This window comes from Neoarius graeffei, chromosome 15 (genome assembly GCF_027579695.1).
Source record: "Neoarius graeffei isolate fNeoGra1 chromosome 15, fNeoGra1.pri, whole genome shotgun sequence".
NCBI classification, from domain to species: Eukaryota; Metazoa; Chordata; class Actinopteri; order Siluriformes; family Ariidae; genus Neoarius; species Neoarius graeffei.
In genome coordinates, this window is record NC_083583.1 from 3,626,814 (window position 1) to 3,698,902 (window position 72,089).

The following is a 72,089-nucleotide window of genomic DNA, read 5'->3' on the forward strand; positions in this document are numbered from 1 at the left end:
GCGAAGCTCTCAATTTACCGGTCGATCTACGTTCCGACTCTCACCTATGGTCATGAGCTTTGGGTAATGACAGAAAGAACAAGATCGCGGATACAAGCGGCTGAAATGAGTTTCCTTCACAGGGTGGCTGGGCGCTCCCTTAGAGATAGGGTGAGAAGCACAGTCACTTGGGAGGAGCTCGGAGTACAGCCGCTGCTCCTCCACATCGAGAGGAACCGGCTGAGGTGGCTCGGGCATCTTTTTCGGATGCCTCCTGGATGCCTCCCTGGGGAGGTGTTCCAGGCATGTCCCCCCGGGAGGAGGCCCCGGGGAAGACCCAGGACACGCTGGAGGGACTATGTCTCTCGGCTGGCCTGGGAACGCCTCGGTGTTCTTCCCGAGGAGCTGGCTGAGGTGTCTGGGGAAAGGGAAGTTTGGGCTTCCATGCTTAGACTGCTGCCTCCGCGACCCGGTCCCGGATAAGCGGAAGAAGACGAGATGAGACGAGACGAGATTATCAAGCAGTCAGAAAGTCTCCTCTCATTATCTCTAGCCGCTTTATCCTGTTCTACAGGGTCGCAAGCAAGCTGGAGCCTATCCCAGCTGACTACGGGCGAAAGGCGGGGTACACCCTGGACAAGTCGCCACGTCATCACAGGGCTGACACATAGACACAGACAACCATTCACACTCACATTCACACCTACGGTCAATTTAGAGTCACCAGTTAACCTAACCTGCATGTCTTTGGATTGTGGGGGAAACCGGAGCACCCGGAGGAAACCCACGCGGACACGGGGAGAACATGCAAACTCCGCACAGAAAGGCCCTCGCCGGCCACGGGGCTCGAACCTGGACCTTCTTGCTGTGAGGCGACAGCGCTGACCAGTACACCACCGTGCCGCCCGTTTTTCTCTTTAGTGCAATATATATTTTTTTACATATTCTATATATTGTATATTTAAGTTATTCCATGTAATTGAGTCGTACATGAGCTGATAGCCGATGAGGCGCGTAGCACCGAGATTGAGTGGAATAACTGTTTTATTCTATCCACATTCACTGGGTTTTGAGAAACGGAGCATTTTTAATTTTTGCAAATTCAATAAATAAAAACTTTATACAAAATGTCCGATAAAATAATTTCCACTTAGGCGGACTTATTAAAAACCTATCGATGGCGGCACGAATTGACTCTAGTGTTGTATTTTTGTAGAAAGTGCCGTCTCGCTGTCGTGCCAAGGAATAGAATATCTTTAGACATTTATTTAATTCTTCGTTGGACATTTCAGTGACGTAATTTTCAAACTTTGAGCTTTTGAACCAATCTAAAAAAATTCAACAAATTTTAATGCTTAAAGATGAAGAATGTAAACAAACCACTCCACAAACCAAATGACAGGAGCAATTTGTGAAAATGCGATAATAATAATTCTTGAAAAATAAAATAAAAAAAAGATATGTTCTTACCAGGGCTGCACGGTGGTGTAGTGGTTAGCGCTGTCGCCTAACAGCAAGAAGGTCCGGGTTCGAGCCCCGTGGCCGGCGAGGGCCTTTCTGTGTGGAGTTTGCATGTTCTCCCCGTGTCCGCGTGGGTTTCCTCCGGGTGCTCCGGTTTCCCCCACAGTCCAAAGACATGCAGGTTAGGTTAACTGGTGACTCTAAATTGAGCGTAGATGTGAATGTGAGTGTGAATGGTTGTCTGTGTCTATGTGTCAGCCCTGTGATGACCTGGCGACTTGTCCAGGTTGTACCCCGCCTTTCGCCCGTAGTCAGCTGGGATAGGCTCCAGCTCGCCTGCGACCCTGTAGAACAGGATAAAGCGGCTACAGATAATGAGATGAGATGTTCTTTCCACCAAATACTTTTATTCCATATTTTGTTGCTTTTTGTATTTTTGGGGGGTTTTGTTTTCAAGTAGAGTTTTCATTTTGTCCTCGGTTGGTTCAGCAACACGCTCCGCCATTTTGTTTTTCTCTACTCAAGGTATATGAGCTGATATCCTAGTAGTAGAGTAGCCAATCAGAGCACGCAATTGCTCATATCCAGTGAATGTGGACAGAATAAATATATTTATATATATTCTGTATATTGTGTATATTCTACAGAGCATGCTATCATCACTTTTCCATTTTCATTTTTTGTTCCATTTATTACATTCTATTTTACTCACTTTTTTTTTTTTTTACTACTCCCCCCCAAACTATCCTCACGACTTACTATCTTCACGACTACGGAGCACTGCAATAAGCATTTCACTGCATGTCATACTCTGTATGATTGTGTATGCCACAAATAAATTTGAATTTGATCCATCACAGGGCTGCAAAGAGACAAACAACCATCACACTCACATTCACACTGATGGGGGATTTAGCGTCACCAGTTCACTGAATCCACATGTCTTTGGACTCCAGGAGGAAACCCACATCACAGGCATGAGGAGAACATGCCAACCCAGTCAACCATGAGGTTCAAGCCCAGAACCTACTTGCTGTGGGATGACAGTGATAACCATTGCACCACCGTGTCACCCTGATTCTTCTGTTTTTATGATTTATGAGCATGTGAAGAGAAGAGGTGCTACAAGATCTCCAAGAAGCCAATCCATATACAAACAGACATTCCAGACCAGAAGGCAGGTTTCTAAACTCTGCTTTTTCCTGCTGTGTAATGCACTTGTTCTGAGATAATGACTTAAACTATTAGGTTAGTTTTTATTATTTGAACTAGAGCGGTGGCTACAATTATTGGCAGTCCATAATTAATTATCGACACCTTAACGATCTTTTGGGCGTTGCAAAAGTAGAAAAGACTTTCAATACATAAATTGTGCATGAATAATTACTCAAACTTCCATGAGGGAGTTGATTCCTGATTACTTAGCATATCGGATCATGTGACACCATTCCACAAGTATTGACACCTTTGTCCACAATTATCGACACCATTCCACAATTATCGACATCCAGATGATTATTTATAAAAAATAATCGGTATGTGGTATTAACAAAACACAGTTGTTATTTAAAATTTGTTTTCCATAGACTTATATTTAATACAAAATATCTTTTATATAAATATATGGATGTCGGTGTTTATGTAAATGAGGAAGTAATTCTAATGTTTGTAAACAAATTAACTGATAATGTTTAAACTGCGTCAGAAAATCTTTTTGTTCCACTTTCTACCCACTTTAAGTATTTTCGTAGATCATATTTTGTTAATCATTCATTGTTGTTTGTATTAATTTCTAGTTTTGTAGTTTACCAGTAAATGTCAACAGGGAATCGACATTGTAACCACATGAAAATCCAGGTCAAAGGTCGCATGTCATTCCTTGAACGAAAATATAAAATGTCTACTGATATTGTAATATTAGTAGACATATTGTGGTAGATTAATCAATCAATCAATCAATCAATCTGAACGGAATAGAAAAATCTGAATATTTCAAGCATGCAATTTTTTATATGTTAGGAATTTAATTCTGCTCTAATTCTATTTATTGCAACAGGATTCCAAATACTCTATAAACACTCCGTTCTGTTATGAATCAGAAAAAAATTATTATAAATCACAGCACTTTTATTTTTTAAAGTACTTCATCTACTTCAAAAATATTACACAAAGATCGATCCATAACAGTTGTAAATATCCCTTAATCCCACAGGGTGTCGATAATGGTGGACACCAGTGAAAGTGATCACTATTATCGACACCTCACGAGACTTCTCAAACACACGTTTAGATACAAAATGGTGACTGTCACATGAAAGAGTCAGAAACAAAGTAGGTTTCGACAAGGAGATCATGAAATATCGGTGAATTTGATCAGTAAAAACATGTCCACGATCTTTCCACCATGCTTACCTAACGACCGGGTTTTGCTCAAATTACTGATCTTGCTAACGAGCTGTGTCATCAGACGACAAGATCAAAGGGTGGGTGGGTCTTCCGATTGATTAATTAACCAGTAATAACTGTTGTAACTGAAACTCATCTCATCTCATTATCTGTAGCCGCTTTATCCTTCTACAGGGTCGCAGGCAAGCTGGAGCCTATCCCAGCTGACTATGGGCGAAAGGCGGGGTTCACCCTGGACAAGTCGCCAGGTCATCACAGGGCTGACACATAGACACAGACAACCATTCACACTCACATTCACACCTACGCTCAATTTAGAGTCGCCAGTTAACCTAACCTGCATGTCTTTGGACTGTGGGGGAAACCGGAGCACCCGGAGGAAACCCACGCGGACACGGGGAGAACATGCAAACTCCACACAGAAAGGCCCTTGCCGGCCACAGGGCTCGAACCCAGACCTTCTTGCTGTGAGGCGACAGCGCTAACCACTACACCACTACAGTCATTTGCTTAGAGTTTGACTGTCTTATTATATCTGGGGATTTTAACTTGCATGTAGATAATCCTGAAAACACCTATGCCAATGAACTACTTGCACTTATTGACAACTTCAACCTTGTACAACATGTACAGGGGCCGACCCACTCTCGTGGTCATACCCTTGACCTCGTCATCACAAAGGGTCTTACTGTTTCTACTACTGTTGTTGACCTGGCCTTATCTGATCATTTTTGTGTTTTCTCTGATGTTTCTATGTCTCCTCACATTCAGAATAGCTCAATGACTATGGGTAGGAGAGTCATAAACGACAACACGTGTTCTCTTTGAGCAAGCTCTCTCTCGGATCTCAACCAAAATGTCAGACTCTGTAGATGATTTACTGGAAATTTTTAATTTAAATATGACCCAAATTATGGATGATATTGCTCCATTCAAAATCCAAAGAGTCAATGATAAGCAGAAAGCACCATGGAAGCAATACCCAGCTGTTAAACTGTTAAAGAAAGAATGTAGAAAGACTGAAAGAAAATGGCGCAAAACTAAACTTCACATCCATTATCAAATCCATAAAGAGATGCTTTGTAAATATAATTATGAAATTCGTAAAGCAAGACAGTCTTTCTTCTCCAACATCATCAACAGGAATATGAACAATGCCCGTGTGCTATTTTCAACAGTAGAGAAGCTAACTAATCCCCCACCACAATTAGCACCTGAACTTCTCTCAGTTAATAAATGCAATGAGTTTGCATCCTTCTTTAAAGGTAAAATTGATAAAATACGACATAATATTGCTCATAATATATCTCAGTTGCAAATAATTGAAAAACTGCAATCACCAGTGACACAGACAGATAACTTCAACAAAATGTCAGAATTTTGTTTAATTGATTATGAGACTCTTGAAAAAAACTGTACAAAATCTCAGTTCCTCAACATCTGAACTGGACATTCTGCCCACCAACTTTTTTTAAGTCTGTTCTACATCTTATAATTACAGATGTGCTACAAATCATAAATACATCCCTAGAGACTGGCATTGTTCCTGTGTCCTTGAAAAAAGCCATTTTAAAGCCCCTACTTACAGTGGTGCTTGAAAGTTTGTGAACCCTTTAGAATTTTCTATATTTCTGCATAAATATGACCTAAAACATCATCAGATTTTCACACAAGTCCTAAAAGTAGATAAAGAGAACCCAGTTAAACAAATGAGACAAAAATATTAGACTTGGTCATTTATTTATTGAGGAAAATGACCCAATATTACATATCTGTGAGTGGCAAAAGTATGTGAACCTCTAGAATTAGCAGTTAATTTGAAGGTGAAATTAGAGTCAGGTGTTTTCAATCAATGGGATGATAATCAGGTGTGAGTGGGCACCCTGTTTTATTTAAAGAGCAGGGATCTATCAAAGTCTGATCTTCACAGCACATGTTTGTGGAAGTGTATCATGGCATGAAAAAAAGGAGATTTCTGAGGACCTCAGAAAAAGCGTTGTTGATGCTCATCAGGCTGGAAAAGGTTACACAACCAACACTAAAGAGTTTGGACTCCACCAATCCACAGACAGACAGATTGTGTACAAATGGAGGAAATTCAAGACCATTGTTACCCTCCCCAGGAGTGGTCGACCAACAAAGATCACTCCAAGAGCAAGGCGTGTAATAGTCGGTGAGGTCACAAAGGACCCCAGGGTAACTTCTAAGCAACTGAAGGCCTCTCTCACATTGGCAAATGTTAATGTTCATGAGTCCACCATCAGGAGAACACTGAACAACAATAGTGTGCATGGCAGGGTTGCAAGGAGAAAGCCACTGTTCTCCAAAAAGAACATTGCTGCTTGTCTGCAGTTTGCTAAAGATGACATGGACAAGCCAGAAGGCTATTGGAAAAATGTTTTGTGGACAGATGTGACCAAAATAGAACTTTTTTGTTTAAATGAGAAGCGTTATGTTTGAAAGGAAAACACTGCATTCCAGCATAAGAACCTTATCCCATCTGTGAAACATGGTGGTGGTAGTATCATGGTTTGGGTCTGTTTTGCTGCATCTGGGCCAGGACGGCTTGCCATCATTGATGGAACAATGAATTCTGAATTATACCAGCAATTCTAAAGGAAAATGTCAGGACATCTGTCCATGAACTGAATCTCAAGAGAAGGTGGGTCATGCAGCAAGACAATGACCCTAAGCACACAAGTTGTTCTACCAAAGAATAGTTAAAGAAGAATAAAATTAATGTTTTGGAATGGCCAAGTCAAAGTCCTGACCTTAATCCAATCGAAACGTTGTGGAAGGACCTGAAGCGAGCAGTTCATGTGAGGAAACCCACCAACATCCCAGAGTTGAAGCTGTTCTGTACGGAGGAACGGGCTAAAATTCCTCCAAGCCGGTGTGCAGGACTGATCAACAGTTACCGCAAACGTTTAGTTGCAGTTATTGCTGCACAAGGGGGTCACACCAGATACTGAAAGCAAAGGTTCACATACTTTTGCCACTCACAGATATGTAACACTGGATCATTTTCCTCAATAAATAAATGACCAAGTACAATATTTTTGTCTCACTTGTTTAACTGGGTTCTCTTTATCTACTTTTAGGGCTTGTGTGAAAATCTGATGATGTTTTAGGTCATATTTATGCAGAAATATAGAAAATTCTAAAGGGTTCACAAACTTTCAAGCACCACTGTAAAAAGAATAATCTGGATGCTTCAGTATTAAATAACTACAGGCCAATATCAAATCTACCATTCATCGGGAAAATCCTTGAAAAAATTGTCTTCAATCAATTAACTGCCTTCTTGATATCAAACAGCTGTTTTGATAACTTTCAATCACGATTTCGTGCCAATCATAGCACTGAAACAGCGCTGATTAAAGTTATAAATGACATACGTCTTAATACTGATGCAGGCAAAACATCGGTTCTGGTGTTACTGGACCTCAGTGCAGCTTTTGATACTGTTGATCACAACATACTGCTATATCGACTTGAACATTGGGTTGGGTTGACTGGTAAAGTTATCAATTGGTTAAAATCATACTTAAAAGATAGAAGCTTCTTTGTTACCCTGGGAAATTGTTCCTCAGTGTCAATGTCCTTGACCTGTGGTGTCCCCCAGGGGTCGATTCTTGGACCATTACTATTCAACCTTTATATGCTCCCACTTGGGCAAATTATCAAGAACAATTCAATTTTATATCACTGCTATGCAGATGATACCTAAATTTATCTTGCTCTATCACCTAATGATTATGCCCCCCTTGAATGTCTCTACCAGTGTATCGATCAAATCAACAACTGGATGTCACAAAATTTTCTTCAGCTGAACACAGATAAAACAGAAGTAATTCTATTTGGAAAAAAAGATGAAAGACTCAGGATTACCACTATTCTTGACACAAAGGGGATTAAAACAAAAGAAATGGTTAAAAATCTTGGTGTTTTCATTGACAGCGAGCTAAACTTTGACAGGCACATGAAAGCAATCACTAAAATGGCATTTTATCACCTAAAAACATTTCCAAACTAAGAGGACTTCTGTCAAAAAATGATCTGGAAAAACTTATACATGCCTTCATCTCTAGTAGGGTTGATTACTGCAATGACCTTTTCACAGGCCTGCCAAAAAAGACCATCAAACGACTTCAGCTGGTTCAAAATGCAGCAGCTAGGGTTCTCACACGAACAAAAAGAACAGAGCACATTACTCCAATTCTAAGGTCCCTTCACTGGCTTCCAGTAAGCTACAGAATTGACTTTAAGGCATTCCTGCTGGTGTACAAATCTCTAAATGGTCCAGGGCCCAATTACCTCTCTGATATGTTGCAGCGGCCTAACCCAATCAGATCTACCAGATCACAGCAGCAAAATTTACTGTTAAAACCTGTTGTTAAAACAAAGTGTGGTGAAGCAGCTTTTAGCTCCTATGCAGTGCAGCTATGGAACCAACTCCCAGAGGACATTAAAAATGCTCCTGCTGTTGGCAGCTTCAAATCTAGACTAAAGACCAAGCTGTTTTCAGATGCTTTCTGCTAAATTATTAATATTGCCATCTCTACATGTTTTAAACTCTTTACTTTTACAGTCTCTCCATGTTTTAAATTTTACTTAACTTTTATTCTATTTTATTCTGCTGTTTTTTTTCATTGAACTTTTATCTCATTTTATTATTTTATTTCTACTATTGTTTAATTCTTATTAATTTTCTTCCCCATTTATTTTATGTAATTTTATTTTATATTGTTTACTGTTTTGCTTTTACTTCTGTAAAGCACATTGAACTGCCACTGTGTATGAAATGTGCTATAGAAATAAACTTGCCTTGCCTTACACCACCATGCCGCCCTAACTGAAACTCACCTTTGTAAAATTGTTTTTATTGGTAAATCTGAAAAATTATAGACTGTCGATAATTGTAGCCGCCGCTCTAGTAAGAAATGACACTCGTGACTACAGCACCTTTACACAGATGTTATAATAAAGAAGCACAGTTGTATAAATCTTGCCCACTGCTCTGGGTGTGTGTGTGTGTGTGTGTGTGTGTGTTCACTGCTTGAGATGGGTTAAATGCAGAAAGGAATTTCACAAGTGTGTGATGAATAAAGTTGTGCTTCCTTTCTTTCTTGCTGACAGTTTTACACATTCCACTCCAATCCGGTAGATGGCGGTAAAGATCAAACTGAGCCACGGTAAAAACATTCCGCTTTTCCGGTTTGATTGTGCCGTGTAGAAAGTGAAAGATGCCGGTCGATACTAAACGTGTCCGTGGCCCGGAGGTGTCACAGTCTCCGTTATTATTTGTTCCTCCCGTTTCACGGGTTTCTGACGCCGGCAGCAGGCGCGGCGCGCGAGGAGACGGTGATGTGCGTCCGGTGTTTGCGCGCTGCGGTCTCGTGAGCCAGGCCAAGGGTTCTTCGTACCTCGAGGCCGGCAACACCAAGATCATGTGTTCGGTTTACGGTCCGCGCGAAACCGAGCGCAAGGACGAGACCGACATGAAAAGCGGCCGCCTGGTGTGCGACTTCCGCCTGGCGCCGTTCTCGTGCCCGAAGCGCGGCGCGTGGATCCAGAGCGCGGAGGAGCGCGACCTGTCGGCGGCGCTGGCGGAGAGTCTGCACCCGGGCGTGTGTCTGCACCGCTACCCGCGCGCGCAGGTCGACGTGAACGTCGTGGTGCTGGAGAACGACGGCTCCGTGCTGGCGCACGCGGTGACGTGCGCGTCCATGGCGCTCGCGGACGCCGGGATCGAGATGTACGACACGGTGCTGGGCTGCGCGCTGAGGCGGGACGGACAGCGGTGCCTCGTGGACCCCGACCTGGCGGAGGAGCAGCGCGGCGGCGAGAGCGGCGGAAACCAGGGCCGCGTCGCGGTGGCGCTTCTCCCCAACCTCAACCAGATCTCCGGGCTGCAGGCGGACGGCGACATGCGCGAGGACACGTTAACGGCGGCCGTGAGAACGTGCATGGAGGGCTGCCACAGACTGTACCCGGTGGTGCAACAAGCCATACTGAAGGCAGTTAAAATGAAGGCGCCCCCTCCACCGGAAAAATAAAACTACTTCTTTTCAGTCTGCGTTTTCTGGTTTTTCTTTTCTCCCGTGATTCATTTGCAGCAATTATGAAATATTAAATCGCATTGATCAGCAGCTGCAGAAAGTTGTTCTGTACCATAACTTTTTATATTTAGAGCTGAAACAGGGTGTTTATTATTATTATTATTATTATTATACTCAGATAACAGCAGGTCTGAGGGGGCGTGTCTTTATCAACAAGGGCGTAGGCGTGGTCAAGTCCATATCTGGAAGTCGCTGGCATTTCCAAGCGGCTGGTTAGCTTTATGCTAACCTGACAGGAATTTTGACAGTTTTAGTCACGTTTCTAAATCAAGACCAAGACATAAGTTAGTTATAATTTTTTTTTGTCTGGGAAAATTTTGCGATTTTAAAATCTTAAATAATAAACCTGAAACATAATTACGGCTTCATTAATTTTTAAGCACTATTTTAGTGTAAAACCTCAAACGTTCTGGGTGACATGTAAATAACATTTTATAGCCAATTTCTACAAAACAAGTTCCTCATACAGAACCTTATACATTTTACAAAAATCTCACTTTAGCTAGCTAACATGAAATATCTACATTACACCTATTTAATCTAGATTCAAGATGTTTTGGGTAATGAAATTCTTATTTTGCAACTGCCCGACCAAACTATGCTTACCAATATAAAAAGCTATATATATGAAATATAAATTATAAAAGTGCATATGGAATGCAAAATATAAAAGTAGAATGAAAAATGAAGATAACATTTAAAAAAAGGAGAGGCAAACAATGTGCAAACATAGAGGTAGAAGTTTCATTCAAGTTTAGCTTTATGCTAACTTGAATGAAATTGAGAGGATGTTATCAGAATTATGAAATTATATTTGACAGTTTTGACAATATGCTTCTCATGTATCTAGTGGTATGTAATTGATATTTATAATTAATTCTGTGAAGGTCTTACAGAACCTTGTAAATCCAAAATTCATAATCTTTGCTACAAACATCTTGATAGCTAACATGAGCTAATCCTCTGAAAGTATTTATAAAACTAGACACTGTGACTAAAGTCAAGTTTATTTGTATAGCACCTTTAACAATAAACATTGTCGCAAAGCAGCTTTACAGAATTTGAACGACTTAAAATATGAGTTAATTTTATCCCTAATCTATCCCCAATGATGAAGCCTGTGGCGACGGTGGCAAGGAAAAACTCCCTCAGACAACATGAGGAAGAAACCTCGAGAGGAACCAGACTCAAAAGGGAACCCATCCTCATTTGGGCAACAACAGACAGCATGACTATAGCATTAACAGTCCTAACATAAAGTCTGCTTCGTTGATGCTATAAACCCCCCACCGACAGAAACCCGAGTGCAAAACTGTTCACGACAACCACAGTCCCAAAGTCAGCAAGTCAACTGCAGTCCCCAGCCACAAAAGCACCACTGCAAGAGTCCAGAGCGTCCTCCAGGCTCGACCCCCAACTAAAGTCACAGTGATCTGCGCTAGCTGTTTAAACCGGGACGTCTGGTCACTGTAGCCTATAGATCCAGAACAGTAAGAGATAGAAAACGATGCTTAATGAGGAAAAGTTGTGCCCTGCCACCATGAACAAAAGAAAAATATTCAATTTTCATTATATTTTTTTCCAGAGTTATAAGTGATTGAAAAAAAAAGCTTGTTTTTCATGGATCATTCCAGATCAGTGATCCAGATCACCACCAAAAGTCATAGCAATGTAATTCAGCCCAGAGGTATTCATGTGAAATTTGGGAGAAATAGCATCCTAAAAAATGTTAGGAGAATAATAAAAATAAGAAGTAGAAAGATCCTGAGTGAGAGTAACCATTTGTGCCAGAGCTGCTAGTACAAATTAATTGTAATTTTTTACACTGTTATTTGGCCCAAATATGCATTCATAGTCAAAAATCTCGCACTGTAAATAAATAATTTGGCCATAGGTTGAGATTGGCAGTCTTAGAACATATAACATGACACGCTCTATTGCCAGTGAGAACAAAGATGGCTGACAGTCAAGTTACTGTGAGAATTTACTGAAGTTATGAAGCTTGTCTAAATTTCACCAACTGCATAACAGCTATGGATGGAGAAACATGACCAAAACCTGCTAATGGACGGAAAAAAACATTACGTCAAGCTCACTGTAATGAGTGTGTTTATGTTTATGCGAACCTGTTTTGACTAATGACATAAGCACAAATGTAAAAGTTCTCTTTAGTCACAGGTCTATCGTTAGAGGATCTTCATTGTACAAAATGACAGAGAACTTGCACAGGCTCTTAGAGAGTTCACCGCAGACCTTATTGAGATCTCGTACAATGTGACATTATTTTAAAAATGCTGTTGAAATTGTCTAAAATTGGCTTTATTTGTAAATAATTGTAACTAACTAGTAATGTTAACGATAACCAGCTAGCTAACATGAGCTCTTGGACTGCAATCACCAAAATACCCTCACTGAGAAACATTTGAAGGGCGTGTCCTCGTGTCCATACTGCTCTGGTGTTTGCATCTACCTTCTGTTTTCAGAAAAATCAATAGACTGAGTCACATGCATATACAAGAAATCTTATTTAATAAGTCAGCAATAATAAAGTCATAGCCTATAAATCAAAACAATAGCATTTAAATAATTATAACTATACATCAGAAACCCTGATTCAAGTTAAATTAAGTTTGTGTGATAAAGAGTATATTTTATGGATCACTGAAACCCCAGTAATTGATAGGAGATGGTCTGGATCGGACTGTGATATGTACAAATGTTGATCCTAAAATGTTCCAGGTTCATTCCAACATTACTGGAGTGTTCTTGGCCTTCATTTTTATCTAACCTAAAAGTAAAGGAACTTTGATGAAACAGTATGATATGAGATTAATTGTAGACAACAAATGTTCATTCATCTATAGTAACCACTTCATCCTGGTCAGGGTCACAGTGGTCCAGGGTCTATCCTAGGAACACTAGGTGCAAGTTGGGGATTCACCCCGGATGGGATGCCAGTTAATCACAAAACATCGTGAGCACACACACTTGCAGTTATGAGGAATTTAGCACCACCAACCCACCTACAAGCATGTTTTTGAGAGTTGGGAGAAAACTGGAGAACCAGGAAGAAACCCACACAGACGAGAGATAATATACAGTAACCCAAACTCTGAATCGAAGGCAGCAGCACTACCTACTCCACCACTCACACCATCAAGGGACAAGTTTCTCCATTTTGGTTGTCTCTTGACTGCTCTTGTTGATTCTTCAGCATATATATTTAGTTCCGATGGAAAAAAAAAAAGTTAGTAGCCAAAATGTATAGCCCATTGTATAATTTATAAACACCAGTGTGTTGAATTAAACATTTTGAGTTGCAGTTTACATGCTCTGCTTCGTGCTAGCTTCTTTCTCAGATTAGGTTAACAAAACAAGCTAATTGCACTAGCTACATACACTCAACAGAGGCATTAATGATCTCCACTACTTCCTCATCTCATTATCTCTAGCCGCTTTATCCTTCTACAGGGTCGCAGGCAAGCTGGAGCCTATCCCAGCTGACTACGGGTGAAAGGCGGGGTACACCCTGGACAAGTCGCCAGGTCATCACAGGGCTGACACATAGACACAGACAACCATTCACACTCACATTCACACCTACGCTCAATTTAGAGTCACCAGTTAACCTAACCTGCATGTCTTTGGACTGTGGGGGAAACCGGAGCACCCGGAGGAAACCCACGCGGACAACATGCAAACTCCGCACAGAAAGGCCCTCGCCGGCCATGGGGCTCGAACCCAGGACCTTCTTGCTGTGAGGCGACAGCGCTAACCACTACACCACCGTGCCACCCCCACTACTTCCTCCCAAGCTTTATTTCCTCTAGACACATTTAACAAGAGCTCGTATGCAACAGGAGAAGATGAAACCACACTTACAAGTCATGGTTTTCTCAACTTTTGAGTGTCAAACAGTAATTGGGAAGTAATTGCACGTAGGAATGACAGTTGTGAATGTGGAACTGAAGAAATCCTGGATCACATGCGGTATAGGATTTGGTCCAAGGAATCGTTTGAATTTGTTGCTTCTTTAGCGTGTCAAACCTAATCTGCATATAAATGAGAACTGTTGCTTTGTCACTGAAATCATGGCACTCGGTCATGCAGGGTGTGTACATAGACAATGATCGATCACCTGTAGCTTTGTCACAAGTGTAAATGTGGGGTAAGGCATTAAAATTTACTGAAGATGAATGAAGGAACGAATATGATACAGTGATAAAAATAGACAAATTCTTATGATTGTCATCATTATTATGGGATACGATGCATACAACCTTTAAACCAATTAGCTAAAAAAAAAAAAAAGTGCTTTTATTTTAGTGGTATCTTTTAGCACACAGTGTGTGTGCGCACTTAGGCAGATTTCAGTGTGATCTGTGTGATCTCTGCACGGCTGCCGATTCGCATTGGAATGCCGTAATAAACCGTTCCAGGAGTAACGTAGACCATGGTGTGCTCCGAGATGCGGTAAAGTCCACAGAAGTACGGATTCACCAGGAACGCCAGCAGAGTGAGAGGGAAGAGCTGACCAGCATGAGTGTGTCCTAAACACAGATTCGGGCATATAAATGCAGAATATTTTACGCACACATATAGACAGAGTGTCTTTTTGGTTAGTTTTTTCTTTTTTATCAGACATCTAGTTTTAGGTTTGTTTACCTGACATGTTTCGACGTACGTAACTGTCGTCTTCCTCAGAGTGTCACCGGATGTTGTTGGTGACGCATCTTATCAGCTGATGTTTCCGAAGGCGTGGCCTTCCTGTCTGGTTTGACAGGTCGGTCACGTCTTCTGCTGTCCGTTCGTCCCCTGCAAAATGGCACTCCAGGTATGGGAGAGCATATATGCTCCCTCATCCCGGTTGATGGTCCTCGGGCTTCGCTTTCGGATCTCCATGGCCTCCCTGATCCAGCGCTGATGTTTGTTATCTTCTGTGCGGATGACTCTGGCATTCCCCCGGTCCATAATGTGATTTTCTCTTTTTCAGTGGTCTGTTATGGCTCTCCCATACCTGGAGTGCCATTTTGCAGGGGACGAACGGACAGCAGAAGACATGACCGACCTGTCAAACCAGACAGGAAGGTCACACCTTCGGAAACATCAGCTGATAAGATGCGTCACCAACAACATCCGGTGACACTCTGAGGAAGACGACAGTTACGTACGTCGAAACATGTCAGGTAAACAAACCTAAAACTAGATGTCTGATAAAAAAGAAAAAACTAACCATATAAGACATAATGAACGTAATCGAGAAATTAATAAGTTACGGAGATAAAAACATCAAGGAGTTTCGCCGCCTAGAAAGATTGAGGCGAAAACGGGCACGCTACAGGAACCACCTGAGGTTCAATCTGCGCTGCCGGGATGAAGAAGTCATACCGGCCAGCCTGAATATCAAGAACCCGATTCCAACCAGAAACGCGGAGAAGATGATCAGGAAAGTGCGGATGACTCTGGTAAAAGAACGAATACGGTGCACAACTGACAAACTCAAAAATATCAACAGCAAACTACACAGGGAGACGGAAACTTTCAAACGCCGGTTTTCCCAGAACAAGGACATGGAAATAGCAATACACGGACACTTGGCAGACATACACGAGCAGGAATTCACCAAGACAAAAACCCAACAAATCCGAAAACTGGACGGACTCATCGCACAGAAAAAAAGGCAGAACCGGAGCACGCACACATCAACGACAAATGGATCCACAACATATCAAGGTACAAACTCTCACAAGCAGAACGCAGTATACTAGAAAAAGGACTCAACTACACTGAACAATATACCTCACGATGAATTCATTCTGGCAACTGAATTAGCATGCGAAAAAATACAGGATCAGGGACAAAAAGCAGCACTAAGAAATGCAATAGCTGGCATATTGAAAACGGCCAAACCACCACCTAGCAACATCACCAAACAGGAAGCCAAAGCCATGAGAACATTAGCAAAAAATAAAGACATCACAATCCTCCCAGCAGACAAAAGCAGAACAACAGTTATCATGGACACTGATAAATATGAAAAAAAGATGCTGGAATTACTTGGTGACAACGCCTATGAGATATTAAGAAAAGACCCAACCGAAGACAAGAAAAATAAACTCAAAGCACTACTCAAACCGCTACTCAATGAAAATAAAATAGATAAACAGGCATACAATCACTTAGTACCCACAGCCAACGTCATCCCCAGGATTTACAGCACACCAAAAATACACAAACCAGGAACACCATTACGCCCCATAGTAGACAGCATTGGCTCAGTGACATACAACCTATCAAAAGCACTCGCCGAAATAATCAAACCATTACTAGGACTCACAGACCAACACTGCAAAAACTCAAAACAACTGGCAGAAGAACTAAACAACATAAAAATGCAGCAAGACGAAGTTTTCATATCACACGACGTCATATCTCTTTTCACCAGAACACCCACGGAAGCCACCATACAGGTAGTGCAAGACAGATTACAGACAGGATGCTCAGGAAACGCACAAACCTCACAGTATAAGACATCACTCAACTCCTTCAATTCATCACCACATCCACATCCTTTCAGTTTAGGAATACAATATACAGGGATCCCAGCAGTAATTGAAAAAAATAGAGGAATGTAAGAAACTATCAGCAGGGGTCAAGGGCGCTGCAAGCCCCCTGAAGCTGTTGAGATTCTAACATTTAAAGATGCTATAGAACACATTTTTTACATAGATTTAACATAGAAAAGCAACAGAATTTAACAATAATGTGTATCTATTTGATGGCATATTTTGTAATCAATGACATAAGTGGCAAAAAAAAAATTGTTATTTATAAAAATTAGATGAAAATGTAGCTTTGAAGAATATATTAACCCGGACACTGTTCCGCTATCTCTTTTATGGACGATATCTTTATTCCACGACATATTCAGGGCTGGGAAATTGTAAATAAGAAATCCGAGGAAAAGAGGGGGCCTGGGGGGCACAGCCCCCCAGCAAAAGCCGGGGGTCTGGGGCCCTGTGGGCCCCAGACACCAAGCCATTTTAGGTGTTATATGGTGTATTCTGAGCATTTCCTGCAAGTAAAAAATTGATCTCAACAAGTAAATATTTGACTAGTCTTGGTCTTCATTTTGCCATATAAAATACCTATCAACAGTTCTCTCTTTTAAAATGAAAGATCCATGTAAAATACCTTGAAATATCTAATAAGTGCCTATGTATTTTATCTCTTAATCAAAATAAAAGTAAAAAAAAAAATGAGTAAATAACAATTTAAAGAAATGTTAATAAAAGAAAACTTTGAAAACTACCTGCTGTCTTCCAAATTACACTTAATTCTTGCAGGGTTTTTTCTAGAAAAATTTAGTATGAGGGCGCTCACCATGGCGAGGGAGCGAAGCGGGGGTGGGGTGGGGGGGATGGTGCCAGTTGTTCCCCCCCGCCGTGCAAAGCCTTTGAAAAATGCTCCAATGGGACATTCTGAGGCTATCTGAGAGGGAAATTGTAACAAATTGTCTGTCAACACTGAAAAAGAAAGAAGTAATCATCTTCTGCCCCGGACAGTCTTTGGCTTTCTTCCGCTTCGTGCCGCGGGATGACATCTTTAAATGCCCAAGTGTCAACAAAAACAACTCACGAACTACTTCTGTCAAAAGCTCCCGCGCCGGTGGGTGAAAGGTCATTCAGTCTCAAGAAATCTCGCTCTACAAGTCAGCTGACCTTGTATGTAACCCATGTCAAATCTCGCGAGAGCAGCCGCGACAAGTAAACAACTAAACAACATGGCGCCTCAGTCTGGATAATGCCAATTCGGATTGTTTTTGCACCGTCTGGCGGTGTATCTACTATGATTGGAATATTTTTGGAGCAATTATAACGTATTTGATGATCAGACACATTGTCACGTAGTGTTGCTGGGATGTTTTCACGGAGTCGGTAAGAGGGCGCACGCCGAGAATAAGAGGGCGCAGCGCCCCTGTTCCCCCGTTTAGACGAAAGCCTGTCTTGTATTATGTCCTGGCTTTTTCCAAGAATCTGTCACAATGTCTCTTGTCTACAGAGCAAAAGTTTAAAAAAAACTAAATGTTTCTTATCTAATATATTATTTACATCTTTTCTTTTACTTCTGGCTCCTTCTATTCCTCTTTGCATCACTCCCAGCTATTTCTTTCAATTCATCTTTCAGTAAGGCTATTAGTTATTAGTTCTATAGTATTTGCATTCCTCTATTAAAGCTATTTACAAAATGTTCATAGTCTGTCAAACAGCATCTAATGAAAGTCTTTTAATTTTCTTTTCTTTAACACCATCTCTTTCAGTTTTGCAAACTTGTTCTTTTTCATCTTTTCCTTCAGTCTGTCTGTGTGTTCTTTTCTAGCCCTCTTTGCATCTCTCTCAAACACCTCCTTAGCTTTCCTTTCTGATGGCATCTTAACTACGTCTGATCTTGCACCCTGTAAGTACAGAATTCACGTACGCGGTGCCAGGTCATGCAATAGCTATTTTTAGCTCTGTCATGCACGAGTTGCAGTCAAGACGTGTTCCACGCTCAGCTGGCATAAAACTCCGCGAGTCCGGCTGTATTGAGCCGCCGGTCTCGTGCATGGCGATTAAAACCGACTAGACCCCCCCAATGATTTTTAATGCAAAAATAGACGTTTTGTGAAGATGATATTTTTCGCGACAGAATCCGCGGCGTGGAAATTTCACAGCCCTGCATATTGAATTAAGTTCAACGCATTAGAAACAAAAGCACAAACGGAGTTAAAACACATTTTCTAGCAAAAGGGCGCAGCCATATTGTTTTCTCGTTCTGTCGCGTACAGTCTCGCGGTATTTACATCAATTTAACTTCCGAGTGTTCCCGAATGTCAACGAGAACAAACGAAGCTGACAAAACATTGCTAAACAAGCAAACCAAATCAGAACGTATTTTGCTGGTCATTTTACTTAAACAAACATTTTTAACGGATATACAAGAGATTTAAAAAAACAAAAACAAAACACCACCACTTTGGGTAGAAAAATAGTGGAATTCCGCTAAATAGCGGACGTCTGGGATCCCTGATAGACAATACCGGCAACATAAAATTCACACAAGAAGAGGAAACGGAGCAGTCAATAGCATTTTTGGACCTAAAAATACAACACACAGAGAATGGGGACATCAAAATAAAAGTACACAGAAAACCCACACACACCGACCAATATTTAAACTGGACTTCCGAACACCCCATAATGTACAGATTATCAGTAGTCAGAACATTACATGAACGCGCAACAATAATCACGGATCCACAGGACAAAGAACAGGAGGAACAACACATACAACACGCACTGAAGGCATGTCAATATCCACAGTGGGCAATATCCAAAGGGGCAGAACAGGTCAAGGACAACAAAACACAGAAGAAAGAGAAAAAACAAAGCAAAAAACAAGAACACAGGGGAGTAGTGACATTACCATACATCAGAGGAATAACGGAACGCATCCAAAGAGTAATGAGGAAACACAACATCAACACACTTGTTAAACCACACACACACACACACACACACACACACACACACACAACACTCCGTCAGATCCTGGTTCATCCCAAAGACACAATACATCCGGAAAACAAATGCAACACCATATATGAGATTCCATGCCAATCGTGCAATAAAACCTACATCGGGGAGACAGGGAGGAGCTTCACCACAAGGAAAAATGAACATAAAAGAGTGCGAAAAGGAGACAGCTACAAGACAAACCCGAACAATAAAAGAAAAGACACAACAGGAAAATTACAAGTCAGCCATAACAGACCACTGAAAAAGAGAAAATCACATTATGGACCGGGGGAATGCCAGAGTCATCCGCACAGAAGATAACAAACATCAGCGCTGGATCAGGGAGGCCATGGAGATCCGAAAGCGAAGCCCGAGGACCATCAACCGGGATGAGGGAGCGTACATGCTCTCCCATACCTGGAGTGCCATTTTGCAGGGGACGAACGGACAGCAGAAGACGTGACCGACCTGTCAAACCAGACAGGAAGGCCACGCCTTCGGAAACATCAGCTGATAAGATGCGTCACCAACAACATCCGGTGACACTCTGAGGAAGATGACAGTTACGTACGTCGAAACAGTATCAGAATCAGGTAAACAAACCTAAAACTAGATGTCTGATAAAAAAGAAAAAAAAAACCCTAACCATATCTAATATAAGACATAATAAACGTAATCGAGGAAAAAAAAAAAAAAAGTGTCTTTGTTTTTTCCAAGAAGGAAATTTGGATGAAATCGTGGTTAGTTTTCCTGGTTCATGAACCTCCCTGATATTTTCAATGTTATCATAAAATCAGTATCATAATGTACACATTACATTCAGATTGCTTAATTTAAAAAATATAATATTACTGAATATCAATTAACTAACGTTAACACTAATAATCAACAGAGACCAGTGTGATTAAATAAACACAAATACATTAATCTGTTAATAATGAATAACAGCAATAATGATGCAATTTACAAACCCCATTTCCAGAAAAGTTGGGATATTTTCCAAAATGCAGTAAAAACAAAAATCTGTGATTTGTTAATTCACAAATTGTGAACCTTAACTGACAAAAGTACAAAAAAAAAATTCAATAGTTTTACTGACCAACTTAATTGTATTCTGTAAATATAAACGAAGTTACTGTTCCGGTCCTGGGGGCCTCACCCCACCAGGACAAGGAACTGTGTAACCTTGTTGAGGTGTGGCAGCTTGTTCCCACCTGGTGTCTGCCTGGGTCTGGTGCATGGGAGACCTGTAAGCTTTGGGGGGCTTACGACACAAGGAAGGTACTAATTAGCAGTTCCGATACTTTTGGCCATGGAGCATATACATCATATGTAACATGCCGGTCCCCAAGCCCAGATAAACAAAGAGGGTTGCCATGACAGGCCCTGTAAGCTGGTGGCATAAAAAGCTTGTTGCACACGCAATGCATGATCAGTCTTGAAACTCGGATGGACCAGGTCACAAGACATGGACACGATTCTCGCAAAGGAAATGAGTGTTAAGAATCATAAAAGGGGTGACCCGTATGGACAAAGTGAGGAATGACGACATAAGGAAGGACTTGAACATACTTGGTATAGAAGAGTTCATAGAGCGAGGACAACTGAGATGGTTTGGCCACTTGAGAAGAATGGATGAAAACAGGCTCCCACTGAAGTACTACCACTACAAGCCTGAGGGACCCAGGCCGGTGGGAAGGCCCCAGATAAGATGGACAGATAACATCAAAACAGCTCTGGAGAAAAGAGGAACAACCTTGAAGAAAGTGGAGGAGAAGGAACTGTTCCTTGACCGGCAGAAATGGAGATGCTTGAGTAAAAGGCTGATCAACTGACAAGCACAAGTGCTTACCTTGCACAGGGTGAGAACGGTGAGTGAGAAATAAACTTAGTTAGAATTTGATTCCTGCAACACACTCCTAAAAAGTTGGGAGAGAGGCAAAATAAGACTGAAAAGTTTATTGGATTTTCAAGTAACACCATTTTGGAAGATTCCACAATAAGCAGGTTAACTGGGAACATGATTGGGTTTAAAAGGAGCAGCACCAAAGGCTCAGACTTTGCAGTCAAGGATGGGGCGTGGCTCACCACTTTGTGCCAAAATTCGTGAGAGAATTGTTCATCCATTCAAAAGGAACATTTCTCAACACGAGATTTTAGGTCTTTCAAAATCTACAGAACATAATATTGGGAAAAGCTTCAGGGAATTTGGAGTCATCTCAGTGAGTAAAGGGCGAGGTTGGAAACCACTCTTAACTGGGCATGACCTCCAAGCCCTCAGGTGGCATTGCCTGAGAAACCGTCATGCCAATGTGACAAATATAGCCACATGGGCTCGGGAGGGCTTCGGAAAACCTTCGTCACGTAACACAGTCCACCGCTGCATCCAGAAACGCAACCTGAAATTGTATTACACAAGGAGGAAGCCATTCATCAACTCTATACAGAAACGCTGCTGATTTCTCTGGGCCGGAACTCATCTCGGATGGACCTACAGACAGTGGAAACGTGTGCTGTGGTCAGACGAGTCACATTTCAGCTCATTTTTGGGAAAACTGGACATAGAGTTCTCAGTGCCAAAGGTGAACACAACCATCTAGTTTATAATCAGAGAAAGGTGCAATCAGTGAAACGTGCATCAGTGCCCACGGCATGGGTGTGAAGGTACCATTGATCTATTGGGATTTTAGAGACATATAAACTGCCATCAAGGTGACGTCTCTTCCCAGGAAGTCCATGCTTATTTGAGCAGGACAATGCCAGGCCTCATTCTGCACGGGCCACAACAACATGGCTTCATAGACAGAGTGCATGTGCTTGACTGGCCTGCTGCCAGTCCAGATCTGTCTCTTATTGAGAATGTATGGAGGATCATGAAGAGGAGAATCAGACAACGGAGACCACCAACAGTTGAGCAGCTCAAGTCTTGTATCAAGAAAGAATGGACAAAAATTCTAAATCGCAAAACTGCAACAATTCGTATCCTCAGATCCCATACGATTAAAGTGTTATTAAACAAAAGGTGATGGAACACAACGGTAATAATGCCTCTGTCCCAACTTTTTCTTTTTTCAGTGTTTCAGAAATCAAATTCTAACTTCGTTTATATTTACAAAAACAGTTGGTCAGAAACTACTGAATATCTTTTCTTTGTACTTTTATCAGTTAAATAAAGGATCAGGTGAATTAACAAATCACAGATTTTTGTTTATATTGCATTTTGGGAAATATCCCAACTTTTCTGGAAAATGGGGTATGTATGATTTAGGCAGAATGTGAGAAATGTATGGAATCAATTTTGTGCCAAAAATGTTCATACAATACTTTTGAAATATCAAACAAAAACGATAAATCAAAATACAAAAAAAAAGTCAATTTTTTTAGACTGGCAAACAAATTATTCGTGTAATCGTGCAAAATGTCAGTCTATTACTCTTCAGAAACCTTTTGTTTTTGTTCCGCGTCTTTCTCAGTTTTGTTTGGCGTAATTTATTTTGGTTGCGATTCCAGCTTTCTCGTTTGCGCTCCCTGACTTTTTGCTTGCAGTTTTGGCACAAACTTCACGTGTGGGCGGGCTGTCCAGGAATGCATTCCCATTGACTAACTTGTGTTTGACTGACAGCTACGCTCAGCGATTCCCCCGGAGGCTGTTGCGGCCATTTCCTACTTGGATTCTGGCGGACTGTTTGACGAGTGACCGATCCATTGACGGTAAACAAGGATCGAGTGGACTTCAGTGGCGACTATGATATTGAATTAATTCAACAAAGTGTAAGTACGGGACAGATGTGCTGTATGTGCTGCAGTAGTGCACATTATGCAGGTGTGTTTAACGTTAGCAAGACAGCTATTATATTGGGTAGTGGAGCTAAGGCTAACATTTGACTTGCCACGAAACGCCTGCATAATGTGCACTACTGCAACACACACAGCACATCTGTCCCGTACTTACACTTTGTTGAATTAATTCAGTATCATAGTCGCCACTGAAGTCCACTCGATCCTTGTTTACCGTCAATGGATCGGTCACTCGTCAAACAGTCCGCCAGAATCCGAGTAGGGAATGGCTGAGCGTAGCTGTCAGTCAAACACAAGTTAGCCAATGGGAATGCATTCCTGGACAGCCCGCCCACACGTGAAGTTTGTGCCAAAACTGCAAGCAAAAAGTCAGGGAGCGCAAACGAGAAAGCTGGAATCGCAACCAAAATAAATTACGTCAAACAAAACTGAGAAAGACGCGGAACAAAAATAAAAGGTTTCTGAAGAGTAATAGACTGATATTTTGCACGATTACATGAATAATTTGTTTGCCAGTCTAAAAAAATTGACTTTTTAAATTTTTTTTTTAAATTTTGATTTATCGTTTTTGTTTGATATTTCAAAAGTATTGTATGAACATTTTGGCACAAAATTGATTCCATAGAAATGAAGCATGACCAGAATTAAATAATAAAAATAACATACTATTTAAAATTAACTACATATTAGTAATTATAAATAAGGAATTAAACACTTGGTATTTGATAATCAATAAACATTATTTCTTATCACACACGTCTTATTTCACACATTTCCCTGAATCATCCATCTAATTACATACTACTACTACTAATAATAATAATCTTAGATGATTCAAACAGTGTGTGTGAAATGAGGCGTGAACAGAACGTGTACCTGACAGCACTAAGTTGATGTCTGGTCTTTGCTGAAGCGCTTGTTTAGCAGCATGAGGTTGATGAGCCAGGAGAACAATCGGACGTTCTTCACTACAACCCCTCAGAGCTTTCTCAACATCCATCCCATGACCAGGATACCTGGAACCGAAAAAAAGCAACAACATGATCATTAAACACACCAGTGGTGTAATGATTTGGATTGATTCAAAAGGATTATTATTGAAAAAGTACAGACAGCTGCTGTGGAAAAATATTTCATAATTTTAAACTGATGTGTAAATAATTTAACAGGTGAGCATGTTTCTTTGTATGTAACTCTGATCCTTTTAAAGTTGTCCTTCTCTACGTCATCATGAATCATGAATTAACGCCAGGTCCGCCTCAGATTCTGAACAAAGCTGGTCATGTATTGATTGGAGGATACTCAATCAAACCGTATCGCAGATGATTCAGTGGCTTCGTCAAATACTGAATCACTGCCTTAGAGAGGAATGTCAGTGAACACACTAAACTCTTTCATACTCAAATTAGCTTCTGAAATGAAACAGAAGCGATATCAGGATTGTTCGTGCTCTTAGTTTTCACATACAGAGTGTGTAGCGAGTTTGAGCAGAACCCTCATCAGAGACGTTATAAAGGAGAAAAATTACTTAAAGCTGTACTGCCTTTCAGATTTTTCAAGTGTAGGTTATATAAAGAATTTTCCCAACACCCAATTATTTTTGTTTAGTGACCAAAAGCTACTGAATTCAAATCACAGACTTCTAATTTTATTATTTTTTTAAAAATAGAACAATTAATGAATTTTGGGCCACATGGCTGTAAATTCTCTGCTATTTTTTCCTGCTTCACCATGACCCAATTCAAGATACTACGTCATGCATCACGTGGTGGGCTTTCCCTGTTCACGCAAGGCATTGTGGGATACAAATTTGAAACAGGAGAGAAAAATGGAGGACGCGAGTGTGCGAATGAAACGTGAAAGACCGACTACAGTAACGGAAAGCGAGAAGAAAAGACGTTATATTATATACGAAGGAAAGGAAACGCAGAACCAAACTAATAAATATGGGCGCTCAGCGAGCACCTCGGTGTGATCAGCTGTTCGTTTAGCGACAGAATGATGGAACTGTCAGTGCACGCTCAAAGGGAAACCTGTAGATGGCAGTAACGCAACACTATGGATGCCAGCTGCTGTAAAACCCAAAAGAAGAAGAAGGTAAACCTGCGCATGCGCACATGGACTTCCTCTGTCTGCTTGACTGTGACAAGTGAGCAATTTCATGCACATTATTTGCTTTAATCCCCTCAAATTAAATAACTTCCCAGCCACAGAATGGCCTGATATTTTTGAGATATTACAGAAATAAACAAATTTCAGAGGGAACTAAATTTTACTGACTTTTTGAAATCGAAAGCCCGTCTACTTTTAAAGAATCCTGAATAGAAATCTATGGAAAGGGTCTGTAACACCAAAGATGGCGGTTGTATGCACAGCTGGACAAGACCTCACTATGTGGACCATGTGCAATATCTTACACGCTGCTATAAATTCTTTGTTGTGCAATATATTTAATAGAGTTAGTATATTCTATTTTATAGAATATTAATTTAGTTTTTAAGTATTTACTTGTAAATTTGATATTTTTGGTTACTGGATTATGTGCAATAATTATATGTGGCAGTTATATTGATGTAAGCCAATGGAATGAAATTTTGTTCAAATGTGCATTCTGACTGTACAGGTGAATGACAAAGTTCTCTCTCTATCTATCTATCTCCCGCCCCCTTTCCAAAAAGCCAATCATATAATCGATACTGGCTGAACCAGGAAACATATTAAGCCAATCATGTTGTTGCATGGTTGAGGTTCACGACAGTCCCCAGCTGTTGTGATTTTGGGAGAGTCCTTACGGGACTTTGGATGAGCTGACGGTGTTATGTCACGTCACATCACATGACTCTGGATTGAGCTGTAAATAAAGCCAGTACCGTGAAACCTTATACATGTGTAATAGAGGTACAACTTGTGGGGGGGAGCTTTTTAAACCTTATTTTGGGGCAAAGTCACCAAACTAAGTTTTTTTTAAAATCAGATTTGACTGATGGTTCAATTGATGTACACAGTGACCTGATCTCGTTGAACTGAGATCACTGCCTGGGTGATGATACCAAGATGGCTGCCAAGTGATGTTTCTTGTCTATCAGGACTCTGCCCTGGTGTGTTCTCCTCCTCCTCCATGCTGTTCTTTCATCAGGTGACAACACAGCGATCACATTCTGGTCCGAAAGCGTCTGAAGCAAGCGAGGAAAGTGATTTGACTCTGAATTGACTCACTGCTAAAATGAGCCAAAGCACAGAGCTGTAGTGCTGCAGCTCACAAAGCTACATGTTCTGGAGATTTGGAGAAAATCGCTCCATGCGTTCCTTACTTGGTTCATTTGTGTGATTTTTACACGGAATTTGTAAACGTTGATGTTTCTGACTCATGAATAAAAGCATGTTTAAGCCCTGCACACACCTCAGACGATGAATTGTTGCATTTGGTGTTTAATGTTGTGCAGCGGGAAACCGAATTAAAGTGCAAACAAACCAAAGGAATGAATTTCAGTCTGATTCAAACTTGATAAATGGACTCATCGGTGTGAAATTGCACCCAGATGACAAGTTTTTCAAGTAAACACCTAAAAATGCTGTCAGGTTCATTCAGGTGAAAAACGACAATAAGGAAGAACTAAAGAACTAAGAAAAAGAGACAGAAAGACTGCAAACGTGGAAAGCAAAGTCACAGCATGTTGGATTAAAATGGAAGACTCTCTCTCTCTCCATCTGTCTGTCTCTTTCAGCATTCTTTTGACTTTCTCTCCATCTGTTTCTGTTCTCTCTCTCATTATAAGTAAATCATCTCATCTCATTATCTCTAGCCGCTTTATCCTTCTACAGGGTCGCAGGCGAGCTGGATCCTATCCCAGCTGACTACGGGTGAAAGGCGGGGTTCACCCTGGACAAGTCGCCAGGTCATCACAGGGCTGACACATAGACACAGACAACCATTCACACTCACATTCACACCTACGCTCAATTTAGAGTCACCAGTTAACCTAACCTGCATGTCTTTGGACTGTGGGGGAAACCGGAGCACCCGGAGGAAACCCACGCGGACATGGGGAGAACATGCAAACTCCACACAGAAAGGCCCTCGCCGGCCACGGGGCTCGAACCCAGGACCTTCTTGCTGTGAGGCGACAGCGCTAACCACTACACCACCATGCCGCCCGTTATAAGTAACTGAATATCCTCAAATATTTTCCCTTCTTTTCTTAATTTTTCCATAAGACACCAGAGAAAACATCTAATCCAAACTGTTTTTTTTTCATTCTTTTAAAAATAAATAAATAAATAAAAATAAAGTAAATCAGAAATATGAATGAAAAGAGAAATAAATAATCTGGACTAAACCTCACCGCAGCATGCTCGCTTCCAGGTCGTCGATGCCAGCAATACAGATCCAATCCTGCACGTTTCCGGGCCTGAAGACTCGAGCATGGCTGTTGTGAAGAGGTTCTATCCCCTTCAAGCGCAGGAACTCGAACCAGCTGTCCACATCAGCAGTGTAGTATTCATGGTTCCCTAACACACACACATACACACACACATACACACAGTGTTTATTCCTGAATCTTTCTTCAAACCAGGTTCCTCATGCTGCACTCAGTTCTGACCTGTCGCAAAGTACGAGCCGAGTCGAGGTCTGAGGAGAGCCAGCGGTTCTGCAGCCGTCCTCAAACGGGTCACCTGAGAGTCAGTTAAATCACCTACGATCACCACCACATCTGAAAGCAACACACACACACACTCTTTACACCGAGTCTCCACATGGCCTCATCATGACACCACTGCGAACTTCTCACGCACCAAAAACATCACAAATATTTCATTATAAAAACACTGTGTTTCAGGGTGGAGTTTGACTTCCATAAAACATGTCTGAAGATTCTCAGTCATCCAGGTACATAGTAATCTGTGGTTGGTAGAAGAGAGCAACTGGACTTGCTTGAAGATTCTTGAAAACGTTTCACCTCTCATCCGAAAGGCTTCCTCAGTTCTGTCTGACTAATAGGGAGTATCAGGTATTTATCCTCTCATGGATCATCATAGAATCAGAATGCTGATGGCTGCATTGTAGGTGGCTGATAAAAGATGTCTTAGACACTAGAGCTGTGCAATATATCGTATTTTTATCACGATATCGATATTGGTGTCAAACGATATCAAAATTCATAATATCGATATGAAACGATTTTTTGTCATTTGTCGAAAGGGACGTGCACAATATTTCTACAATGGCAATAAAATAACAATAACACTGACGTGACAGTAAGGTAAAACGAACCCTTCTGTCCCCTAAGGTACACCGTAGCCTTGCATACGTCATCCATTCTACTCCCGCGATATCTCCGCAACAGTAAAAAATCAGTTCTTCTGTTTTCATACGTGTCGGGTGATTTGATATATTGATTTCTTAATATGTTGTTTGATTTGCTTGCTAATAGTTATAATAATACAATTAACATATATTTACGTCATATTTTTGGATGTGGGACTGGGTAATGTAAAAATGGCATCTACGGAAGAAAACAAGCACAACAATATTAGCACATATCCAGCTTGCTAGCTGTGTTAGATGTGTTAAACCGTGTGGATTTAAGTGGAATAATTGCGAGTCGTCCTGTGGTCAAGGCAGCGTTTTAAGGTAAGGCAATTTGGTTATTAATGTTGCCCGCCGCGGCATGTTTACTTGGGTTCATTTGATTTTGACTTGTGCATCTGCAGCTAGCATCATGCTTTGAAGTAGGTTCTGCTAAGGACGGGTTTATTGCGCGATGTAGACGGACTCAGATGTAATTACATTGTTTTTAAAATTCCGTGCGCTTAAAACGGTGTCCCCCTGCTAATCATGTAGCGCTAATCATGTGTTGCTTTTACTTTTCTTAATGGCGAGTGAAATATCTCTGCAAATGGTATTTCAATGCTGACATGCCAAAAAGATAGCGGAGTCCACATTTGGAAGATGAAGGAAGAGAAGCCTGATGCTTGAAAATAGATCGCTTAATCCACAACGCATATCTGTATTTGAGACATAACCTGCAACTAGTGGGGATGTTTTGGAATGACTGTGCATAGGGTGTTTTTGGCCACAGAACACTAACCCACAGTAGTAGGAGGACTACTGGGTTCGTGGATTTTGTCTGTTGACTGAGTGAAGCATGGTGTTTGCCTTGTGCCATTTCACGTAGCATCTAGCCGCAGTGCCACCTACACTTTCAGGGAATGTTTACATGCCGCTGAGCTATTTTCATGTATGTTAATTCTTAAGGACTTGTCTCTATATTGTGCGTGTTCACACACGGACTGGCCATCGGGAGTAGCGGGAGTTTTCCCGGTGGTTCAGTGTGGGCCGGCGGAGAAAAAAAAAAAAAAAACAGTTGCGCGCTGGCCTTTAATATGATAAGCAATGTTAACAGTTTCTTTAAGAAACTGTTAACATTGTTTATTACAGTTGCACGCTGGCCTTTAATATGATAAGCAATGTTAACAGTTTCTTAAAGAAACTGTTAACATTGCTTATCATATTAAAGGCCAGCGCGCAACTGTTTTTTTTTTTTTCTCCGCCGGCCCACAAACTCCCGCTACTCCCAATGGCCAGTCCGTGTGTGTGCGTGTTTAATGTTGGTGTCTTAACAACACACAAGCTTACGTTGTAGTGTGTGTGTGTGTGTGTGTGTGAGAGAGATTTTATCTTTGGCTGGCTACGAGCCAGTGTGGACGTTACGCAGTAATCACTGGTAATACCAGCGCTGGCTCCATCCTCTGTGATCGGAAATGTTGAGTGAGGAGAACGTGAGCCTTGTGCAGGCTATAGGACCTATGCAAAGTACGCGCTTGCACAGTAAATAGTTTAAGTAAAAGGCATTTCAGGGTACAACGGGAAGGGTTGACAGGTAGCCTATGAGGCCTGTACTATAAAAATGTGGCCCGGTGCCTCAGGTGTTGATGTTTAACTATTATTTCCTTCTTCGTTTGTCTAGGTAATCGTATGGGGCCGAGGATGATCAGGGCTTTAAAAAAAGGTGTATAAATATCGTTTTAAAAATCGCGATATCGATATTTACTGAAAAAATCGTGATATTGATTTTTTCCAATATCGAGCAGCCCTATTAGACCCCCACCTCTGTTCAGAGATGGCCGTTCCAGGTTGACAAAAATGAACGATCCTCTCTGGCTAAAATGTCTGCCAGTTTTCTGGAAGTCCTCTCATACTCCTGCACCAGTCGAAGGGATCTCATCCCAAAGTGCGTAGAAACCGATTCTGATTCTATGATGATCCATGAGAGGATAAATACCTGATACTCCCCATTAGTCAGACAGAACTGAGGAAGCCTTTCGGATGAGAGCTGAAACGTTTTCAAGAATCTTCATGCAAGTCCAGTTGCTCTCTTCTACCAACCACAGATTACCTTCATAAAATTAACGAAACACGGTGTTGGGGGCATCGCGGAAGAAGTACAAGCTCAATCCTAAATGCTGTGTTACCTGGTTCTAGATGATTGACCATGGTGACAACGCGCAATAGTTGCGAGCGCCCGACTGTTGGTCCTAAGTGGATATCTGAGAGCAGCACCAGCTTGAGGCCGTTCATAGAAGCTGGAAGTTTCTCCACAGGCACCTCCACCTCCACCACCTGCGGCGGCTGCGCTGCGTTTAACAGCCCGTACACAGCCAACAGCGCGGTCATCATTAAAGCAAGAAAGGTCTGCCTGGTCGAGTTGCTTACCGCCACCAACACAGAACCCTTGGAGAACATCTGGAGCACGCGGCTGACGCAGCCGAACATCATGAGGAGGAACAGCAGGATGACATAAACACCCAGGCAGCTGAAGCTCAGCACGGACAGCCAGTGCGGTTCTGTGCCCACCAGGTAGAACATGCTCAGGTAGCTGCAGTGAGCGAGCGCGAGAAACAGCAGCACGGCCGCGCGCCAACATCTGGGCGCCCAGGCGCGCGCTGACGCGGCGGAAACAGCAGGGAGTCTCGCGCCGCACAGCCGCGTCACCACGCGCTTCCAGATGTAGAGCGAGCCGAGCAGCAGCAGCGAGTTAATCAACAGCAGGAACTGCGTCCGGAACAAGCGCGCGCGAGTGCCGATATCCACGCGCTCCGACAGCACGGTGCGGGATATGAGCATGGAGAGGAACACCACCCCCGTAGCCACGCCCACTTTCCCTTCGGCTGAGAGCCGAGAGAAGCCGAGCATGTTCGGAGGGACGACAGACAGGTCAGCGAGCCCGGGCAGGGTTCAAACTGCGGGAAAGGCTTCATCAAACCAACCAACCACTCACAGACATGAACAACCACACACCCGTTCGCCGGAACAATTCAATACCTTCATAATATCCAATCAAGATTAACTTTAGATGTTGGCCACTTCCGGAAACAACCATACAGGCTCTTTAAACTCCACCGCTTTCACTGAGCCTCCTCTCTCAAAAGTTATAAAAATATTCAATAATTTATCGCTTAGTAAAATAATCACAGAATATAAATCATGCGTCCAATGCTATTCTTCTGCTTCTTTTTCTTCTTTGGTTTGGTGTCTACTGCTTTTTCCTCTTCTTCGGCTGAACTGCGGTTGTTAAAAACGCGCTCTGCAGCAATACCGCCACCTACCGGCCTGGAGTGCGGAAGCGCCTGACACTCGGGTAAATAAATACACACGTGGTGCCTCGGGTTACGAACTTCATTCGTTCTTTGACTCCGTTCGCGAACAGAATTGATTTTTTCCATTGAAATTAATGTAAATCCAGCTAATCCGTTCACCTACGGAAGCCGCGAGAGGCCCTTCATATAATCTTTTTTTATTCACCTTGTTATCCCGAGATGACGTAATTAATTCAGGATCTCGAGAAAACAAAACAATTATTCCGTGATCTCGAGAAAACAAGACAATTATTTCATGATCTCGAGAAAACAGCTGAGATTTCTAGCAGAGCTGCGCCCCCCTGTGGGTCAGACAACGAAGACTTAGAAATTGGCGAACATGTATCTTGGCGCACCTGAATGAACCATTTCTCAGCTGTTTACTCGAGATCACGGAATAATTGTTTTGTTTTCTCGAGATCCTGAATTAATTATGTCGTTATCTCGGGATAACAAGGTGAATAAAAAAAAGGATTATATGAAGGGCCTCTCTCGGCTTCCATAGTTCACCAGCCCCAGAAACATAGTTAGGGGCCAAGCGCGGAGCTGCAGGCACCTCTAGTGTTTCTATGGTTCTTCTCCTTCTTCTTCTCTTATGGCCCTTTTCCACTACCCTTTTTCAGCTCACTTCAGCCCGACACGGCTCGCGTTTCGACTACCTCAGAACAGCACAACTCAGCTCGCTTCAGCCCCGCTCAGCACCCAAAACTCGCACGGTTTTGGAGTGGGGCTGAAGCGAGCCAAACCGAGCCAAGCGGGGCTAGGGGCGTGAGGAGACACTCCCCTGTGCACTGATTGGTGAGGAGGAGTGTCCTCACACGCCCCGCGAGCACGCTGGGATCTGTAAACACTGTAAACCCGGAAGAAGAAGAATTACGAGAATTTCTGAAGCCTTATGCGCCTCGCCTCATCTATACGCTCTTGCCAGTATCTGTTGGCGTTGTCGGTGACAACAAGCCACAGCACCAAGACCAGCAACACTAACGACTCCATGTCCTCCATGTTTATTGTTTACTATCCGGGTCGTGAGACTACCGCTTAAAAGATCACTGATGTCACTGTTTGCGCCGCCTAACGACATCACGTGACGTCCACCCACTTTCGCTAACTCCACCCAATGTGTCCACCCACTTCCAGCCAGCACGGTTCAGCGCGGTTGTAGTCGAAATGCAACTCCAACGTTGGTAGTGGAAAAGCGGCATTCCACTAGCGTTGGCAGTGGAAAAGCGGCATTCTTCTTCTTATTATTTCAAGCATCTTTCTTCCGTATAGGATGCCTATGGCAGCCTATAGAACCGTATGGTAAAAAGTTATGAAATTTAGCACAATGATTCTGGACAGTTTCATGATTCTTCTCAGTGAATTTCATGTTGCCACCTCAAACTCGCTAGCGCCACCAACTGGTCAAAGTTTGACATACATATTTGCTCATAACTTTTGAACCGTACATCCGATTCTCAAAAACTTGGTATCCCTGGAATCCTTGGGCCAAGCCGATTCCAATGCACCCTATGACGTCATTTTCCGCCTGGGTAGATTTTCCGCCATTTTGGATTTTGTTAAAATTGAATAAAATGCTACTTCTCCTACATTTTTTGACCGTTTTTCATGAAAATTGACATGGACCATCTTCAGACTATGGTTCCTATAGGGACTATTTTTTGGAGCAATTGATAAAACTGTCACTGCACAGCAGCCAATCAAATTTAGTGGCGAAGACGCCAAACAGGAAGTGAGCTCATACAGTATCTCGGCAGCCCTTTTACATATCTCAACCAAACCTTCGGTCAAAACGAATCCAACGCGCCCTATGGCGTCATATTCTGCTTGGCCCCCACATTGCTGCTTGCAGCTATATATATTTTTTTAACTTTTTATGGGTTTGTGTGGCAAAAATACAGAAAGGAATTAAAGATAACCTTAATTATAGAAAAATACAGTAATACTAAAATAAAACATAATTGTACAGTACACTTTACCTTTGTGGTTGATAGTTGCTTGGCGAGATCAGAAACACAAACGCCACGTTCATGTTTAACTATTATTTCCTTCTTCGTTTGTCTAGGTAATTGTATGGGGCCGAGTAAAATTAAGGATTAATTTCACAAGTGATTTCGAAGTTTTGAAAATTTCAAAACTTCGAAATCACGAGTGGAATTGATCCTTAATTTTACAAAGAACCATACGATTACTTGTTTATAATATACAGGGCCAAATTCATACTTGGGAAGCCATTCAAGTTCATAACATTTGTCATTCACGTTTTCTGAACCAATCAGGGCGCGAGACTATCTTGCACGTTTGAATCAGTTTCTAAAGCGTCTTTCATCATGACACAAAAAAACTGCGATAGCGCCTTGTCTAACTCACAGTATTCATATGCCACTAGAGAGTCGTTTATTTGTCTTTCTGCGGCCCATTTCTTAAACATGGAAAGCCAAAAATTCATACTTTTTTTTGGCATTTTCATTTTCGCTTGCAGCTTTCAATTGGTTTATCATTTCTTCATCAAATATAGCGAAACGCGGCATTGCTGAGTCAGTAGAGTCAGCCATTTTGTTGACAAAATTTGCTAATTTTTGTAACCGTAACCAAGCAACAAACTAGCCAATAGCATTTCAGAAATACGGCCTCGTGTTAAGGAAAAAAGCCCTCCTTGATTGACCAATCAGAATTGAGTAATTTGGCACTATGTATTATAACAACAGTAATACGTTTAAGCTTCTTAACCGCACTATCACTAACACTTTTCACTTTCTTGGGAGCTATAATGAGGGTTAATTTAATGTAAAAAGCAAAAAAGAAGTCGTATCAACACAACGCAATGACGAACAATGTTCACAGCGCGCCACCTTGAGTACAACTGATGCTGCCGCACACCTCACATGGTGTGGAAGCCCGCCAGTTTGTGCGTTCATGCATCGAAGCATCATTCACGAATCAAAGCAAAATTTGTTCGGAAATCATGTTCGTAGCCCGATTTGTTAATGAATAGGGATGTCCGTGACCCGAGGTTTGACTGTAGATGACTTACAACCATGTGATCAAAACTCATTACTCAGGGGGGTAACCACGTCGGCCCGTGCCACTTGCTGACCCTGGGATGAGTACACTCCCTTGTCATTGTAGATTACTCGCTTGCATGTCTATGTTTCCGGCTGGATCATATTAAATCTTCAGGCGTGGAGCAACGCTCTCGCGGGGGCTTCATTCGCGAATCCTGGGCCGAGGTGCGGTCCTACCAACCCGAGACCGTGCTCTTTTGAAGGGGGAGGCTTAAACGGAGGTGCCAGTAAGAGTTGGCTTCGCTGTAAGCTCCCCTGGCCGAGTTATTAATTCTTAAAGCCGACTGGATCATGTTAACTCTTTAGGTGCCAAGCAGTGCTCTTGCGGGGCTTTTGTTCATGAACACCAGAATACCTGAAGTATAAAATAATTGATAGTGCAAATAAAAAAGGCTTTGGACGAAATGTCTTAACTATTGGACGAAATGGTCATTGGACGAAGTGACCTGATCCCCTCGTCTCCTCTCCATACTAAGCCTCAGAGTTTCCCCGCCCTCTTTCCGAATCACGGATGGAATGCTAAAAAATTGGAACGTGCCATGGTCACGAGTAGTGTTGCGGCCACAACCACGTACAGCACAAAGATATGGCAGAGCTAAAAGAACGCTTAAAGCAGTGGAAAAACAAAAAAAGTTGTGCATGCGTGACTATGTTTTGTATGGAATGTCACTTGACCCCGCATTTGTATATCTACCAACATGGCCGACATCTGAGTTTCTATTTTACTTTGACGTTACTTGCAAGTCAAGGATATGTGGTTGCTGGTTTAAACCAGTGTTTCTCAAACTTTTTCAGACCAAGGACCACTTTATCCATAAAAAAAGAACTTCACAGACCACCTACAGTGCCTTGCAAAAATATTCATCCCCCTTGGTGTTTTTCCTGTTTTGTCGCATTACAAGCTGGAATTAAAATGGATTTTTGGGAGGGTTAGCACCATTTGATTTACATAACATGCCTACCACTTTAAAGGTGCACATTGGTTTTTTTATTGTGACACAAACAATAATTAAGATGAAAAAACAGAAATCTGGAGTGTGCATAATATTCAACTCCCCAAAGTCAATACTTTATAGAGCCACCTTTTGCTACATTTACAGCTGTAAGTCTCTTGGGGTATGTCTCTATTAGCTTAGCACATCTAGCCACTGGGATTTTTGCCCATTCCTCAAGGCAAAACTGCTCCAACTCCTTCAAGTTAGATGGGTTGCGTTGGTGTACAGCAATCTTCAAGTTATGCCACAGATTCTCAATTGGATTGAGGTCTGGGCTTTGATTAGGCCATTCCAAGACATTTAAATGTTTCCCTTTAAACCACTCTAGTGTAGCTTTAGCAGTATGTTTCGGGTCATTGTCCTGCTGGAACGTAACCCTTAATCCCAGTCTGAAAAATCAGTCCAGAAGCAATCTCACCGATGCCGATAAACCCAGGTCCGGGCTATAGATATCGTTATCAGTCTGGTGTGACCACCAACCACATAAACTGCAGGGGACCCATTTATTTATAGTCATCGTTATAGTTGTAGTTATAGTTATTGGTATTGTGGGACTGGGCCTTTACAGTTTTTCTCAGTTGCTTTGGTACATTTCTCAGATCAGAATTGAAATTCTCAAAACTGTTTGTTCAAACTCCACATCATTGAGTCAATGGTGCACATCATAAAAGCAATTTCCCATGATCCTGAACAAACAGCAAATGCTTTGGTACATCCATGCAGCTGATTGTACACAATTGTCTCCTGTTTTTTACATTATCAGTTGCTCATGTCATGTCGATCAAAATGCATTGTGTTGCTTCTCTGTTGAATCGTCCCACCACCAAAACATCTCAGCATTATTTCATTGCTTGTGTCATGACATGCAAAAGTGTTGAACTAGTTGTCATAATCTGTCAGTTTTATTTAATACATTTCTATTACATTTTTTTTGGTAAATGTGTCCTAAATTAATGAATTGGTCTCAGGTGAATCTCAACTTTCACTTTTGAGAGGGAATGGGTGAAGCATCGGATCAATCAATGATCAACCAGTTCTCTACAACAGCTCAGAGGTGAATCCCATGAACCTTCAATTGGCAAAAATATACACCAATCAGCTGTAACATTAAACCCACTCACAGGTGAAGTGAATATCATTGATTATCTCATTACAGTGGCACCTGCCAAGGGGTGGGATATATTAGGCAGCAAAAAAGGGAACAGTCAGTTCTTGAAGTTGATGTGTTGGAAGCAAGAAAAATGGGCAAGTGTAAGGATCTGAGTGACTTTGACAAATTGTAATGGTGAGATGACTGGGTCTGAGCATCTCCAAAATGGCACATCTTGTGGGGTGTTCCTGGTATGCAGTGGTTAGTACCGAACAAAAGTGGTCCAAGGATCCAAAGGACAACCGGTGAACCAGCAACAGGGTCATGGGTGTTGAAGGCTCATTGATTCACATGGGGCACGAAGGCTAGCCCATATGGTCCAATCCCACTGAAGAGCTACTGTAGCACAAACTGCTGAAAAAGTTAATGCTGGATAAAATAGAAAGGTGTCAGAATGAACTTTTCAGCAGTTTGTGCTACAGGAGCTCTTCAGTGGGACTGGACCATATGGGCTAGCCTTCATGCCCCATGCAAATCAATGAGCCTTCGACAGGGGTGTTTCCTGTGTTTTTTTTTTAACTGTAAATGTGTAATTTAGGGGGCGGCACGGTGGTGTAGTGGTTAGCGCTGTCGCCTCACAGCAAGAAGGTTCTGGGTTCGAGCCCCGTGGCCGGCGAGGACCTTTCTGTGTGGAGTTTGCATGTTCTCCCCGTGTCCGCGTGGGTTTCCTCCGGGTGCTCCGGTTTCCCCCACAGTCCAAAGACATGCAGGTTAGGTTAACTGGTGACTCTAAAATTGACCGTAGGTGTGAATGTGAGTGTGAATGATTGTCTGTGTCTATGTGTCAGCCCTGTGATGACCTGGCGACTTGTCGAGGGTGTACCCCGCCTTTCACCCGTAGTCAGCTGGGATAGGCTCCAGCTTGCCTGCGACCCTGTAGAACAGGATAAAGCGGCTACAGATAATGAGATGAGATGAGATGTGTAATTTAGAATTCTTCCTTTGTGCAATGCAGTGCTGTAAAAGCATTTCTTTTCTTTATCACAATGTCTGTCTGCAAACTGCAGTACAAACAGTACAGTAAAAACTCTGATTCATAAAAAAATCAAAACCTGTGATCCTTTAGAGCTGCACTGATTTGAGAAATATCAATATAATCGTCATATTTAAGAAGATAATTGATCAGGGCAGTATGCAACTTTGCTTTGAATTGTTTTTTTTGGAAGCTTTCCTCATAAAACTAGTAGGTCATTCCACACCCTTGCTCCTACTCTAGAAAATGCATTACGTTGCATTTCTATCTAGCTTTTTTTAATGTAAAAATTCTTGAAAGTTGAAGACCGAGTACTGTATGAATGGATGCTGCTGGTATCAGTAAAAAGATTTAATATGTTGGTTGGGGCAATCCTGTTTCGAATGTCATGCATTAGACTGCATACAGATTTGAAGTATACCGGGTAGGAATTGTATAGGCAAAATATCAGCATCAACAAAAAATGGCACTGCATGCTCGTTTCTTTTTGCAAAAGACATAAAGTGCAGGGCAAGTTTTTGTAGGGTCAAAATCTTATATAAGTAACATTCACTGACAAGGCCCCACACTGTAACAGCATAAGATATGTATGGAAAGATCAGAGACTGATAAATTTGAAGTAGTGTCTTAAAAGGTACAAAATACCTGAGTTATGTATGAGTAAGTTTTGCGCTTTAGCAGGTATAATCCACTGTGCTTTGCAGTTTGCACACATTGTTTCAAGAAATGCACTTACTGTTGTGCAAATGTTCATGATGATTTGAGAAATGCACCAAAACGACTGAGAAAAACTGTAAAGCAAAAACAATTCAATAATAATTTCTTAACTATACTGTATTTTGTTAGCTACACCATGACAATTTCTGTTATGTGATCTTTACAATGTTTGTAATTTGTTATAGCATTTCATTCTTCCTAGGTTCTGGGTTCGAGCCCAGCAGCGGACGGGGGCTTTTCTGTGTGGAGTTTGCATGTTCTCCCCGTGTCTGCATGGGTTTTCTCTGGGTGCTCCGGTTTCCCACAAGTCCAAAGACATGCAGTAAAGTTAACTGGCTACTCTAAATTGCCCGTAGGTGTGAATGTGTGTGTGAATGGTTGTTTCCCAAACCCAGAAATGAGGGGATTGCGGCAGGAAGGGCATCTGGCGTAAAACTATGCTCCAATTAATATGACTTGTGGATCAATAGGATCCACACGGGCCCCGACCTGGCAACAGTGCTGGACAAGGAAGAAGAAGAAGAAGAAGAAGAGTCTTATTCATCCTACACTGTAATGAAACACGCTCGTCAGCTGTCTGGAATCCAGAGGCGGATTTTATCGTTAGGTAAAAGTTAACAATTGTCTTTGGCCCTGAGCTACCAAGGGCCTGTCATCGCAAAGAACCAAGACTCCAATTAAAAATAATCTTAACGACTATGTGGGAGCAGAAAGAACAAATTTATTGGTGATCCAGCAAACCATGCAATAAATGATTTGGTCTCAAGAGCAACTGAGCAACTGAGGGCTTGAGTCCCCTTTTTATATTCTTTTTCACCCTTCTCTAGTACACAATTTACTGCTATCAGTTTGATGCTCCTCTACATTTTTGGACTGCAGACTTTCCAACCTCCTGAGAATGAAAAGCAGTAGATCAGATTCTGTGATGCACTCACGCCCTTCTAGGGGGATCTGGGGGTATACCTCATCAGAAAATTGGGGAAAAAACTGTAAAATGGTGCATTCTCCTGCATTCTGAGTGCCATATTTGAAGAAAATTGAGAAATCGAACTGACGTACTTCACACAAAGCTGCTTCTCTCCTCACCTTGATGCTTTGATACTGGATGATTTGATGAGGTACATGGGGAAACCATGGCCTAATGATTAGAAAAGCAGCTTTGGGATCAAAAGGTCACTGGTTTGATTCCCTGGACCAGCAAGAATGGCTGAAGTGCCCTTGAGCAAGGCCCCCAACCCAGGCTTCTCTGGGTATTTTGTATGTTGCTCCGGATACGAGCGTCTGCTAAATGCCACTAATGTAATGTAATAATGACTAAGTCACCTTGAACCTGTTGTCAGAGGAAATCTTTTTTTTTTCCTTCGGAATTTTCATTATTTGTGATCACCAGAGTGTGTTTGGTTTTTACAAATACTGGCATGATTTGATGTAATATATAACCTCATTGTTGATTGGCTAGAACCATAATGAGAACCAATGGAATGGTGCGATACAATAGAGCAATACAATTTAGATTCAACATCATTATCATTATCGCACCATTCCATTGGCTCTCTGGTTCACTTAACATGACTGTCTGATGCTGTATACTCGTATCCCATGTGCTGAAAACAGCTGAACCATAGGCGGTTTTAAACGGGGGCCAGAGGGGGCCAATGCCCCTGTAAAATTGCTCCTGGCCCCTGTTGTGGCCCCTGTGCTGAACGGATAATAAGATTTATTAATTTCGACATGCGCTGGCTCGAAGATCGGAACTGACATGACGGAGTGTTCTACACGGACTCCTTAAAGCACTATACGCACACTGTTACCTGCAGCAGAAAGACCAGCAGTGGCGCGAATTGTAAACTTCGGACGTGAGAGATAACAGCTGTCACGTCCGAAGTTTTTTTTATTGAAAAGCCATCAGATACAGTAGCGTTGACACGTTTCACTGAGACATATAAAGAAGTATTTTTTGAGCTTGTGGCAGCGGGGGCGTGGTCAAGCGCTGGTCTGTGACAGGAGGGCGGAGTCAGGGAAGGTAAGTGGCAGAATCACTACACCTGACGGCAATTAACCTGTGTTTGTGTGTCTCCCCAGTGACCGCGCCCTATTTAAGGAGAGAGAGCGAGAGCAGAGGGGGCTCTCTCCACAACCAGATGACTGGAATGTGTGTGCGGCTGAGAGAGAAAGATATTTCCACTGAAAAGTGAAAATAAAAGAGTTTTGCGAACTCAGTCTCTGTCCTGCCGTCCTCTGTGCTCCACCCACACCTAGTGAACCTTACAGTGGTGCTGAAACCCGGGATTCAGAGTGGAGCACAGAGGACGGCAGGACAGAGACTGAGTTCGCAAAACTCTTTTATTTTCACTTTTCAGTGGAAATATCTTTCTCTCTCAGCCGCACACACATTCCAGTCATCTGGTTGTGGAGAGAGCCCCCTCTGCTCTCGCTCTCTCTCCTTAAATAGGGTGCGGTCCCTGTGGAGACACACAAACACAGGTTGCCATCAGGTGTAGTGATTCTGCCACTTACCTTCCCTGACTCCGCCCTCCTGTCACAGACCGGCGCTTGACCACGCCCCCACTGCCACAGAGCTCTTTAGACTATGCAAAATAGCTGTGGCACTCCCAGTGAGCTCTGCCTCTTGTGAGCGGAGTTTCTCCACTTTGAAACTGGTGAAGACCTACCTCCGATCCACCATTAGTGAGGAGCGTCTAAGCAATCTTGGTGTGCTCAGCATTGAATCCAGAAGGTCCAAGGCTTTGAACCTTGATGCATTTGTAGACCGTTTCTCAAGGAGTCACAATCACAGAATCTTGTTGTTGTAGTGTTTCAGCCTGCTGTGAATGCTATAGGGTGATTCTGAGACCACTGTATGTGAATTTATTTTTTCTTTTTATCCCCCCCCCCCCCCCCCCCCGCTGTACATAAAGAGTGAGATGATGACAGTGTGATTTAGATAAAGATAGTGATTGTGAAAAAGAAAATTCATTCATGCTGTGAATTTAAAAAGTGTCATGGTACGGATAAAAGGTTCATTGTATGCAAAAATAGAAATCTTATTTTACAAAAAAGAGAAACATGGTTTTAAGATTTATCGAGCACAATTTATTTTATGTTTAGCCTATTGAAACAGAATGTTTATCTCATTGTATTTATGCTCAATGTATTTTGTTTTGGTTTTAAATAAACTAAACAAAACATTTTGAACGCTTAAATATTGCCATGTTTTGTCCTTATATGTGCCCCCCCGAAAAAACACTGGCCCCACCTCGGCCCCCCTAGTAATTTTGGTCTAGAACCGCCACTGAGCTGAACTGAGATCAGAAGAGCGAATCCAACAGTGTTCACTGATTAGTTTGTAATGTGGTATTTTTTAGAACTTAAATCAGTAGGTGGGATTCATCTGTCAATCAGCATAAATCAGTAGAGTTGGTCAGTATGCCATTGTTTTAATCCTCCCACTCTTATCCTCGGGTGTAGTCTGTGTATTATTCCCCATTATGTGATTTTCCTGGTTGCATGTGAACTATGCAGTACTTTTCTCTATCTCTGTGAGCCCATCGTTTCTTCTTGAGACTGAATTGCCCTTTAAATCTCACCTCTCATGAACACCATGATTATTATTTTTCACAGGTTAATGATAAAAACAATATACTGTACATAATGGACTTTCTGTCCCCACTAGGATATGTATCATGAAAAAAATGTCCCTACAGGCCTCAATCTTATGGTTAATAAAGTTTTTTTTAAATAAATGTTTGTTAATTAATTACTGTAGGTCTTTCTAAAACTCCACACGTTAAAATGGCATCAGAATGTCAAAATCAGGGGAGTCTCAGAGGTCCCCCCTCAGTCCCCACTACACTGGACTGTTCCATGTCTCATTACTGAGACAGTAGCCAACTCGTGTAAACGGCTCAATATGGTTTACGGGCTGCTGAAAATTGAAGCAACCCCCCCCGTGTAGTGCCCCTTGAGCTTGCCTTAGGCCCCAAAATGACTTAATCCACCCCGGGTAACTGCGGCTAGCGTCTCTTTCATTTTGGGTTATTTTAGTTGAGTGAATTGTTTGAAAATAAAATGGAAACAAAGCTGAGTTCAGAGATGACCTCTGGACATGGAAAACAGGCTGAAAAAAAGCCCAGGAAATGTCTTAGTCAGGTAAAGTAGCATCAAGCAGCTCGCTAAATTTACCTCAGGTGATAAAGAACAGCTAATGGGTAAAATTGATGACTTGATAGTTTGTGTGTGTGTGTGTTTTAATAAATAAAAATAAAGAAAAGCCACTGAATTAGAAGGTGTGTCCAAACTTTTGACAGGTACAGTATGTGCTCTTGATCATCACACCCATATGAGGTTCTTCTACAAACTTTTCCCACAAACTCTGAAGCACACAATTTTATAGAACAGCTCTGTTTTCCGTACCTTTACCGTTTCCCTTCACTGGAACTAAGAGTCCAAACCTGCTCCAGCATGATGATGATGCTCCTGTACACAAAGCACAGGAGCTCCATGAAGACATGGTGTGTGATGGTTGAAGTGAAGAACTCGAGTGTCCTGCACAGAGTTCTGACTGAACTCAACCCCAGTGAGCACCTTTGGGATGAACTGGAACTGGAGCCTCAACATCCCAATCTCAAGGTCTGATCTCACTAATGTTGTTATAGCCAAATGAACTCAAATCCCCACAGCCACGCCCCAAAATCTAGTGAAGAGCCTTCCAGAAGAGAAGAGTGGAGCTCATTATAACAGGCAAAGGGGAATAAATCTGTAATGTGATGTTCAACAAGGACAAATGTCTGTGATGGTTGGGGTGCACATACTTTTGGTTATGTCGGGTGTGATCATAGCAACACACTGTATAATACATTAATAAGAAAGTATCAAGAATAGAAGCAAGTGAGAGTATCAGTAAAGTGCAGAGAGATGTCAAGTTGAGAGAGACAGAGAGAGTCTGAGACAGAGAGAGAGACACACACAGAAGCTGAGAGAGACACACACACACACACACACACACACACACACACACACACACACACACACACACACACAGAGGCTGAGACAGAGAGAGAGAGAGAGAGAGAGAGACAGACAGACAGACAGACAGACAGACAGAGAAAGATACACACAGAGAGAGAGAGAGATCTAGAGAGAGAGAGACAGACAGACAGAGAAAGATACACACACAGAGAGAGAGAGATCTAGAGAGAGAGAGAGAGACAGACAGACAGAGAAAGATACACAGAGAGAGAGATCTAGAGAGAGAGAGACAGAGAGTATTGTGGTTTTTTTACATTAATAAAGTAATGAGACTCAAAACTCCATTTAAAAAGCACATCATCTGCAAAATATTTATATAATCATCTTTCATTGATCAAATATTCCTGATGCAGGCTCTCTCTCTCTCTCTCTCTCTCTCTCTCTCTCTCTCTCAGCTCCATTTTCTTTCTTTTTCCTGCTGTTTTCTTGCAGCACCTCAAGATGGAAGCAGAAACTCACGTTTCACTCCCAGTGACTGTAATATCAGTATAATCCCATCTCCTGCAGACTCGCTCCACACTGTAATGTGATGAATTATAACATTTTCCTGGATTCTGCTAAAGCTATGCATTATGAAGAAATAAAACTGATATCGTAATGAATTTTTTTTCTAGTAATATACCTTTCTGAGATATTTCAAATATTGTCAGGATTTATACAGGAATTACAGTCTGTGACTGGAAGCATCTGATTGGAGGTTAAAACGTCAACTAAATCTATAAATTATTACTTTATTTTCCTTCTTGTCAATATTAAATTATTGAATTTGTAGACATTAAATTAAATCTTTGAGTACAGATTTAAAAAACAGTTATAAATGTAAAATACCAATATCAATCAATCAATCAATCAATCAATCAATCAATCAATCAATCAATCAATCAATCTAAACCTTTACGGAGTAGCAGGTCTGAGTGTGGATAAGTTCGAGTGTAAGTGTAAAGGAATACTTGACTGAAGTGGTCATATTTAAATACATTTTAATTTCATTTTCGAAACAAAATTAAGTTAATATTCTCCAAAAAAGATTAAAAAATAAAATAATACATATCAGAGAAATCGAAGTTGTACAAATCTTTTTTAATGCCTTTTTCATTCTGACTCAGAGATAAATAGTTTTGTGTTTTTAATATTTTAAAATTTAATTTAATATTTTGTTAGTGAAGCAGTATATCATGATGCAGATGGTGTATTATAGAAATGCTAAGCATTGCGATATGATATTTTAGTTTGATCTCCAGTGCAAGTTTCTAAAATATGATGGTTTTGGAGAGAAAAGAAACCATTTTTTAAAAATCATAGAATCAGACATCATTATATAATTTCAGTAACATGAACAAACAAATCAAATCAAATCAAATCAAGTTTATTTGTATAGTGCTTTTAACAATAAACATTGTCGCAAAGCAGCTTTACAGAATTTAAACGACTTAAAACATGAGCTAATTTTATCCCTAATCTATCCCCAATGAGCAAGCCTGTGGCGACGGTGGCAAGGAAAAACTCCCTCAGACGACATGAGGAAGAAACCTCGAGAGGAACCAGACTCAAAAGGGAACCCATCCTCATTTGGGCAACAACAGACAGCCTGACTATAATATTAACAGTTTTAACAGGTATAACCCTCAACTGTCCTCATGGGGCCGTCCTCCACAGGAGCGGTGCGATAAAACTCCGACCAGACACAGGGCACCAGGATGGATCAAGCAGGTCCAAGGGGCAGAAGAGGCCAGCATCTCAATCCCAGGATCAACATGTAACTCAGAGGGACAGATTGGGGGGGGGGGGGGGGGGGGGAGAGAGAAAGAAAACACGTTGTTAGGTATGCCCTAAATGCCCTAAACAAACATCATTTTAACTCGTATTATGATATTTTCCATGACAGCTTGGAACCATGATGATGGTTTACATTAAGTGTCAATTAATGAACAGTAATTAATTAACAGGAAGCACTCCTTTGCTAATGCATTAATGATTATAACATTGTATACACTCATGCGTGGTTATGTGCATATACACGAATATATGAATATGTAAATCCTGTTTACATCAGCTTTATTAAATACAACCCCAATTCCAAAAAAGTTGGGACACTGTGTAAAACATAAATAGAAACAGAATGTGATGATTTTCAAATCATGGAAACCCTATATTTCATTGAAAATAGTAAAAAGAGAACATATTAAATGTTAAAACAGAAATTTTTATTGTTTTTTGAAAAAAAAACCTCATTTTGAATTTGATGTCAACAACACGTTTCAGAAAACTTGGGACAGGGGTGTGTTTACCACTGTGTTGCATCATGTCTACTTTTAACAACACTGTAAACGTTTGGGAATTGAGGAGACCAATTGCTGTAGTTTTGAAAGAGAAATGTTGTTCCATTTTTGCCTGATATACAATTTCAGTCACTCAACAGTTCGGGGTCTCATTTGTTGTATTTTGCACTTCATAATGCACCAAATGTTTTAAATGGGAGACAGGTCTGGACTGCAGGCAGACCAGTTTAGCACCCAGACTCTTTTACTATGGAGCCATGCAGTTTTAATATGTTCAGTATTTTCAATGAAATATAGGGTTTCCATAATTTACAAATTATTGCATTCTGTTTTTATTTACAATTTACACAGCATCCCAGCTTTTATGGAATTGGGGTTGTACAATGATAATATTGAAGGAAAGTGAAGTGTTTTTAATTGAAATTGTCCATGATGTCTGGTTTGTGAATCATTTCTGTGTTTGCAATTTAAAAAAAAAAAACATTAAAGAGTCGAAGTATACATGCTGTTCCAAATGTCTGGATCCATAGATACAATGATTATTTACTTAATACAGATATTACAACAAATGCTCAAATTGATGGCCTTGGACTCCGCGACACTTATGTATACGCTGAATACAAGAAGTTCGAGCATTTCTTAAATGAGACATTTTATGTCTGAACCTCCCCCACTTTTTCATTGCTTGTGCACATACTTTTGGGTGCCTGGAGCCGACCAATGCACAAACTCTGAAACAAGACACACAGTCAGTTTCTTTTGGGCTACCTCCCTTTTCTATGTTACAAGAGGAGCTCATTAGAATAATACCACCCCTCATCTGAATATCTCCACCCATGGCTCACAAAAGAATCAGAGGCTCGTTATCATTTAAAGGAACAGACTGTTCCTCGAATCAGAGCTGTGGTGTATCATCCTTGTGTTATTTTGTCCAAAGCATGTCACAGATCTTTCATTAAGACCTCATGGAACTGTGTCAGCTTGTAGAAAATGGGGATAATATGTCACCTTTCATGTACATAAACTCTTTTCCAAAAGTGGCACGTGTTACTGGATGCTTATCATAATGTGTTCTATTGAATTCCTTCAGCAGCTCTTCTGTGTGAAGAATTCTGTCTTGTGTACATGAGAACGAGTTCAATTCAATCTTCTTTAGCTCGTTCCAAAGCCATCTTGCATATAGATATGAAATAAAAAGACATATTTTACATTTCATAGAAGGAAAAATGCCTCTTGATCCAGACTTTTAGGACACTGTGTCTTATCGTAGCTCGAGGTTGAGAATCCTTTCAAAGATCAAGGCGCAGGGTACTTGAAGTGGAGATGACTTGAGAGTCCAAGATGTGAGTGAAACAGTTGAGGACAATGCTGGCTGCTCTCTGTTGTTACATTACATTAATAGCATTTAGCAGATGCTCTTTTCCAGAGTGACACACAACATACCCAGAGCCATCCAGGAAGCAATTGGGGGTTAGGTGCCTGCTGGTCCAGGGAATCAAACCGGCAACCTTTTGGTCCCAAAGCTGCTTCTCTAACCATTAGGCCATGGCCCTCAGAGCTTTTGTTGGCAGCATTTTTTGTCAGCATGATGTCTCTTATCGTTTTCAGCCTTGATGGAGCCAGAAAGACAGGACGTTCTCCAAAGCCTTCAGTTTTCTATGACCGCTTCCCAGTTCTTTGGGTTGATGTTAAATGCTATCAGAGATCTTTTAATGTAGTCCTTGAAGCACTTTTTGGGTGCCTCTCTCTTTCTGTGGCCTTCAGTTAGTTCAGAGTAGAGGACTTGCTTGGGGACTTGTTTGTTTGGTATCCTTTGGACATGACCAAGCCAATGCAGTTGGTGGCGTTCAATCACTGTCTTGATGGAGGGAAGTCAAGCTCTTTTGAGGACTTCTGTGTTCAGGACACGATTTTCTCAAGAAATACCCAGAATGCTTCTCAGCTTTTGTTGTTAGAATCTTTTGAGTTTTTGGATCTGGTGTTTGGACAGGGTTCGGACTTCACAGCCATACAGCAGTGTGGAAAGAACCACTGCTCGGTAAACCGTAATTTTGGTAGCTGTCTTGATATCACAGTTGAAAAACATGTGATTGGTCTAGCGGCTCAAAGCTGCATGGGCAGCCTTCAGATTCACACATTTGCACTGTGGATAATAAGTGAATAATAAGTAAGTAAACACCGTGTGATTATTTTCCTGTCACAGCATATCCCTAAGTGTTTTCTTCCTCTTATTCTACAGCAAGTTAACAACAAGTACATTTTTATTTATTAAAAAACACACACGTTATACCATTTATCCCATTTGGAAACATTTAATGTTCTGTGAAACGACTGTCAGAAAGAAGATGTCAGAAAACTTAGAGTCACAGCTTCATCTCTGATTGTTACAAAACACTGACACTGGAGACTCCTTCCAGAAATGTTCCATAAACATCTCTTTACGGATTGTTTTTTAAATCCATTTATTATCAGTGACACTATAATAAGAGCTGTTACTATAGAAATGACAATATATTAGATTAGAATGAACGCATTAATATAAACTAAAGTCACTACTGTCAGAGTGGCTGTTATAGAAAACTAATTAACACCTTCTGACCAGAATTCAAATGCTGTAGAGTGTAAACCTGGCTTTGGATAAAGACGAGAGGGAGAAACATGATCCGAGGATTTATATTTCAGTCTCAGAATCACAGTTTATAAAGTAAATAAAGTCATGGTTAGTGTTAAGAAGATCCATAAGCATGTTATAACCAGAGTAGAACTTTTAGCCGAAGGTTTTGTTAACCAGTGTTAATGTAGCGGGAGTTTAAATTCCTGAAATCAAATGATTAATTTCTCATTTAAACTTTTGTCTTCTCTGCACCAGGCTCATGACTTTTAACCACATCTTGTCTATGTCTCTTTTTGTTGTTTTTCATGTCGTTCTGTTTCTCTGAAGCTCCTGCGATCTTCACGTCTGCTCCTTACTTTGCCTCCACAGTCCCAGGTGCAGAGCCGAGTGAAAAGTCAAAGGTCAGAGCTCATTTTCTTGGAATCTGTCTTGGCTGTCACTCCGCACAGAATGATCCAGGAGAGATACTGTAGATCAGTCCAGTGATGATGACAGACGAGGTGTAATTTCTTTTGAACAAGATATGACTTTCTATTCACAAAAATCACAGCACTGATTTTAATTTATTTACATAAAACACATCATATTAATTAATTAATTAATTAATTAATTAATTAATTAATTAATTAACCAACCAACTAACTAACTAACTAACTAACTAACTAACTAACTAACTAACTAACTAACTAACTAATTAATATTTTTTAACCAATTTATAAAATGAACTGTCATCATCCAGGAGATGTATTCAACAAGACTGAGATTTGAAAATGATCCGAGAGACATGCAAGAAAATAATATATACAATATATTTAGGCAATGCTTAAAAGCGGAGTCCCCAGGGGCGTCAGAAGCATTTTTAATGTGGGGGGGACACACTGGCGGGGGGGTCCTCCGCCAGAAAATTTTTAATTAATTAGATGCCATTTCCTGCATTCTGGTGTATTTTTAACAGGTTGTTAAACACCTAATTTTACCTACAAAAGTCACTTAATTCAATGACTATTTTAGAGACTCAACAATAAGTCCTTATTCAACTATTCCATATATTCATCAGCCTGTTTTTAAACCCACCGCTACGCCTAAGATAATGAGATGAATGTGACACAATTTATCACCAACAATGACTTTATGGGTGCATTTTACTTTTTATTTTGTGTTTTCTATTTAGTTTTAGATGTAACACAACATGCCACTGGGCCAAGCGATAGTGACACTCAACTGTATGTTTAAAAATAAGAATATTCATAATTTCACACAATGACCAGGCATGACATGGCATCATGCAAACTTCATAACACAAAATCACACTGTGTCAAGCAACGGTGACACATAAAAAAATAACTTCACACAATGAACAGGTGCAATTTTGTTCACCACCAACAGTGACTTTAGTGGGTGCATTTTACTTTTTTCCGATTTGGTGATACTCATAACAAAAATGGCATGGCATCATGCAGTCTTCATAACACAAAATTACACTGGGTCAAGCAATGACACATAAAAGAGAACTTCACACAATGAACAAGTGCAGTTTTGTCAACCTACATGCAATGGTGCTACTACAGTAGCATTTACAGATTAGTATAACAAATAGATTTATAGATATAACTCCTTATATTGGTGCCACCACAATTTCTACCACTTCATAACTTTTATCCCCCTTTCCTTCACAATCCACCTGGAATAACATCCATCTCTCTCCATCGCTTTCCTCTCTACTATTCCTTCCCCATACACTGATTTCCCATCTTACTTTCCAGAAAACTGCCAAAGACCAGACAAAACAAGGAATCAATAAATATCATCAGAGCAGACTTGACCTCATTCTTGGCATTACAGTAAGGCCGGCCTACTGGGTTTGAATTAAATGATAGCTAACGTTAAGCTAGCTGATACATCTCGTAACATTGACTAGCCAGCTAACTGCACTAACATTTCCATTGGGACAAAAAAAACCCTGTCCTGTGGGGAAATTTTGATTGACTTTCCGCTTCTTTGTAAAGAATGTCCTTATGTCCATTGTGTCTGGGAGCAAATACTGCAAACAATTCACCATCAACCAAGAATACCCCATTAGGCTAAGCTTATTTCACTGTTTAGTTGAACATTAATTTAACGTGTCCTAGGGTTAATTTTGAGGGCATATAACAAAAGAATAAGGTTTTAGCAAAAGCTAGACATTGTGAGGTTGCAATGGGGATGACGTCACCTCCTCCACTTTCCAGCAGCTGCACCAACATTTCTGTGCTCGCGCTGAGATTCACTTCACTCGCGCGTGGTGAGTTGTGGTAGGTAACGCCCGGAAAACCCCAGAGTGGATTTTCAGTGGTCTGTGTATTCTCTTATCGATCAAGTGGAATGGATTCTTTCACGAAGCAATAGAAACAGCGCTGGGTGAACTCATATTTTATGTTAAATGTGGGGGGGTCCAAACGAAGAATTATGAAATGTGAGGGGGACATGTCCCCTTCACATTCAATGGTGGCGACGCCCATGGGAGTCCCAATGAGTGTAAAATGTGTTAGCAAATAATCCCATGTTTTTTTTTTTTAAAAAGCAAATTAAAAATAAGCACTGGATAAAACCCCATCTATCTTATGTAAATAAAGATACAAATTTCATTGTCTGGTGGTCAAGTGTTTGAGATACGTTGCTTTACACATACAATCAGGTTCCCTGTGGTGGGACACGTTTGTCGTTCATACATACGGACGTCATATGGTCACAACAGCCATCAAAAATCAGGTTGATGCATTACCATATTCTCTTAAGTATGGAGCTCCACTCTGTGCCAAGAAACCTTGAGAGGAACCAGACTCTAAAGAGACTGACTCCACCCTCATCTGGGTGATAACAGACAGCGTGATTATAAATAACTTGCTTCTATAACTGTGTCCTATAGAGTCATAAAGTACAACTGTGTAACCAGGAAATTCATTATAGTTTAACAGGAAGTCTGTTTTGTTGAAGTTATAAACTGTTCACTGATGGAAACTTGAGTGTAAAACTGTTCATGACACCTGCAGTCCTAAAGTTATCATAGTGATTGGAGTCCTAAACCATCACAGCAAAATGGTAAGTGTCCAGAGCATCTTCTAAGTGTGTCTTTAGACTGTCCATATGGGGCCGTCCTCCACAGAAGCGATGTGATGAGGCTCCAACCAGAAGTAGGGCATCAGGATAGATCAGGCGGGACCACTGTTGTGACTTTGTAATAAATATCCGGAGTTTTAAATGTAATTTTAATATATCGGTGTCGGCCCTGTGATGACCTGGCGACTTGTCCAGGGTGTACCCCGCCTTTCGCCCGTAGTCAGCTGGGATAGGATCCAGCTTGCCTGCGACCCTGTAGAAGGATAAAGCGGCTAGAGATAATGAGATGAGATGAAAACTATATAATTTTTAACACATTGTATCTATCTATTTGGCATATCACTACAGTGACGTGGCTGCTCTGATGGCTTCAGCCATCAAAGTCTCTAGGGAAGAATTACAGTAGTGGTTTCCCGTTGCCTTCTACTGGATTATTATAGAGGTTTTCTCCTCTCAATTATTCACACACACAGACAGACAATTTTGAGTAACTAGTTAACCTAACCATACGTCTTTGGACTGCAGGAGAAACTGGAGCACCCGGAGCACACCCACAGGGAGAACATACAAACCCCACACAGAAAGGCCCCTGTCGGCCACTGGGCTTGAACCCAGAACCTTCTTGCTGTGAGGCGACAGTGCTAACCAACTGCACCACACTAATGTATTGAATATAGGTATTAAATGTTACTAAACATATAATATAATAAAAGCTTGCCTGCAACCCTGTAGAACAGGATAAAGCAGCTAAAGATAATGAGATGAGACTTAATGTTCAGAGATTTTAAGTTACTTTAAGTACATGTTTTTCCTTTTTATTCTTGTTCCATTTTAGTAGCAAGTTGATATTAGTTAAAATATTTTCATGAAACAATTGCAGTTATTCCATCTTAAAACAATAACATAGTAAATCTAGTTTAGAGTGACTTTTAATCCACCCAATGCTGTTGTTGACATTTGACTACAGCAGTGATAAGAAAAATACCTAACGGCACTCCATAATGAAGAGAATATGTTAAAGCATCAAAATTATTTTTAATGGCTTTTGACTGTACAACGTCCGAACCTGTACCACCACCAGTGGTGTGCACAGATAGACACGAGGTGGTGCTCAAGCACCTGCCCCTCTGCCCTCTGTCCAAAAAAGTGCCCTTTTGAATTTTTTTTTTACAGTTTACTGAGGCCAATGTCGACATGATCTTTTAGAAAAGCCGCAGCATTAAAAGCGTGTGTGAAAATAATGTCCCGATGTGTGCCCCCTCCGCACACACACTGGACCTCTGTCTCTCTTGCTCTGTCACGTGAACAAGCGTACAGTGCATTCAATGTGAGGTTGCAGCAGCATAGCGTCCTGGAAGCCACGGCCTTGTCGTAGTTCAGACAACACATCGGGCAGTCAGTCAGCTCTTCCCCTGCCCCACCAGCCAGGTAACACATGATTCGAGTGAAAATGTATTGTTTGCCCTCTAAGCCCAAGCTGTAATTATTTTGTCATGAAGTAGCCCGTCGCATACAGAAACAACTGCACATGGCAGCCTTTGCCAGCTTATTTGCTCCCTTTCCATATGGAGAAACAAACTGAACAACATTTTAAATGTAGCCTAAACCATTGAGGCAACCCCACTCTCCATCAATTCCGACCTGTTTTTATAACATGATTAAGAATATCACGTTATGCTAGTATGCACGCCGTTATGCAAATAAAGGAGAGCTCCGTTGAGCCCATTGAGTGTGTATATTTCATTACAAATTTTAAGATGATCTCACGGAAATCTGTGAATAAACACAGTCTTGAGACTCAAGTCAGTGATGGGAAGATCAGACTTTCAGACTTTATCAGACTTTTTAAAGATGGAACTACAGAAAAATACCCAACACTTTGATATGATTATGAACACAAGAGGAGGGTTAAATCTCAGACTTTTATAATAAGGTGTTCCACATGCGCAAAAAAGTGCCCTTTTTTCCCCCCAGAGCACTTGCCCCCCAAAATGTCTGTGCACGCCACTGACCACCACAGGGAACCCGACCGTAAGTGCAAGGCAATGTTTCTCATAAACACTTGACCACCAGGCAACAAAATCTGTCTCTTTATTTCCATAAGATAGATGAGTTTTTATCCAGCACTTATTTTTAATTTACTTTTTAAATAATAATGTGGGATTATTTACTAACACATTTTACAGAAAATATTCAAGACAGTTTCATATAAAATTATTTAAAACAGTTTTATTACAACTTGTTGGACAGTTGACAGTTTGTGTCGTGTAAGGGTGATAGACGGATGTAAGCGCAGGAAGAGTTTTATTGAAAACATGCGAGCAAACAGATTCAAAATGGAGACAAAGGCCGAGTGGAAAACCAGGCAGTGGTAGACTGAGACACAGACAGGATATCAGAGGGATCCGATACTCACAGTCCAAAAACACAAACAGGGTCAAAACCAGAAAAGCGACACAAAATACCAGGCTTTCACAAAGTCTGTGTGTTACTGAGAGTCCTTATATAAATGTCTGCACTGTGATTGAGCTCCAATCAGGAACAGGTGCATGGGGATTAGTCCTAATGCTGCTGTGTGTGGCCGTGACAGATGAAACCAGACACCTGTTTGGCGTATGGAGTGTGATATTGGATGGTAACTCTACAGTAGTGGTGTAAAGTGAAAGCGCTGGTTCACTGCTGTCCCTCAGGTACCCAGCAGAGTCACACCATAATAAATGTGGTGGTGTTGTTTCTGGCGCATGACATGCGGCGTCAAAGAAAGGAATAAATATGTATCGCAACTGTGATGCGTCTCTGATTATTGGTCTCACTGTCACAAGACAATGCAGTGATTTATTGAAGTGAAAAACATGACATGACACAATTTGATGATTCATTCATGGTGCTGTAATATTATTATTCTATTCAGGGGGATTTTGTGCCCTTGGAAATGTTTTGCTCATAAACTCATCGGGGCGGCACGGTGGTGTAGTGGTTAGCGCTGTCGCCTCACAACAAGAAGGTCCGGGTTTGAGCCCCGTGGCCGGCGAGGGCCTTTCTGTGCGGAGTTTGCATGTTGTCCGTGTGGGTTTCCTCCGGGTGCTCCGGTTTCCCCCACAGTCCAAAGACATGCAGGTTAGGTTAACTGGCGACTCTAAATTGAGCGTAGGTGTGAATGTGAGTGTGAATGGTTGTCTGTGTCTATGTGTCAGCCCTGTGATGACCTGGCGACTTGTCCAGGGTGTACCCCGCCTTTCGCCCGTAGTCAGCTGGGATAGGCTCCAGCTTGCCTGCGACCCTGTAGAACAGGATAAAGCGGCTAGAGATAATGAGATGAGATAAACTCATCAGGAGAATTTAAATAAAAAAAACCCCAAAACATTAAAACTGGTCATTTGATCTGTTACCGCTGCCACAATATGTGTTTAGAATCAATGTTAAATATTCAATTCATTTAAATAACTGTTTCTAACATTACCTTCTAGTTATATTTGCATCCGACACCTCAAATTTCTCCAAAAGTCCTTTCAGAAACTCTATTTCAAAGATTTATGATTCTCTCGTCAAAAAGTTAACTGTCTCACACTAAATAAATCAACAAATCAACAAATCAATAAATCAATCAATAATAAATGAAGGCAGAAACTTTTGTCTGAGTTCATTCCTCTCCTCTCAATTATACAAAGGCAACGGCGTATTGAAAAGTTCAAGCCGACTGCGATTCTCATAAATCCGAGCTTTAACACAGAGCATTTAATATCAGCCTTCGTTAATAAGAGTCTTGCGTGCTGAATTATCCATAACGCTTCTGTGATTCAAAAAGAACTGTCAAAAAAAAACACTTGAGAGCTCTGTCTCATAATTAAATAATACATTATATGTGGCAATTATTTTTCCTGAGTGCCAGACTGAGAAAATCAATAAGCATAGGTAGAGGTGGATCAGTGGCAGATCAGCCGCGGCTCAGCGGTGGACGTGTCTCTCGTCTGTTCCCCTCGTGGCCAATTACATCATCACAGGCCTAAATACCTGTACGGTGTCTGTGCTTTTAGTGGGAGAATATCAAATGAGAGTTGTCTCACTGCGGGAAGATGAAACAATCTTTTGAAAAAGGGGCTAGAAAGAATATTGGTGACATTTCTTACAGAACACTTGAGCTGGTTTGACCTGCAACCAGTTTCATGAATACAACATAAGATTTAGCATAGTTTATGAACTAATTAGTGATGCATCAATATTCCAGACTGAGTACAAGGTCATATACTTTGGTACTCATCAATACTCATACTGATCCTTACGGTTTGGACCTGTTTGTAAGCCCTTTTAATAAACACTCTTAACCTGCCCTTTCATCCACCTCCTTTACAGGACAGGATACTTCACTTACCTTATGGATGCAGCAGGAAAGCAGGAACAGAACAATAGCAGGATCACCATGCCGGGGTATGACTCTATATGGTTCCTCCAGCACATGTGGATTGATACCCTGACTCCCTATGATGGTCTTGAGGACCCTCTGAATGGGTTCCTGCTCCAATGCTGTTTTTCCTACGAGATTGTGGTGGAGCCCAAGCCTCAAGAGAGTATGTGGGTGAGGTGTATGATGTACTGGCTCATTGGGCCAGCATGTCAGTGGGCCAGCTACCTGGTCACCATTGAAAATCCCTGTTTTAGGAACTACACAGAGTTCAGTGATCTTCTGAAGTGGTTGTTCCAATCCCTCAGGCAAGAGCTCACAGGGTGGTGTCCACCAAAGACCTGCTTCCAGGGGCCAATAGCCTTCCAAGTAATGTTCGGGAATCAGACACAGTCTCAGCATTTAAGTCTAGGCTGAAAACATATATTTTCAGTCAAGCCTTTTGTTAATTGTGTTTATGAGGTAAAGGTGTAGATCTGGAGGGTCCTCAGACATAGAGTGTTTTGGTAAACTGGGATGGATGGATGCTGTCAGTCCCACACTCGCTTGCTCACTCGAGTTTGTTGACGGTGTAGTGGCTGCTGCTTTATGTCCCGGAGCTCCCTCATGCCCGTGTTACCTTCTGGCTCTCCCCTTTTAGTTATGCTGTCATAGTTAGTTGGTGGAGTCCCTGCTTGTACTCAGTGCAATATGAATACTGTTCCTACTTATTCAGGTGACACTGGGCATACCTAACAACCTGTGTTTTCTCTCTCTCTCCCCCACCCCAAATCTGTCCCTCTGAGTTACATGTCGGTCCTGGGATCGAGATGCTGACCTCTTCTGCTCCTCAGACCTGCCTGATCCATCCTGGTGCCCTGTGTCTGGTTGGAGTCTCATTGCATCGCTCCTGTGGAGGATGGCCCCATGTGGACAGTTGAAAGTCACACCTGGAGGACGCTCTGGACTCTTACAGTAATGCTTTTATGGCTGAGGACTACAGTTGACCTGCTAACTTTAGGACTGCAGTTGTCATGAACAGTTTTGCACTCAAGTTTCCATCAATGAAGAGTTTATAACATCAACAAAATTGACATGTTAAAACTGTTAATGTTATAGTCATGTTGTCTGTTGTTGCCCAAATGAGGATGGGTTCCCTTTTGAGTCTGGTTCCTCTTGAGGTTTCTTCCTCATGCCATCTGAGGGAGTTTTTCCTTGCCACCGTCGCCACAGGCTTGCTCACTGGGAATAGATTAGGGATAAAATTAGTTCATGTTTTAAGTTGTTCAAATTCTTTAAAGCTGCTTTGTGACAATGTTTATTATTAAAAGCGCTATACAGATAAACTTGACTTGACTTGACTTGAATAGGGTGGCCTCTGCCAAAGTGCTCCCACCAGGGGACAACAGGATGGCTTCCGCTGAAAAGCTCCCACCAGGGGACAACAGGGTGGCCTCCACCAAAGAGCTCCCTCCAGGGGCCAACAGGATGGCCTCTGCCAAAGAGCTCCCTCCAGGGGCAAACAGGATGGCCTCCACCAAAGAGACCCCTGCAGAGGCTGACAGGGTGGCATCCACTGAAGAGCTCCCTCCAGGGGACAACAGGATGGCCTCCACCGAGGGCTCTCTCCAGGGGCCAACAGGATGGCCTCTGCCGAAGGGCTCTCTCCAGGGGCCAACAGGATGGTCTCTGCTGAAGGGCTCTCTCCAGGGGCCAACAGGATGGCCTCTGCCGAAGGGCTCTCTCAAGGGGCCAACAGGATGGCCTCCATTGAAGGAGCCAACAGGATGGCCTCTGCCAAAGAGCTCCCTCCAGGGGCAAACAGGATGGCCTCCACAAAAGAGACCCCTGCAGAGGCTGACAGGGTGGCATCCACTGAAGAGCTCCCTCTAAGGGCAAACAGGATGGCCTCTCCCGAAGGGCTCCTTCCAGGGGCCAACAGAGTGGCCTCTGCCAAAGGGCTCCCTCCAGGGGCCAACAGGGTGGTCTTTGCCGAAGAGCGACTTCCAGGGGCCAATAGGATGGCCTCTGCCAAAGAGCTCCCTCCAGGGGCAAACAGGATGGTCTCCACCAAAGAGACCACTGCAGATGCTGACAGGGTGGCATCCACTGAAGAGCTCCGTCCAGAGGGTGACAAGGTGGTTGGAGGTGATCAAGGCGACTTCCTGTACCACGATCCTGCCAGACATCAATGAGGCAACCTCTGATGCCATGCCTATGCCCATGCCTGATTCATATCTGTGCACATGCCCATGCCTACGCCTATGTCCATGACCATGCTGAAAGCCAACAGGGTGGTCTCTGGCACCATGCCCATGCTCATGTCAATACCTAAGTCCACGCCCCTGCCAAATACTGATATGGTGGTCCCCAGCATCGGGCCCATATCCATGCTCAGATCTACATCCATATCAAGACCCATGCCAGAGACCGAAAGACTGATCTCCAGCGTCATGTCCATGCCAGAGACTGATGAAGCAGTCTCCATGCTCAAGCCAAGAAGACTATCACACTATCACACAGTCTGTTAGAGAATTCAGAACAGAGTTTACTAAGATCTTGTACAGCGTGATGAGGAATAATCACACAATAAAACCAGCTAAAATTGTTCGTTGTTGCATAAGCGCTTAAGCAGTGTAAACAAAGGGTTTGAGAAATACAACAAATGGATGATTCGTGATTGTTTTGTTATACTGACCCACTTGAGAGACAGCACTTGCTTGAAGTAAACATTACGTCGAGATTGTCAGATACTAATCACTAACCGCTTCCTGGTGTCTCAATCATGGAAGTAATACTTCCTGTTTATGTCTGATCTGCTTCCTGATTAGCTGGTGATGCTGAAATATGTCACTACTTGGGAGAGTTTTGCTCTATGATCACTTCACACACTTCTTTAGTGTCTTACTGAAATGATAGACCTCGCATGTTTTAAACTCCTCTCAATGGACCGAATTTACGCTTCAGTTTACATTCTATCAACTGCTACAGAACTAAATTATACATGTGTGTTCAGCTCGAGGCGATATTCATCCATTTGATTAAGTTGGATTAAGAGAGTTGTGTGTTATGAACCTTTGTGTTTGTGTTTCTGAGTGTCCATCTCAGTGGAAGAGAGCCCCTCTGCAGCCAGACATTCTTTCAGTTTAACAAACGTAGTGTGCTTTTTGTGTGAAATATTCAAGGCTGTTAAAAAGCAACACATCAGATCTCGTTAAAAGTTGATGCAGCTCGTGGGCAAAGAGAACGCTGGACGCATCAAAGCCTCACTCGGCCAGCTGAATACTAATAACCGTGACATTTTTTTTTGTATGGTTTCTCATCAGCCGCGAGCTGTTCAGCCCTGGTATCCATCAAATTTCAGAAATGATCCTGACTCATACAGTTAATTAAAGAATAAAACACCATGTGGTGATGCTATTGGAAAATGAGACTGTCAATGATGGTGCAGCTCACTCTGGCCCCATCTAGTCCAGAAGGAACGATCTAAAGTGGGCCACCTTGCACAATAAATGTTGCGAGCTATATACACTATATACAAGCTATATATAGAAGCAATAGCCACCCTAGGAATACTGACCTATTTACCAGAAAGAATCCAAAACAGCGAGGAATTGAACGAGAAGAAGCGATTTTTGTTGAACTGCTCATTAAGGCTTAATTAGTCCATAACTTCATTAAGAATTGTAATGAAGCAAATCTGGGTAAAAGTTATATGCACCCTAGGTACCCCTACCGTCATGCCAGAAAGAATCAAAATCGGTGAAGAATTGAGGGAGAAGAAGCGATTTTTGTGAAATGTGGATGAACACCAGATGGACAACACATGATGGTATAAACTCATCACCTATTGGCCGGATGAGCTAATAATTAACGATGGATGGGGTGCTGTGATGCACCTTGAATTTGATTAGTTTTCTATTGCAGTACATCCTGAAGTGTTTTATTCCTCTTATATCACAGCAAACGATTTCAATTTTCTAAACACAATTGTGACACATCATATTATTTTTTTTATCTGTTTATAGTAATAATAATAATAAATAATAATAATAAGTTAAATTTATATAGCGCCTTTCAATAAACCCAAGGACGCTTTACAAAGAAAAAAAATAACAATAATAAATAAATAAATAAATGAATAAATAATAAAAAATAAAAGTAAAAAGTCCACCAAGTAGGGATCAGGATGTAATTCCAGTGGTGTAGCAGCCACAGTCCCACCAAAAGGCGCATGAAAACGAGTCCCACATCTCCAGCACAGCCACCGCGACGCCATCAGCCACATCGCTCGAACACCACGCCGTGGATCCACAAAGCGAGCAGAGAAGCTCCGCCACGCAGAGCGCTGGTGTGTCCCAAACCGCCTGCACAGCCGCCGCGACACCACCGAGCAACATCGCTTGGAACATCACGCCAAGCGTTAAAGCGCAGAGCGCTGGACAACCATGATGTAAAATGAGCAACGAGCTCACTGCAGTCCATAGCTGGGAAGCGGCAGCCAGAATGCGCATGACGTACTCTCAACTGGAAATGGAAATGAAAAAAAAAGAAAAAAAATAGTTACACTTATATAGTTACACTTAATGTTGTGGAACACAGTTTGTTCCTGTTCTTACTTACGTTATAGGAGCTACAAACACTTATTACCTCACCAGCCTGTCTTTGTTTTGTCTAATGAAGTTAATAAGACAAAGGAACACAGATTGATATCATATTCCCAAGAAACCGCAAAGAAGTGTAAACTCCTTTGTCCTGGAGACGTCGGAAAACTTAACATTACAGCGTCACCTGTGACTGTCACAAAGTTTTGACACTGGAGATCCCTTACAGAAATGTTACATAACCATTTCATGGTGATAACATGTTTTGCAGATGTTCCACAACATTCGCTATCACTATAAACAGGTAAAATTTATGATGTCGTACACTAATAAACAAAAAAATTGCAATTATTAGCTCATCTGGCCGACAGGTGATGAGTTTATGCCATCATGTGTTGTCTGTCCGATGTTGTCCACATTTCAAGAAAATCACTTCTCTCTCAGTTCTTCACTGATTTTCATTCTTTTTGGCAGGAAGGTCGGTCTGCCTGGGGTGCATATAGCTTCTACCTCAATTTGCATAATTGCAATTAATAATGAAGATATGGAGTAATGAATCAATCCCTAACAAGCAGTTTCCACACAAATCACTTCTTTTCTGTCAATTCGTCATCAATTTTGATTCTTTCTGGCATGAAGGTAGGGGTACCTAGAGTGTATATAACTTCTACCCAGATTTGCTTTCTTACAATTATTAATGAAGTTATGGACTAATTAAGCCTTAATGAGCAGTTCAACAAAAATCACTAATGCTCCGTCAATTCCTCGCCGTTCTGGATTCTTTCTGGTAAATAGGTCGGTATTCCTAGGGTGGATATCACTTCTATATATAGCTTGTAGTGTATATAGCTTACAACATTTATTGTGCACGGTGGCCTTCTTTAGATCGTTCCTTCTGGACTAGACGGGGCCGGAGTGACCTACGCCATCACTGATGGTCTCGTTGATGAACTACTGTTGTGTGAGAGGAATAAAACACTTCAGGGTGTGCTGTTATAAGAAAATAATCACAGTAACTCTGCTTTGTGGGTTATTTTCCTAGAAAAGCATGCCCCATTATGTTTTATTCCTTACTTATTTTCTTCTGAATACCTCGATAATACAGGATACAATACATGCTTTTCAAATGTTCTTATCTTTGTACTTAGAAAAAGGGTTCTTCAGAGGTTCATTGGTTAATTAAGGGATCTTATCCTCCAAAAGGTACCAAGGGTTCTACTTGGTTCTACTCAGTGACCTTTGTGATAGAGAAACACTCTGTGGTGCAACCCCGAAGAGCCCCTGAGGGTTCTAAAAGAGTGCATGCTGAAACTTTTGATGGATGCTGTAGTTATGAAGTGTCACTCAGCGGGACTCGACCCCCACGAAGAGCTGACAGAGCAACAAAGGTTTAGTAGAGTCTCGGAGTAGAAGGTGGAGGACAGAGTGATTCTGCTCTGGGCTAGAGAGAGAGAGAGAGAGAGAGAGACAGACAGACAGACAGACACACACACACACTCATGAAATAAAAATCAGTGGCCGGACTGCGGCACCGTGTTGCTCTGATGTGCAGAAAGAAAGAGAGAGGCTGAGAGACAGAGAGGTTTAGAGAAGGTTTAAAATATCCACAAGCTACTCAAATGCAGACATGCATGACCAAAGGAGTTAACATCAAAAGAACCTGTTTTCAGCTATTCTGTGTGGTGCCTTCGCTTTGCATATTTTATGACCGCCGAGTTCTTGTTCAGGTTCTTGCTCCTGTCTGTATTGCTATGATGGAATGAAACCTTCTTAAAAAATTCTGCCTTGCTGGAAAAATCCCAATTGTGTAAAGCACAGTGCTGACATGTTGGCCTCAGGAGCGCGCGCCGTACGCGAGCCAAAGGTCCAGAGAAGAAAGAGATGACTCGGGTCTGCTATCTGTACATAAAAGAAACTAAATGACCTATACTTGTGGTCAGGACTTTAAAGAAACAGATGACAATCAAAGGACAAACGGCGAGCGGGGCATTGGAGCAAAATGGCCCCAGCAGTTCTGTGAAGTCTTTGACCTGCGAGTTCAAAGCCAGCGACGGACCTTTGGACCTGACTCACCAGACAAAGGCTTTGTTCATACTTAAGCAAAATGTCGGCATTGTTCGCTTTGAGTCCGAGCAGCACCTGCAGAAAAAAAAAACGTTATTGATGGGACGCATGATCTCACCTGCTGGAGAAAAATCCATCCTTCACTCCTCTCAATGCTGCATTCAACGTCTGAATGATGCACAGCCGTGTTTCTCGCCATGCGATGTTTATTTAGTGTAATGTGTCTCATGGAGCGTCACCCTGACAGGATGAAAATGATGAACTATTCGGACTGTTGAGTGATTTGTCAGTACTGCCAGGAACCATCGTTCTTCTTGATGTCTGTGGTGCTGGACATAAATGGGAGACTTGTGTCAAAAAATAGTAAAAAACATCTGAACAATATAAATCCTGAATAATATTGAAATAAATATTAAAATAAATCTAATTGTAAGAAATGCTAGTTAATTAATTAGACATGATTGTACACAGTACATCTGATATCTCATCTCATCTCATTATCTGTAGCCGCTTTATCCTGTTCTACAGGGTCGCAGGCGAGCTGGAGCCTATCCCAGCTGACTACGGGTGAAAGGCGGGGTTCACCCTGGACAAGTCGCCAGGTCATCACAGGGCTGACACATAGACACAGACAACCATTCACACTCACATTCACACCTACGCTCAATTTAGAGTCACCAGTTAACCTAACCTGCATGTCTTTGGACTGTGGGGGAAACCGGAGCACCCGGAGGAAACCCACGCGGACACGGGGAGAACATGCAAACTCCACACAGAAAGGCCCTCGCCGGCCCCGGGGCTCGAACCCGGACCTTCTTGCTGTGAGGCGACAGCGCTAACCACTACACCACCGTGACACCACATCTGATATATACAGTAAATAAAATAAACAACTGACAAACATTTCAGTGCCACCTTGGATTAAATATCGGATCTTTATCAAACAAATTAAAACATCGTATTAAAATATGGTAAACCTGGCTTTACACAATGAGTCATGGCCTAATTTTTCTCTTGCAGACAAAAATCGGACATCGTTAAGATATTCCTTGGTTGTGGGTTTAGATCAGCCATCTTACAACACAGGACATGACATGATTTAATTTTGTCTCAAGAATAAAGACAGCGGACGACAAAGTTGTGTTGTAAGAAATTTTTTGTGATTAAAATCTGAGCACTTCTACGACGCTGGTCTGAACCCCACCAATAGAATGATGCCAAACTCATGGGATGTTTCTGGAGAAATGTAAAGGAAACATGGTAAAGGACAGAAACAAATCCTCCTCGTTACCTCAAACTGTTTGTGAAGAATGTATGCGTTTTTATGTGAACCTGTTTCCGAATCACATTAATCGATGACGTAAGCAGCGTCGTACGTGGACGTTTTGTTTAATGGACACGCTATCACAGAGTCTGTTCCAGAATTCAGAACAGATCTCATTCAGTGTGACGAGGAATAATTTTAACGCACACCAACGGGCGGCTGTCTTGTTTAACAGCATTCAGGTTGAGGGAACAAACCTGGCTTTGTGAGAATGGCGCACAAACGCACCTCTGTGTGTCCAGTGACGGTCCTGCTTCAAAAATCTAGAATTCCATCATCAGGATTTCATGCAGACCAGAAGGTGTCTTTCTCCTCGAAGCCTGCGGCAGTAGTTAACCATGTCAAAGGCACGGGGTGAGACCGAGCTGTGCTCGGGAGCACACATTTCTCCAGAGACGCCGGACGGATTGATGTTAAAAGTGTGGCTGGGAGACAATACAGAGCTGATGTGATCTTCACAGCTTGTTGTTTATGATTGTGTTTTTTGAAGGTCTGAGTGTACACTACCGTTCAAAAGTTTGGGGTCACTTTGAAGTGTCCTTATTTTTGAAAGAAAAGCACTGTTCTTTTCAATGAAGATCACTTTAAACTAATCAGAAATCCACTCTATACATTGCTAATGTGGTAAATGACTATTCTAGCTGCAAATGTCTGGTTTTTGGTGCAATATCTCCATAGGTGTATAGAGGCCCATTTCCAGCAACTCTCACTCCAGTGTTCTAATGGTACAATGTGTTTGCTCATTGCCTCAGAAGGCTAATGGATGATTAGAAAACCCTTGTACAATCATGTTAGCACAGCTGAAAACAGTTGAGCTCTTTAGAGAAGCTATAAAACTGACCTTCCTTTGAGCAGATTGAGTTTCTGGAGCATCACATTTGTGGGGTCGATTAAATGCTCAAAATGGCCAGAAAAATGTCTCGACTATATTTTCTATTCATTTTACAACTTATGGTGGGAAATAAAAGTGTGACTTTTCATGGAAAACACAAAATTGTCTGGGTGACCCCAAACTTTTGAACAGTAGTGTAGAAAGGTGATGCTTTAGTAATAGGCTAATCTACAGTTCGGATTCAGAGAGAAAAAAGTCACAGGAACATGGGACCACTGAACTCCTGTTTCATCATGGAGTCGTGTGTGTGTGTGTGTGTGTGTGTGGAATTTATCTAAAATAGTAAAACTTCGAGGAGAGAGCTCTCTTTCGTCGTGTCTGTACACATTCACTCTGTATTCTGAAAACATAGAACAATAAAGTGAATTTCAACCCGAATGAAACCAAGACAACAATTTAGAACATAAAAATAGTTTGATGTTTGACTTTGTGGCTTAATGACAAAGTGTAAACCCCTGAAACGTCCTGAAGATGTCAGAAAACGTAACATTACAGCTTCACTCTGGACACTGACACCGGAGACTCCTTCCATCAATGTTACATAAAAACATTTCTCACTACGATGGCGTATTTGGGTCCATTGTAGGTTAAAAAATACAGAACTGAGGGAAGGGGTAATATTCCGAAAAACAAAAAAACAAATGGAATTTCTGAGATTAAAGTTGGAAATTTATGAGAAAAAAACCCCTTGAATATTCTCTGAGATTAAAAAGTCACAAAACCCTTGGAAAAATAGTTTTTTTTTTAAAGGAACCAGATCGCTGCATTTTGCAAGGTCAGATTAACATCATCACACCACACAAGAGAGTTTTCCTAATACATGTCTAACTTTTTTATCTCAGAATTTGAGTTTTTTTCACCAATTTATGACTTTAAAATCTCAGAGAATTTCTGAGGTTTTTTTCCTCATAAATGTATGAGTTTAATTTCAGGATTTCTGAGGTTTTTAAAATGTATTATTATTATTATTATTATTATTATTATTACAAATTTATGACTTTATAATCTCAGAGAATTTCTGAGTTTTTTTTCCTCATAAATGTATGACTTTAATTTCAGAATTTCTGAGGTTTTTAAAATGTATTATTATTATTATTATTATTATTACAAATTTATGACTTTATAATCTCAGAGAATTTCTGAGTTTTTTTCTTGTACGTAAATGTATGATTTTAATTTCAGAAATTCTAAGTTTTTTTTTTCAGAATATTACCCCTCATCTCAGCTCTGTTTTTTAATTTACCTATGGTTGCCCCAATACGCCGTTGTGCCTTACAGATCAACAACTGCACACTTTTTAAAATCTGTTCATTAATAGTAGAGCGTTTGTTGTACAAGTGCCTGTGAATGAGTTTCTTACCATCGAACAAACGTTTCCGTTTCTGGTTGAGAGTACGCTGTGTACGTTTTGGCTGCCACTTCTCACCGGAGCTTTTTATTTTTTCCCATTTTTTTCTTTCTATGTTTGTATGGTTTGATGTTTTTTCTTTGTTTGAATGTTTTGTCCGCCGGGTTGTGACGTAGCTCTGGACCCAGTTTTGGGCGACGGTTCTCTTCAGGCCTTGGTCTGCCGTGGGTGATGCCTGTGCTCCTCGTTATGGACTGCAGTGAGCTCATTGCTCTTTTTACCATCGGGGTTGTCCAGTGCTCTATACAGCGGTGCTTCTATGCTTGGCACGGTGTTCTGAGCGATGTTGCCCAGTGGCATCATGGTGGCTGTGCAGGCGATGTGGGATTTAGCTTCGTGTGCCTTTTGGTGGGACTGTGGGCAGCTACACCACTGGAATTACATCCTGACCCTCTTTTGGTGGACTTTTTTTTTTGTAAAGTGACCTTGGGTGTGAGAAAGGTGCTATATAAGTTGAGCTTGTTGTCATTGTTATTGTTATTATGCAAATGATAACGTATTAGAACACCAGAGCTGCTGCTTTGGTGATAGATAGATAGATAGATAGATAGATAGATAGATAGATAGATAGATAGATAGATAGATAGATAGATAGATAGCTATCAATCAGAGGAAAATACCAAACTTCAGTTTGCCAACTGAAAGTCCACTTCATCACTCCACCCCGCTGTGATCACGTCTGCTCATCAGAGTTTTAATTCACAGCGGTTCCAGGAAACATACGAACGTGAAATGAAAGAGCTCTGAGACAGGCGTGTTCTTCTCCTCAGGTGGAAACTGATGTGTTGTTCGTGCTGTGGATCGTCTGAGCCCTGCTGCCTCTTCGTCATGAGGACGTTGTAAAAACACTTAAACTGGTCTCGTTGGAGTTAGCGTTCATGCGTGTGTCAGTGACCTGGGAATTAAACAGCTCCTCTTAAAACGCTTCTCTTGTTGTCGGGTTCAAAGTCAAAACAGAGACTCTGGAACAGCAAGAAGATCTGAGTGGAAGATTTTTCTCATGAAACAAAAGAAATTAGATGTTAAATTGATGTTAAATTTATTCATTTGAATGAATTTATTCACGTCATGTAGAAGATAATTACACGCTCAAGTACATGTACTTCAACAAAGAAAAAAACACTTTCTAAGCTAAAAAATTGCACAATAATCTCATGTCATGGGTCTCTGGAAATGGATTTCTAGAACTAAAAGAACAAAATAAAGTAAATTCCATCAACTGATTTGAGAGCTTCATCTCCACAGTGATGTTTATGTCAAACATAATTTCCATGTTTCAGAGATTGAACCTGCACTCAGAACATTTTATTGTCCGTCACGCCGCCTGTGCAGCTCCACTCAGGCTCAGTTATCAATCTGTAAGAAACATTGAGTGCGTTTACATGCACACAGAGAAAATCGAATTTCTGCCGTTGCTCGACTGAAATCGAAGTTCTAAATGCCATGGAAACACCTTGGCTCGGCTGAAATTGAACCGAACTTGATTTCTCGTAATCGAGCTACGCGACCTAGATTATGCGATTGTAGCCGAGCTACTTAGTGCATGTAAACCCTATCAAGCTACGTAGTCGAGCTACTTACTTCAGCGCTGCCCCTTCCGGAAGTGACGAGTGACGAGACCACAAGCGGGAAACACAACAGCCTCGGTCGGCATGACATTCCACCTTAGCCGCCACTTTATTAGGAACACTTGTGTCTGGGCATGTACGCACCCATTTCCAATTAGTTGGTAAGTTATTAGCATGTTAGCAGGCTAACAGTTAATATGTTCACCATTACAGATCAACTTCAACTTAGTGGCCATTTTATTAGGAACACTTCTGTTCGTACATACAAACACTCCTCTTGTGAACACGGAACTGATAACTTTGTTTACACTCTTGAATAGCTCTTCTTCATGACGACAACCGGAAGTGTACCAACACGATGGGGCGTGTAGCGCCACCTGTGGCTCGGGTGCACAATGTACCTCACACAATAGCTCGATTTCCTTGTGTGCATGTAGGGTTAGATTTCTCTGGCACCCCTGCTGGGACCCTCAGCTCGATTACCGACAGCAGCTCGATTTGGATGTGCATGTAAACGCACTGACTGTGTGTAAATGTTTCTGTGGTCAAACGAATTAAAAATTCACACAAGTTTCGCTGATTTTTTTCGTAATCTTTATTCTGAAAATGAGCAAGTACCTTCACAGCATTTATATTTAGCCACGCCTACAAAACCCTATAAAAATCAAAGAAAGCTAAAACAAAACAACAAAATGGCAACTAAATGGTGAAAGAGAAAGAGCGCCTCAGAAGCGCGGCATGCGTTAAATCTTCCAATAATGCAGCTCGGCCACTGCAGTGCACCAGCTACTGTGGACACACACTAACTCCTCCTCCTTTTATAAGGCACCATTACTTTTGTTCTTCTGATTTGTGTTCATTTATGGATTTGTCATTATTATGACACAGAACATTCACTGAATTGGTGTGTAGGCGAAATAAAATCGCATGACAATTATTTGAAGATTCGAAGACGAAACTCTTGATGTTCTTCCTTATAAGGAAATTTACACAAACTGAATTTCCATAAACATGACATTTCTTGTGTCAATCATCTTGCGAAAGATTTACGAATAAATTAATTCGTATCGTATCCAGAGCGATAAATGAGACCCAGTGCCTTTACATTTGCACTCATGTTATAATAGCTGTAGGAAAACCAGACAAATAAATAAACTACTTCATACAAAGGTAAGATTCGATGTGGTTTTAATCCTTAGTGTGATGAGAAAAACAGATCCACCATCGTGCTGATGTTAATGATTAAAATAAATAAATAAATAAATAAATCATCCTGAAGTGTAAAATCTTGAGAGATATAAATGTTCCATTTGATCGTTGTTGTAATTATTAAGTCGGAATCAGATGTTAGTTTTCCCCACACGTTTATTAGTAAACAGTAATTAAATTCATAAAAAGGGCTTTTTTGTTTGATCAAAACTAGAGATGCTCATGAGCCTTGAGAGCTTCTCCCAAATCCCAGTTTAAGCACGAACGCCTCAGAAACACATTTATGGTATTGATTGAGGCTAAAAAAGACAAAAAAAGGAAAAAAACCCACAAAAAACCCCAACCCAACACTAGTGTTAATATTTATCATCGTCTGTAATTACAAGTTCAGTTGCGCTTCACACTTCAGTGTTGTTTCAAAGTCTTTATTATTACGATAAAGCGGCTGTGATCATTAAAGTTTCACGTTCCATTTTCATTAAGATGAATCTGATTCTGTACAAAAAAAAAAAAACCCTCTCCAACCCCTGCCAGGAATCACAGGGGAGCCCTGAAGTCTGTATTAATTATCAAGAATATGGTCTTGATCGAAGATGTTAATTACACTGATGGTCGGTGATGTGGGGCATTGGGCATGCATTTTATGCCGGGATAATAAAAAAATGAATTTTTAAACAAAGGGGGATCTTAAAATAATATCTATTCTACAGAGAATATCCCACTTCAAAGGTTGAACTGTGTGCTTTGAAATTTAGCTGATGTTAAAGAAGAGCAGCCTGAATGTTTCAGCCAGTTAAAGTTAGTCGAGAAATTGATGGAAAAAAGAAAAACAAGAGTTAATTAACACTTATAACAGTTATAAAGCATTTCAGATGTAGTTTCACTTTCAAATAACACAAATTTAGCAAATGAGTCCCCCCCCCCCGAATGCTTTACATGAGATTAGTCAGAAGAGATGGTGTTGATTAATTTTATAAAACAGCAGCTCTGACAGTAGTGCAGCTGAAAATCACAGGTTTGTATATTTAAGTAATATTGTCTGGCTTTTTCCGTGGTCTATCAGATATATTCCATTCAGCTAGCATGATATTGAACAAGTTGAAGACGAGTAGCTGAATGGAATATATCTGATATATCATGAAAAAACACCAGCCAATATTATTATTATTATTATACATACACATTCCTTTCGGGTGTTCACCGTGTCTTTCTCTTTCAAAATTCTCTCAAAGCCTTCTGTATTTAACAAAGCAAACCTGGTGGCCATATTTGTTTACAAATTATCACAGTCGCTCACTCGCTAACACGGAAGTTTTACGTCTCTGACGTGTGACATCATGTTGTCTAGACAACTGTGCAATATCTTAAACCATATTCAATGTTCATTCTCCATTTTGTAGAGTGACGTAATAGACATAGGATAAGCGATATGCTAACAATATTGCATGCTATCAAACCAAGTGAATGAAACCTGCTAGAAGGGAATAGAACATGTTTTTATTCCATCAAAAAAGCATCCTGGATGTATAATAATAAACTTGTTCTAATACGTTATCGTTTCTCTAGTAACAGCTCGTTCATAGGGACTCGTAAACATGTACCGTAAATAAACATTTAATACAACATTTCTGGAAGGAGTCTCCAGTGTCAGAGCTTTGTAAAGCTGTAAACTTTAAGTTTACATACATCTTGTTTCTCAGTAACATGACAAATTAAAATATTTGTTGGTAAATAAAGTGGCATAAAACATTCAGGGACATGCTGTTAAAGGAAAATAATCAACTTCAGGATAATAACACTAACTCTGTCACTCAGTATTTTACTTGACACAGTGTTTATTGCTTCTACAATGTCATATATATATATATATATATATATATATATATATATATATATATATATATATATATATATATATATATATATATATATAGTCGCTGCCTAAAAGTGGAGCTCCTGATGAGTTTATGAGCAAAATATTTCCAAGAGCACAAAATCCCCCTGAATAGAATAATAATATTACAGCACCATGATTGAACCATCGAATTGTGTTGTGTCATGTTTTTCACCTCAATAAATCACTGTGACAGTGAGACCAATAATGAGAGACGCATTGCAGTTACGATACATATTTATTCCTTTCTTTGACACCGCATGCCATGCGCCAGAAACAACGCCACCACATTTATTATGGTGTGACTCTGCTGGGTGCCTGGGGGACAGCAGTGAACCAGCACTTTCACTTTACATCACTACTGTAGAGTTACCATCCAATATCACACTCCATACGCCAAACAGGTGTCTGGTTTCATCTGTCATGGCTACACACAGCACCATTATAACTAATCCCCATTCACCTGTTCCTGATTAGAGCTCAATCACAGCGCAGACATTTATAATAAGGACTCTGAGTAACACACAGACTTTGTGAAAACCTTGTATTTTGTGTCACTTTTCTGGTTTTGACCCTGTTTGTGTTTTTGGACTGTGAGTATCGGATCCCTCTGATATCCTGTCTGTGTCTCACTCCACCACTGCCTGGTTTTTCACTTGGCCTTTGTCTCCATTTTGGATCTGTTTGCTTGCGTGTTTTCAATAAAACTCTTCCTGCGATTATATCCATCTATCGCCCTTACACGACACAAACTGTCACCTGTCCAACAAGCGAGTGGACTAATAAAACTGTTTTAACTCTTTTATATGAAACTCTCGTGAATATTTTCTGTAAAATGTGTTAGTAAATAATCCCACATTATTTTTTTAAA

At 41.3% G+C, this 72,089-nt stretch overlaps 2 protein-coding genes across 2 annotated transcripts; one reads left to right on the plus strand and one right to left on the minus strand.

Moving 5' to 3' along the window:
* Nucleotides 1-9,046: 9,046 nt before the first annotated feature.
* exosc6 (exosome component 6) lies at nt 9,047-9,920 on the plus strand. The gene has a single exon (XM_060940400.1). It carries the CDS (start codon nt 9,093-9,095, stop codon nt 9,903-9,905), a length of 813 nt encoding a protein of 270 aa, XP_060796383.1. The 5' UTR covers nt 9,047-9,092; the 3' UTR covers nt 9,906-9,920.
* A 3,648-nt stretch (nt 9,921-13,568) lies between these two features.
* On the minus strand, nt 13,569-31,876 carry tmppe (transmembrane protein with metallophosphoesterase domain). The gene is made up of 5 exons (XM_060940401.1): nt 30,797-31,876; nt 27,925-28,035; nt 27,667-27,832; nt 24,200-24,339; nt 13,569-14,518 (listed from the first exon to the last, which is right to left on the minus strand). The coding sequence occupies exons 1-5, from the start codon at nt 31,515-31,517 to the stop codon at nt 14,328-14,330; spliced, it is 1,329 nt and encodes a 442-aa protein (XP_060796384.1). The 5' UTR covers nt 31,518-31,876; the 3' UTR covers nt 13,569-14,327.
* Nucleotides 31,877-72,089: the final 40,213 nt, after the last annotated feature.

Excerpts from the sequence above, each read along its gene's own strand:
- exosc6 (XM_060940400.1), top strand. The coding sequence starts at position 9,093 with ATGCCGGTCGATACTAAACGTGTCCGTGGCCCGGAGGTGTCACAGTCT.
- tmppe (XM_060940401.1), bottom strand. The coding sequence starts at position 31,517 with ATGCTCGGCTTCTCTCGGCTCTCAGCCGAAGGGAAAGTGGGCGTGGCT. Across the intron at positions 28,036-30,796 it reads GGTCAATCATCTAGAACCAG|ATGTGGTGGTGATCGTAGGT; the intron begins GTAACACAGCAT and ends TGTTGCTTTCAG. Across the intron at positions 24,340-27,666 it reads CTGGAAGCGAGCATGCTGCG|GTATCCTGGTCATGGGATGG; the intron begins GTGAGGTTTAGT and ends TTTCGGTTCCAG.